Source organism: Anoplopoma fimbria, chromosome 24 (assembly GCF_027596085.1).
Source record: "Anoplopoma fimbria isolate UVic2021 breed Golden Eagle Sablefish chromosome 24, Afim_UVic_2022, whole genome shotgun sequence".
Classification (NCBI taxonomy): Eukaryota; Metazoa; Chordata; class Actinopteri; order Perciformes; family Anoplopomatidae; genus Anoplopoma; species Anoplopoma fimbria.
Genome location: NC_072472.1, coordinates 1,083,933 through 1,155,103, shown reverse-complemented (window position 1 = coordinate 1,155,103; position 71,171 = coordinate 1,083,933). Strand labels below are relative to the sequence as shown.

At 43.2% G+C, this 71,171-nt stretch overlaps 9 protein-coding genes and 3 pseudogenes across 9 annotated transcripts; 2 read left to right on the top strand and 10 right to left on the bottom strand.

Annotated features, from left to right (window-relative positions):
- Window positions 1-5,733: 5,733 nt before the first annotated feature.
- LOC129113828 (odorant receptor 131-2-like) lies at window positions 5,734-7,137 on the bottom strand. Its single transcript, XM_054626302.1, has 2 exons — window positions 7,133-7,137; window positions 5,734-6,298 (listed from the first exon to the last, which is right to left on the bottom strand). Exons 1-2 carry the CDS (start codon window positions 7,135-7,137, stop codon window positions 5,734-5,736), a joined length of 570 nt encoding a protein of 189 aa, XP_054482277.1.
- A 317-nt stretch (window positions 7,138-7,454) lies between these two features.
- On the bottom strand, window positions 7,455-8,405 carry LOC129113314 (odorant receptor 131-2-like). The gene has a single exon (XM_054625537.1). It carries the CDS (start codon window positions 8,403-8,405, stop codon window positions 7,455-7,457), a length of 951 nt encoding a protein of 316 aa, XP_054481512.1.
- A 9,022-nt stretch (window positions 8,406-17,427) lies between these two features.
- On the bottom strand, window positions 17,428-18,378 carry LOC129113313 (odorant receptor 131-2-like). The gene has a single exon (XM_054625536.1). It carries the CDS (start codon window positions 18,376-18,378, stop codon window positions 17,428-17,430), a length of 951 nt encoding a protein of 316 aa, XP_054481511.1.
- Window positions 18,379-26,923: 8,545 nt separating this feature from the next.
- On the bottom strand, window positions 26,924-27,784 carry LOC129113826 (odorant receptor 131-2-like). The gene has a single exon (XM_054626301.1). The coding sequence runs from the start codon at window positions 27,782-27,784 to the stop codon at window positions 26,924-26,926; it is 861 nt and encodes a 286-aa protein (XP_054482276.1).
- Window positions 27,785-32,090: 4,306 nt separating this feature from the next.
- On the bottom strand, window positions 32,091-33,047 carry LOC129113825 (odorant receptor 131-2-like). Its single transcript, XM_054626300.1, has one exon. The coding sequence runs from the start codon at window positions 33,045-33,047 to the stop codon at window positions 32,091-32,093; it is 957 nt and encodes a 318-aa protein (XP_054482275.1).
- Window positions 33,048-36,243: 3,196 nt separating this feature from the next.
- On the bottom strand, window positions 36,244-37,200 carry LOC129113823 (odorant receptor 131-2-like). The gene has a single exon (XM_054626298.1). It carries the CDS (start codon window positions 37,198-37,200, stop codon window positions 36,244-36,246), a length of 957 nt encoding a protein of 318 aa, XP_054482273.1.
- Window positions 37,201-40,396: 3,196 nt separating this feature from the next.
- LOC129113822 (odorant receptor 131-2-like) lies at window positions 40,397-41,351 on the bottom strand (annotated as a pseudogene).
- A 3,196-nt stretch (window positions 41,352-44,547) lies between these two features.
- LOC129113821 (odorant receptor 131-2-like) lies at window positions 44,548-45,502 on the bottom strand (annotated as a pseudogene).
- Window positions 45,503-48,706: 3,204 nt separating this feature from the next.
- LOC129113820 (odorant receptor 131-2-like) lies at window positions 48,707-49,663 on the bottom strand. The gene has a single exon (XM_054626297.1). The coding sequence runs from the start codon at window positions 49,661-49,663 to the stop codon at window positions 48,707-48,709; it is 957 nt and encodes a 318-aa protein (XP_054482272.1).
- A 6,784-nt stretch (window positions 49,664-56,447) lies between these two features.
- On the bottom strand, window positions 56,448-57,814 carry LOC129113819 (general transcription factor II-I repeat domain-containing protein 2A-like; annotated as a pseudogene).
- Window positions 57,815-60,007: 2,193 nt separating this feature from the next.
- Window positions 60,008-60,979, top strand: LOC129113817 (odorant receptor 131-2-like). The gene has a single exon (XM_054626294.1). It carries the CDS (start codon window positions 60,008-60,010, stop codon window positions 60,977-60,979), a length of 972 nt encoding a protein of 323 aa, XP_054482269.1.
- Window positions 60,980-67,521: 6,542 nt separating this feature from the next.
- On the top strand, window positions 67,522-68,493 carry LOC129113816 (odorant receptor 131-2-like). The gene has a single exon (XM_054626293.1). It carries the CDS (start codon window positions 67,522-67,524, stop codon window positions 68,491-68,493), a length of 972 nt encoding a protein of 323 aa, XP_054482268.1.
- The last annotated feature ends 2,678 nt before the right edge of the window (window positions 68,494-71,171 follow it).

The window sequence follows — 71,171 nt, the reverse complement described above, 5'->3', positions numbered from 1 at the left end:
ATGTCACCTCTCTGGCGGGGAAGGAACCGGAGCTGGTGCGGGAGGTGGAACGCTACCAGCTAGATATAGTTGGGCTGCCGGACAGACCCGGTAAACCCAAACGTGTAGTGAGGGTGAACTGGGAACGTCTGGCTGAGGATCCTGTCCGCAGGGTCTTCAACTCCCACCTCCAGAACAATTTCTCGTGGAGGCTGGGGCCATGTTCAAATCCTCCATTGTGGAAGCTGCTGCTAGGAGTTGTGTTCGGAAGGCGATCGGTGCCTGTCGTGGCGGCAATCCAAGAACCCGCTGGTGGACACCAGCGGTGAAGGAGGCCGTCAAGCTGAAGAAGGAGGCCTTTCGGGCTTGGTTGGCCGAGGGGTCTCCTGAATCAGCAGGCAGGTACCGGTTGGCCAGAAGGGCTGCAGCTGCGGCGGTTGCTGAGGCAAAAACCCGGGTGTGGGAGGAGTTTGGCGAGGCCATGGAGAAGGACTTTCGAATGGCCTCAAGGAAGTTCTGGCAAACCGTGAGACGACTCAGAAAGGGGAAACAGGGCTTTTCTCAGGCTGTGCTCAGCAGGGGGGGAGAACTGCAGACCCGGACTGGGGATATTGTCGAGCGGTGAAAAGAACACTTTGAGGAACTCCTGAACCCGACCAACACGTCCTCTGTGGAAGAGGCAGAGTCTGAAGACTCAGGGGAAGTCTCGTCCATATGCCTGGCAGAGGTCGTTGAGGTAGTTAAAAAGCTCTTCAGCGGCAAAGCGCCAGGAGTGGATGAGATTCGACCGGAGATGCTAAAGGCTCTGGACATTGTTGGGCTGTCTTGGTTGACACGTCTCTTCACTGTCGCGTGGAAGTCGGGTACAGTGCCTGTGGAGTGGCAGACCGGGGTGGTGGTTCCCATTTTCAAAAGGGGGACCGGAGAGTGTGCTCCAATTATAGGGGTATCACACTGCTCAGCCTCCCCGGGAAAGTTTACTCCAGGGTGCTGGAAAGGAGGCTCCGTCCGATTGTCGAACCTCAGATTCAGGAGCAATGCCGATTCCGTCCTGGACGTGGAACAGCGGACCAACTCTTTACCCTTGCTGGTCTGTTGGAGGGTGCATGGGAGTTTGCTCATCCAGTCTACATGTGTTTTGTGGACTTGGAGAAGGCCTTCGACCGTGTCCCTCGGGGAGTCCTGTGGGGGTACTGCAGGAATATGGGGTACCTGGTTCGTTACTACGAGCCATTCGGTCCTTGTATGACCAAAGTGACAGCTGTGTCCAGATACTCGGCACAAAGTCGAGCTTGTTCCCAGTGCGTGTTGGCCTCCGCCAGGGCTGCCCATTGTCACCAATCCTGTTTGTGATTTTCATGGACAGGATTTCAAGGCGCAGCCGGGGGAGGAGAGTTTCCGGTTTGGGGACCTCAGAATCGCATCCCTGCTTTTTGCAGATGATGTGGTTCTGTTGGCTTCTTCAGAACGTGACCTTCAGCATGCACTGGGGCAGTTCACAGCCGAGTGTGAAGCGGTCGGGATGAGAGTCAGTACCTCCAAGTTTGAGGCCATGGTTCTCTTCCGGAAAACGGTGGATTGCACCCTCTGGGTTGGGAGTGAGTCACTGCCCCAAGCGAGGGAGTTCAAGTATCTCGGGATCTTATTCACGAGTGAGGGTAAAATGGAGCGGGAGATGGACAGGCGGTTCGGTGCAGCGTCAGCAGTGATGCAGGCGTTGTACCGGACAGTTTTGGTGAAGAAGGAGCTGAGCCGAAAGGCAAAGCTCTCGATTTACCAGTCCATCTACGTTCCAACCCTCACCTATGGTCATAAGCTTTGGGTAGTGACCGAAAGAATGAGATCGCGAATACAAGCGGCCGAAATGAGCTTCCTTTGTAGGGTGGCTGGGCTCAGCCTTAGAGATAGGGTGAGGAGCTCAGACATCCGGAGGGAGCTCGGAGTAGAGCCGCTGCTCCTTCGCGTCGAAAGGGGCCAGCTGAGGTGGCTCGGGCATCTGATCAGGATGCCTCCTGGACGCCTCCCTTTAGAGGTTTTCCGGGCACGTCCAACTGGTAAGAGGCCCCGGGGTAGACCCAGAACACGCTGGAGAGATTATATATCTCGTCTGGCCTGGGAACGCCTTGGGGTTCCCCAGGAGGAGCTGGAAAGTGTTGCTGGGGAGAAGGACGTCTGGAGGACCCTCCTTAGCTTGCTGCCCCCGGATAAGCAGAAGGAGATGGATGGATGGATGGATGGATGGATGGATGGATGGATGGATGGATTAAAGAAGTGTCTCTTATCTTTCTGAAAATGTCTCATTCAATTCAATTCAGTTTATTTTGTATAGCCCCGAATCACAAATTACAAATTTGCCTCAGAGGGCTTTACAATCTGTGCACATGCGACATCCTCTGTCCACCCCTCACATCGGCACAGGAAAAACTCCCCTAAAAACCCCTTTAACAGGGAGAAAAAAGGAAGAAACCTCTGGGAGAACGACAGAGGAGGGATCCTTCTCCCAGGATGGACAGAATGCAATAGATGTCATGTGTACAGAATGAACAGCATAACAGAGATACAACACATTCAATGTATATGACATAAATGATTCATATAATAAGACTACTTATAATAACAGCAGCAATTATTACAGTAGAATTATAGTTATGAAAATAGGGATAGTAATGTGATTAATAATAATAATCGAAGTAGCAGTGGGTGTCGGCTCACAGCAGGAGGCACGACTACGGTCCAGGTACCACAACGATTCATGGAAACCTGCAGAACGAGAAAGCAAAAGGGCTTCAGGGTGGAAGTAAAGCTAAAATGCCTAATGGTACAGGTAATAGTAATGTGACTAGTAATAATAATGGTAGTAGCAGTCGGTGTCAGCAGGGCCGTAGCAGGATGCACGACCACGGTCCAGGTACAGCCACGATTTATAGAAGCCTGCGAAGCGAGAAAGCACAAAGACTGCAGGGTACAAGCAAGTCAATAAGCGTAATAGTACAGGCAATAATAATAGTAATGTGACTAATAATGATAGTGGTAGTAGTAGTGGGTGTCAGCAGGGCCTCAGTAGGTGGCACGATGACAGTCCAAATATAACCCCGATTCCTGGGAACCTGCGAGGCGAGAAAGCACAAGAACTCCGGGGAAGAAGCAAAATCAGTAATGTGCATAAATAGGGGATTAATACATAAAGATGGAGGGAGAGAAGAGGAGAGAGGAGCTCAGCGTATCCTAGGTAGTCCCCCGGCTGTCTAGGCATATAGCAGCATATCTAGGGGCTGGACCAAGGCGAACCTGAACCAGCCCTAACTATAAGCGCTATCAAAAAGGAAGGTCTTAAGCCTGCTCTTGAAAGTAGTGAGTGTGTCTGCCCCCCCGGACTGAAACTGGAACCTGGTTCCACAGAAGAGGAGCCTGACAACTGAAGGCTCTGGCTCCCATCCTACTTTTATATACTCTAGGAACCACAAGTAACCCTGCATTGATTGAGCGCAGCTCTCTAGTTGGGTAATATGGAACTATAAGTTCCTTAAGATAAGACGGTGCCTGGCCAGTTAGAGCTTTGTAGGTAAGTAAAAGAATTTTAAATTCTATTCTTGATTTAACAGGGAGCCAGTGCAGAGAAGCTAATACTGGAGTAATATGATCTCTTTTCTTAGTTTCTGTTAGAACACGTGCTGCAGCATTCTGGATCAACTGTAAAGATCTAAGAGACCTATTAGAGCAGCCTGATAATAAGGAGTTACAGTAATCTAGTCTAGAGGTAACAAATGCATGAACTAGTTTTTCTGCATCGCTTTGAGACGGGATTTGCCTGATTTTCGCAATGTTACGTAAATGAAAAAAGGCTGTCCTTGAGATCTGTTTTATATAAGAGTTAAAAGACAGATCCTGATCAAAGATCAAACATATATATATACATATATACGTAAAAAGTTACAGGTCATCCAGGTTTTTATGTCCGTAAGACATGCTTGAAGTTTAGAGAACTGGTTAGTTTCGTCTGGCTTAATTGATAGATACAACTGGGTATCATCTGCATAACAATGAAAGTTTACTGAGTGTTTTCTGATAATATTCCCTAAGGGAAATAAAATTGGTCCAAGAACAGACCCTTGTGGAACTCCGTGACTAACCCTGGTTTTCATCGAGCTTTCATTGTTTACATATACAAACTGAGATCGGTCTGATGAATACGACTTAAATCAGCTAAGTGCGGTTCCTTTAATGCCTATAAGATGCTCCAATCTCTGTAATAGGATTTGGTGATCAATGGTATCAAATGCAGCACTAAGGTCTAGCAATACAAGTACAGAGACAAGTCCTTTGTCTGAAGCTATTAGAAGGTCATTGGTAATTTTCACCAGTGCCGTCTCTGTGCTATGATTCATTCTATATCCTGACTGAAAATCCTCAAATAAAATATTGTTATGCATAAAGTCACAGAGCTGATTAGCGACTGCTTTCTCAAGGATCTTAGAGAGGAATATTTTTCTCTATTAATGCTGAATAATAGGCTGCTCTAGCATTACGGAGTGCCTTCTTATATATTTTAAGACTGTCTCGCCAGACTAACCGCGCTTCATCCACATTGGTGGAACGCCATATCCTTTCAAGTTTTCGCGATATTTAAATCGCTGAATAATTGGGTTTGAGGGTTATACCATGGAGCAAACCTCCTTTCTTTTATTAGCTTCTTTTTTAGCGGAGCTATAGAGTCTAGTGTCATTCAGTGAGCATGTAGCACTATCAACAAGATGGTCAATCTGAGACGGACTAAAGCTAGCGTAGGAGTCCTCTGTTATATTGAGCAATGGTACTGAATAAAACCCTGAAGAAATCGCTTCTTTAAAATTAGCTACAGCATTATCAGATAGACATCTAGTGTCATATACATATATATATACTAATATAGTAGACAGCAAGCAAATATATATATATTTGCTTGCTGTCTACTATATTATGTTATGATTGGGCAAATAAATTAGCAAATTGTGTGCATAATAGGCCATGTCTGTCAAAAAGTAAATGCAAAGATTGTCAACATGGTGCGGTATCCTTAATTGTGATATTTCCAGTACAAATGTCCTCAGCCAGACATAGATGACATCCATGTCTCTCCATTCACATAAAGACAATAGGATTAAAGAAGTGTCTCTTATCTTTCTGAAAATGTCTCATAAAAGAGGACTCATTCAGGTTAATTAGTAAATAAAGCTGTGATGATGTTTCATCATTATTAGCACATCCTATCTTTTAAATATATTTTATACTGCACATCTTTTATACTGCACATCTTTTATAATGCACATCTTTTATAATGCACATATACATGCATATGCAGACTTGACATTTTTCTATATTTGTTATTGGTCATTTGGGTGAAAGGTAAAGAAAGCACACCGATATCCCATCAACACCGGACAGCTTCTCTTCACCTCATGTAGCCAAGGCAAGAAGCGGCCCTAATAAAGACCATGTTAATACTAAAAACAACTGTGGTGTAATTAAAGGGACTTTTCTGTGGTGTTAGTCTGTAGTCTAGACCGCTGTGTTCGATGTTTCTTTACCCTTAGTTCCTTTCAAAGATCATATCTCGAACAATAAGCCAAGGCTCACTATTATATTTTATTAACATTTTCAGAATCACCTTTATTGGCCAAATAACTGTGCACATACAAGTCATTTGACAAAAAATGTTTCATCCCTCAAACAACATTGACCCACAATTAAGTAAACTGTCTATTACATACATGTGTATCATTGAAAACGTGAGCGTCTCCACTGACAGCAAAGATGTTTTACGAACACAAGTCTGATGGTCCGGTCTCTGATTCCATAGATGAGAGAACTCAGACATCTTGGGAAGATGATAATAAACACATAAAGGTAGAGTTGGATGCGCACTAATGTTTCTCTGTCTAGGACCTTTGAGAACGCTGTGAGTAACGGGTTTTGTATGGTTGAGGAGAGACTAAGAACCAGCTGCAACAGATGCAGCAGCAGCGTGTTACGAGCCTTTTGGGCTGAAGCTTTGTCTGTGGAGGCCGACCTGGCTGCTATCATCACACCAATATATGAACAAATGATTGCAACACCAGCTGAAACAAACAGAAAATAAGTGTAGCCTTTATCATAAAGAACAGACATTTGGCCGAGAAGTATATTAACTTTGGCACAAAAGTCTTTCATCTGCAGGCTCTCCAGGTCTTCAAATGGAAAATCCAACAGTAGAATAACTCGTGTGAGGATATTAAGTGAACCGAAAGCCCAAACCACAAAGATAGCCACCGCTGTGTTTCTCATGGTGATGATGGTAGTTTTTCTGTCTGTACATATAATATTTCAGTTATTGTGGATTTTTTTACTGTTTTTTGTTGCTTATTTATACTTGTTTTTTATTTCATTTTATTTTATCTTGTTTTTCTTTTACTATGTCTCTTGTTTGCACTATATCTATGCTGCTGTAATCCTGTAAATGTCCCCACTGCAGGACTAATAAAGGGTTATCTTATTTTATCTTATCTTATCTAACATTAATAATTATAAAATAATAAATACATTTCATACAGTCAATAGGTACACACATTACGATAAATAAAATAATACAGTTTTCAGGGTGTTGTTAGAATTGATCATAGATTTTTTAAATATTTTCATAAATATATTCTTCATTATTGTCGGATTATTATTGTATTGGAGACAAGGTCCTATATTATAGTTTGTTTTCTCCAAAATCACAAATCACAGCAAAGAAGGTAACATATGAGAATAATTGTAAAATATTAAATGCATTTGATACAGTGAATGGGTAAAAAGAAAACAGCATAGGCCTAAACACTGGCAGAATTAAAAAGCAGCAGAATTGAATTGCAAACTTAATTTAATTTTATATCAGTGAGGGTTGAGTTCATGTTCTGTATGTAAATGACATATGGATTCAGTTCTTCTTGATTATTTTGTGAGAAAAAAAAGACAATTAATAAAGAAATCCACATTGCTTTATGAATCTTGTATGTATACAAATAGTCTTTCTTGAGTAGTCCAAAATATATGCATATGCAGACTTGACATTTTTCTATATTTGTTATTGGTCATTTGGGTGAAAGGTAAAGAAAGCACACCGATATCCCATCAACACCGGACAGCTTCTCTTCACCTCATGTAGCCAAGGCAAGAAGCGGCCCTAATAAAGACCATGTTAATACTAAAAACAACTGTGGTGTAATTAAAGGGACTTTTCTGTGGTGTTAGTCTGTAGCCTAGACCGCTGTGTTCGATGTTTCTTTACCCTTAGTTCCTTTCAAAGATCATATCTCGAACAATAAGCCAAGGCTCACTATTATATTTTATTAACATTTTCAGAATCACCTTTATTGGCCAAATAACTGTGCACATACAAGTCATTAGACAAAAAATGTTTCATCCCTCAAACAACATTGACCCACAATTAAGTAAACTGTCTATTACATACATGTGTATCATTGAAAACGTGAGCGTCTCCACTGACAGCAAAGATGTTTTACGAACACAAGTCTGATGGTCCGGTCTCTGATTCCATAGATGAGAGAACTCAGACATCTTGGGAAGATGATAATAAACACATAAAGGTAGAGTTGGATGCGCACTAATGTTTCTCTGTCTAGGACCTTTGAGAACGCTGTGAGCAACGGGTTTTGTATGGTTGAGGAGAGACTAAGAACCAGCTGCAACAGATGCAGCAGCAGCGTGTTACGAGCCTTTTGGGCTGAAGCTTTGTCTGTGGAGGCCGACCTGACTACTATCATCACACCAATATATGAACAAATGATTGCAACACCAGCTGAAACAAACAGAAAATAAGTGTAGCCTTTATCATAAAGAACAGACATTTGGCCGAGAAGTATATTAACTTTGGCACAAAATTCTTTCATCTGCAGGCTCTCCAGGTCTTCAAATGGAAAATCCAACAGTAGAATAACTCGTGTGAGGATATTAAGTGAAGCGAAAGCCCAAACCACAAAGATAGCCACCGCTGTGTTTCTCATGGTGATGATGGTAGTGTGCCTCAGTGGGAAGCACACAGCCACATACCTCTCCAGAGACATCACCACCAGCGTGAGAGGGGAGATTTCATTTGTTAGATCAGCAAGCATGGCAAGAACACCACATACAGGATATGTCAACCTTATTCTGAAAGCAGCCATTAGGTACAGTATCTGGGTCAGTGCCATCTGAACAGTGTCTGCAAAAAGGAGGTTAGACAGAAGAATGAAACGGGAGGTCTCACGAAACACTGCTTTACTCCTCAAGGTGAACAACATGGTGATGTTAATGAAGAGAAACACACAGCATGGCACTGTAGACATCATGGAAAACATCAGAATTTCCAGTAACCCCTGATACTGCGGTCCAGCAGTGATGTTGGTCTGAGACTGATTTACATATAACATCATAGAGAAGCATTTAATAAATCAAAAATATAAACATGCTAATTTCATCGGAGCTCAAAAGCAAAATAATCTTGTTCAGTTTGTGTCCATCCATTCAGTCAAATAGTAGAGATGCTAGTTAGTTCACAATCAAAGCAAAAAAACCTCTATCTGGTGATCAGTCAGTGGGCTAGAAGCCATGTCTGTTAGAAAGGCAAGCAGTGCCACATGGGGTGCACAGGTGGCATATGATCTCAGTCCTCACGCCCAGTTCATTTAATACCATCACATGGGTCATTTAGTAACTGGTGATGCTACTCCTCCTCATGCCTTCCATAATGGCCATGGCAACAGCAGCTATCCAACATGAATGACATAAAAGAAGTGGAGCATTGTTTAGTTTTTCAATTAAATAAAGAAAAGGTACATTTGGACATGTTGGCATATGGCTTTAAATATTTATTTAAAAGGCCTTAAATGGATAAATTGTGACCTGAATGAAGGCGCAGTGATCTTACATTTAAAGGCTGGTCGTAAAGGCTGTTCTTTGAAGCAAGCAATGCTTTGAATCTAAAAACCTGTTGGTTTCTCAGGTAAAAGAATAGTACTGTTTTAATGGACAGAATTCAGGCCCAACATGTCCAAAGAAAGAAAGGAATACTTTTTGTTCAATGAAACCCGCTTAACTAAAGTCTGTTTCTTTGATTTGTATTCATTTATTTTATTCTATTTTACTTAATTATTTTATTATATATATACACACACACACACACACACACACACACACACACACACACACACACATATATATATATATATATATATATATATATATATATATATATATATATATATGGTTGCAAATCCACAAGGCTGTCATGACCATGGCCATGTCTCTGGTTATTCCTTGTGTTTCATGTGTTTTCCCTTGCCCTTGTGTCTCCTGTGCTCCCTTGTTTGGTTATCTCTGTGTGTCTGTGAGGTGGGTGTGTCACCCCTCTCACTCTCCCCAGCTCCCTAATTACTGCCAAGCTTACTCACCTGCTCCAAGCCACACACCTGCCTTCAATCTACTCATCAACTCTGCAGTATTTAAACACCAGTCTCACACACACTCACTGCCAGATCGTACTCTGCATTATGCCAGACCTTCCAGCGTTATCCCCCGGACTGATTTCCCGTTGCCGACCCTGCCTGTCTGGACTTACCTGCCTTGCCTGTGCCCCGGTCAACGACTCAGCCTTCTGTCCCCGACCCCGAGTTTAACCTCCGCTTCCTCTGATTTATGTCTGCCTGATCCCCTGCCTGTTTCCCTCTGTGAGTCTTATCCCGCCTGTCTGTATGCTGAGTTCTCTGCTTTAAATAAAGCGCCAGAACTGTATCCGTCTCCTGGTCGTTCTGCTTTTTGGGTCCACACCACGTTCCGTAACAGAACGATCTGGCCAGAACATGGACCCAGCGGTCGACACCTCTTCACATGCCCGGTTCGGGTTCATTGAAGAGGCGCTCCAGAGACGCAAGACCCAGGTTGTCACCAACACTGCTGACGTTCGCCACACCCTGACGAGCAGCGACTTTGACTGGACTGCCTTGGTTAACGAGGTTCAGCAGCTCACGACAGCCATGTCACAGACCTTCGCTCAGCCTGTCCCTAAGCTCTCGCCGGCTTTCCAGACTGCGCCTGTCCTTCCGGCCGACTCCTGATCCGTTGGCGCTCCTGCCGACTCCTGCATGACCATGGCCATGTCTCTGCTTATTCCTTGTGTTTCATGTGTTTTCCCTTGCCCTTGTGTCTCCTGTGCTCCCTTGTTTGGTTATCTCTGTGTGTGTCTGTGAGGTGGGTGTGTCACCTCCCACTCTCTCACCACACTCTTCCCTCACTCACCTAATCACCTCATCAGCACAAGCATACTCACCTGCTCCAAGCCACACAAACCTGCCTTCAATCCACTCATCAACTCTGCAGTATTTAAACACCAGTCTCACACACACTCACTGCCAGATCGTACTCTCGCATTATGCCAGACCTTCCAGCGTTATCCCCCGGACTGATTTCCGTTGCCGACCCTGCCCTGTCTGGACTTACCTGCCTTGCCTGTGCCCCGGTCAACGACTCAGCCTTCTGTCCCCGACCCCGAGTTTAACCTCCGCTTCCTCTGATTTCTGTCTGCCTGATCCCCTGCCTGTTTCCCTCTGTGAGTCTTATCCTGCCTGTCTGTATGCTGAGTTCTCTGCTTTAAATAAAGCGCCAGAACTGTATCCGTCTCCTGGTCGTTCTGTTTTTGGGTCCACACCACGTTCCGTAACAGAACGATCTGGCCACGACATGGACCCAGCGGTCGACACCTCATCACAGGCCCGGTTCGGGTTCATCGAAGCGGCGTCCCGGCCGACTAAGACCCAGGTTGTCACCAACACTGCTGACGTTCGCCACACCCTGACGAGCAGCAACTTTGACTGGACTGCCTTGGCTAACGAGGTTCAGCAGCTCACGACAGCCATTTCACAGACCTTCGCTCAGCCTGTCCCTAAGCTCTCGCCGGCTTTCCAGACTGCGCCTGTCCCGCCGGCCTTCCGGCCGACTCCTGATCCGTCGGCGTTCCTGCCGACTCCTGTCCAGTCGGCGTCCAGTCGGCTCCCGGCCGACTCCTGACCCTGTCGGCGCCCTGGCCGACTGCCCTCCTGACCCGTCGGCGTTCCGGCCGACTCCTGTCCGTCGGCGTTCCGGCCGACTCCTGTTCCGTCGGCGTCCCGGCCGACTAAGACCCAGGTTGTCACCAACACTGCTGACGTTCGCCACACCCTGACGAGCAGCAACTTTGACTGGACTGCCTTGGCTAACGAGGTTCAGCAGCTCACGGCAGCCATTTCACAGACCTTCGCTCAGCCTGTCCCTAAGCTCTCGCCGGCTTTCCAGACTGCGCCTGTCCCCGCCGGCCTTCCGGCCGACTCCTGTTCCGTCGGCGTCCCGGCCGACTAATGACATTAATCGGCGTCCGGCCGACTCCTGTTCCGTCGGCGTCCCTGCCGAGCTCCTGTTCCGTCGGCGTCCCGGCCGACTCCTGACCCGTCGGTCTCCGGCCGACTCCTGTTCAGTCGGCGTTCCGGCCGACTCCTGACCCGTCGGCGCTCCGGCCGCTCCTATTTATCGGCTTCCCGGCCGACTCCTAAAACCCGTCGCAGCCCCGCGAAACTCGATAATGTTCCTGTTCCGTCGCCATTCCTGCCCTGCACCTCCTACCCCGCTGCTCTTGCCGACTCTTGCCTCTGACCCGTCTGACCCGTCGGCTGCTCCGTCCTTTAACTCCTGCACCGCCTGTCTCGAAACTCGATAATGTTCATTAATACCAGTTTACCTCCAGTCCCGGCTGGGCCGCCAAAAGCGTCCTTTGCTCCTAAAACACCGCTGCAGGATATAGTCTCGAAACTCCCCTGCTCCTGTTCCCGCTGGGCCAGCGTCCCCTGCTCCTGTTCCCGCTGGGTCGCAGGATATAGCTGTCCCCCTGCTCCTTTAAGCCTCCCACGCTGCAGGATCGCAGCGTCCCGATAATGTTCCTGTTCCCGCTCCAGTTTACGCAGTGTCCCAAAAGCTGCTCCTGTTCCCACCTTGCCTCCAGAGCCCCAGGTCCGAGAGACCTTGTCTCCAGAGCCGATAAGTCTCCAGAGCCCCAGTCTCCAGCGCCCCAGTCTGCCAGCTGCTATTTATCCTCCAGTCTCCAAGCCCCATTTCTCCAGAGCCTCTCGCCCGACCTCCAGAGAGGATCCGCCCGCTCGAAAAGCTCTAGAGACTTTCGCCCCGACCTCCAGAGAGGATCCGCCCGCCTCGAGAGACCCTCGCCAGACCTCCAGAGAGGATCCGCCCGCCACGAGTCCTTGCCCGACCTCCAGGGAGGATCCGCCCGCCTCGAGAGACCCACGCCGTGGCCGACTCCCAGAGAGGACCCATCCGCCTTGGTCGTCCTCCAGTTCGTCCCCCCCCAGAGGGGTTCTGCCCGTCCGCCTTGCCTCAGCCTTCGAGGACTCTGACTCTGCAGCCTCGGAGGAGTTCATTAATACACCTCCTCCGGGCCCCCACCGCCCACCCGATATATGTTCCTTTGGACTTTTGGGGACTTCAGGAGCCGTCCCCTTGAGGGGGGTACTGTCATGACCATGGCCATGTCTCTGTTATTCCTTGTGTTTCATGTGTTTTCCCTTGCCCTTGTGTCTCCTGTGCTCCCTTGTTTGGTTATCTGTGTGTGTCTGTGAGGTGGGTGTGTCACCCCTCCCACTCTCTCACCACACTCTTCCCTCACTCACCTAATCACCTCATCAGCACAAGCATACTCACCTGCTCCAAGCCACACAAACCTGCCTTCAATCTACTCATCAACTCTGCAGTATTTAAACACCAGTCTCACACACACTCACTGCCAGATCGTACTCCGCATTATGCCAGACCTTCCAGCGTTATCCCCCGGACTGATTTCCCGTTGCCGACCCTGCCTGCCTGTCTGGACTTACCTGCCTTGCCTGTGCCCCGGTCAACGACTCAGCCTTCTGTCCCCAACCCCGAGTTTAACCTCCGCTTCCTCTGATTTCTGTCTGCCTGATCCCCTGCCTGTTTCCCTCTGTGAGTCTTATCCTGCCTGTCTGTATGCTGAGTTCTCTGCTTTAAATAAAGCGCCAGAACTGTATCCGTCTCCTGGTCGTTCTGCTTTTTGGGTCCACACCACGTTCCGTAACAGAACGATCTGGCCACGACATGGACCCAGCGGTCGACACCTCATCACAGGCCCGGTTCAGGTTCATGAAGCGGCGTCCAGGCCGACTAAGACCCAGGTTGTCACCAACACTGCTGACGTTCGCCACACCCTGACGAGCAGCGACTTTGACTGGACTGCCGACGAGGCTCCTCTCCAGTTAACGAGGTTCAGCAGCTCCGACAGCCATGTCACAGACCTTCGCTCAGCCTGTCCCTAAGCTCCTGCTTTCCCGCTGTTCCAGGCGACCCTGTCCTTCCGGCCGACTCCTGATCCGTCGGCGTTCCGGCCGACTCCTGTCCAGTCGGCCTGCCGACTCCTGTCCAGTCGGCACCCCGACTCCTGTTCCGGCCGACTCCTGACCAGTCGGCGTCCCGGTCCCGGCCGACTAAGACCCAGGTTGTCACCAACACTGCTGACGTTCGCCACACCCTGACGAGCAGCAACTTTGACTGGACTGCCTTGGCTAACGAGGTTCAGCAGCTCACGACAGCCATTTCACAGACCTTCGCTCAGCCTGTCCCTAAGCTCTCACCGGCTTTCCAGACTGCGCCTGTCCCGCCGGCCTTCCGGCCGACTCCTGATCCGTCGGCGCTCCTGCCGACTCCTGACCCGTCGGCGTCCCGGCCGACTCCAGACCCGTCGGCGTTCCGGCCGACTCCTGTCCAAAAGTCGGCGTCCCTGCCGACTCCTGATCCGTCGGCGCCCCTGCCGACTCCTGACCCGGTCGGCGTCCCGGCCGACTCCTGTCCAGTCGGCGCCCCGGCCGACTCCTGTCCCGTCGGCGTCCCGGCCGACTCCTGTCCCGTCGGCGCCCGGCCGACTCCTGTTCCGTCGGCGCTCCGGCCGAGTTTCCTGTTCCGTCCGTGCCAAAAGCTGATTTATCCTGCGCGGCTCCGGCCGACTCCTGTTCCTGTCGGCGCGCCCGGCCGACTCCTGTTTACCGTCGGCGCCCCGGCCGACTCCTGACCCGTCGGCGCCCGGCCGACTCCTGTCCAGTCGGCGTTCGGCGACTCCTAAAAGCCCACATTTCTGCAAAGGATATAGTCTGTCGATAATGTTCATTAATACACAGTTTACTCCTGTAGTCGGCGCTACATAACTGCCAAAAGCTGCTATTTATCACTTTAAGCCTCCTAAAACACATTTCTGCAGGATATAGTCTCGAAACTCGATAATGTTCATTAAAACAGTTTACCTCCAGTTTACGCGACATTACTGCCAAAAGCTGCTATTTATCACTTTAAGCCTCCTAAAACACATTTCTGCAGGATATAGTCTCGAAACTCGATAATGTTCATTAATACACAGTTTTTACTGAAATTTGGGTCATGTTCAATAATACACAGTTTACCTGTAGTTAACGCTACATAACTGCCAAAAGCTGCTATTTATCACTTTAAGCCTCCTAAAACACATTTCTGCAGGATATAGTCTCGAAACTCGATAATGTTCATTAATACACAGTTTACCAGTTAACGCTACATAACTGCCAAAAGCTGCTATTTATCACTTTAAGCCTCCTAAAACACATTTCTGCAGGATATAGTCTCGAAACTCGATAATGTTCATTAATACACAGTTTACCTCCAGTTTTACGCGACATAACTGCCAAAAGCTGGTATTTATCACTTTAAGGCTCCGAAAACACATTTCTGCAGGATATAGTCTCGAAACTCGATAATGTTCATTAATACACAGTTTACCTGCAGTTTACGCGACATTACTGCCAAAAGCTGCTATTTATCACTTTAAGCCTCCTAAAACTGCAGCCTCGGAGGATATAGTCCTCCGGGCCTCGATAATGCCCACGCGATATATGTTCCTTTGGTTTTGGGGACATTAGGAGCCAAAAGCTGGTATTTATCACTGTCATGACCATGGCCATGTCTCTGGTTATTCCTTGTGTTTCATGTGTTTTCCCTTGCCCTTGTGTCTCCTGTGCTCCCTTGTTTGGTTATCTCTGTGTGTCTGTGAGGTGGGTGTGTCACCCCTCTCACACTCCCCAGCTCCCTAATTACTGCCAAGCTTACTCACCTGCTCCAAGCCACACACCTGCCTTCAATCTACTCATCAACTCTGCAGTATTTAAACACCAGTCTCACACACACTCACTGCCAGATCGTACTCTACATTATGCCAGACCTTCCAGCGTTATCCCCCGGACTGATTTCCCGTTGCCGACCCTGCCTGTCTGGACTTACCTGCCTTGCCTGTGCCCCGGTCAACGACTCAGCCTTCTGTCCCCGACCCCGAGTTTAACCTCCGCTTCCTCTGATTTATGTCTGCCTGATCCCCTGCCTGTTTCCCTCTGTGAGTCTTATCCCGCCTGTCTGTATGCTGAGTTCTCTGCTTTAAATAAAGCGCCAGAACTGTATCCGTCTCCTGGTCGTTCTGCTTTTTGGGTCCACACCACGTTCCGTAACAAAGGCACTGAATGACCCGTCGGCGTTCCTGCCGACTCCTGATCCGTCGGCGCTCCGGCCGACTCCTGATCCGTCGGCGCCCGGCCGACTCCTGATCCGACACTACGCCGTAATGGATTAAAATCCTGCAGCGCCCGCAAGGTCCCCCTGCTCAAGAAGGCACATGTACAGGCCCGTCTGAAGTCTGCCAATGAACACCTGAATGATTCAGAGAAGGCTTGGGAGAAGGTAATGTGGTCAGATGAGACCAAAATCGAGCTATTTGGCATCAACTCAACTCGCCGTGTTTGGAGGAAGAGAAATGCTGACTATAACCCCAAGAACACCATCCCCACCGTCAAGCATGGAGGTGGAAACATTATGCTTTGGGGGTGTTTCTCTGCTAAGGGGACAGGACGACTTCACCGCATCGAGGGGAGGATGGACGGGGCCATGTACCGTGAAATCTACGGCGACAACCTCCTTCCCTCAGCCAGGACACTGAAAATGGGTCGTGGATGGGTCTTCCAGCACGACAATGACCCAAAACATACGGCCAAGGCAACAAAGGAGTGGCTCAAGAAGAAGCACATTCAGGTCATGGAGTGGCCTAGCCAGTCTCCAGACCTTAATACCATAGAAAATCTGTGGAGGGAGCTGAAGCTTAGAGTTGCCAAGCGACAGCCTCGAAACCTTCAGGATTTGGATCTGCAAAGAGGAGTGGACCAAAATCCCTCCTGAGATGTGCACAAACCTGGTGACCAACTACAAGAAGCGTCTGACCTCTGTGCACCTCAAGTACTGAGTCATGTTTCATTAGGGGCTCAAATACTTATTTCACTCGATCAAATGCAAATCAATTTATAACTTTTATATAATGTGATTTTCTGGATTTATTTTTTGTTGATATTCTGTCTCTCAATGTTAAAATAAACCTACCATAACAATTATAGATCGTTCATTTCATTGTCAGTGGGCAAACTTACAAAATCGGCAAGGGATCAAATAATTATTTCCCCCACTGTATATATATATATATATATATATATATATACTAATATAGTAGACAGCAAGCAAATATATATATATTTGCTTGCTGTCTACTATATTATGTTATGATTGGGCAAATAAATTAGCAAATTGTGTGCATAATAGGCCATGTCTGTCAAAAAGTAAATGCAAAGATTGTCAACATGGTGCGGTATCCTTAATTGTGATATTTCCAGTACAAATGTCCTCAGCCAGACATAGATGACATCCATGTCTCTCCATTCACATAAAGACAGTAGGATTAAAGAAGTGTCTCTTATCTTTCTGAAAATGTCTCATAAAAGAGGACTCATTCAGGTTAATTAGTAAATAAAGCTGTGATGTTTCATCATTATTAGCCTATTAAATATCTTTTATACTGCACATCTTTTATATTGCACATCTTTTATACTGCACATCTTTTATGATGCACATATACATGCATATGCAGACTTGACATTTTTCTATATTTGTTATTGGTCATTTAGGTGAAAGGTAAAGAAAGCACACCGATATCTCAACAACACCGGACAGCTTCTCTTCACCTCATGTAGCCAAGGCAAGAAGCGGCCCTAATAAAGACCATGTTAATACTAAAAACAACTGTGGTGTAATTAAAGGGACTTTTCTGTGGTGTTAGTCTGTAGTCTAGACCGCTGTGTTCGATGTTTCTTTACCCTTAGTTCCTTTCAAAGATCATATCTCGAACAATAAGCCAAGGCTCACTATTATATTTTATTAACATTTTCAGAATCACCTTTATTGGCCAAATAACTGTGCACATACAAGTCATTAGACAAATTTTCTTTCATCCCTCAAACAACATTGACCCACAATTAAGTAAACTGCCTATTACATACATGTGTATCATTGAAAACGTGAGCGTCTCCACTGACAGCAAAGATGTTTTACGAACACAAGTCTGATGGTCCGGTCTCTGATTCCATAGATGAGAGAACTCAGACATCTTGGGAAGATGATAATAAACACATAAAGGTAGAGTTGGATGCGCAGTAATGTTTCTCTGTCTAGGACCTTTGAGAACGCTGTGAGTAACGGGTTTTGTATGGTTGAGGAGAGACTAAGAACCAGCTGCAACAGATGCAGCAGCAGCGTGTTACGAGCCTTTCGGGCTGAAGCTTTGTCTGTGGAGGCCGACCTGGCTGCTATCATCACACCAATATATGAACAAATGATTGCAACACCAGCTGAAACAAACAGAAAATAAGTGTAGCCTTTATCATAAAGAACAGACATTTGGCCGAGAAGTATATTAACTTTGGCACAAAATTCTTTCATCTGCAGGCTCTCCAGGTCTTCAAATGGAAAATCCAACAGTAGAATAACTCGTGTGAGGATATTAAGTGAACCGAAAGCCCAAACCACAAAGATAGCCACCGCTGTGTTTCTCATGGTGATGATGGTAGTGTGCCTCAGTGGGAAGCACACAGCCACATACCTCTCCAGAGACATCACCACCAGCGTGAGAGGGGAGATTTCATTTGTTAGATCAGCAAGCATGGCAAGAACACCACATACAGGATAGATCAACCTTACTCTTAAAATTGCCATTAGGTACAGTGTCTGGCTCAGTGCCATCTGAACAGTGTCTGCAAAAAGGAGGTTAGACAGAAGAATGAAACGGGAGGTCTCACGAAACACTGCTTTACTCCTCAAGGTGAACAACATGGTGATGTTAATGAAGAGAAACACACAGCATGGCACTATAGACATCATGGAAAACACCAGAAGTTCCAGCAACCCCTGATACTGCGGTCCAGTAGTGATGTTGGTCTGAGACTGATTTACATATAACATCATAGAGAAGCATTTAATAAATCAAAAATATAAACATGTTAATTTCATCGGAGCTCAAAAGCAAAATAATCTTGTTCAGTTTGTGTCCATCCATTCAGTCAAATAGTAGAGATGCTAGTTAGTTCACAATCAAAGCAAAAAAACCTCTATCTGGTGATCAGTCAGTGGGCTAGAAGCCATGTCTGTTAGAAAGGCAAGCAGTGCCACATGGGGTGCACAGGTGGCATATGATCTCAGTCCTCACGCCCAGTTCATTTAATACCATCACATGGGTCATTTAGTAACTGGTGATGCTACTCCTCCTCATGCCTTCCATAATGGCCATGGCAACAGCAGCTATCCAACATGAATGACATAAAAGAAGTGGAGCATTGTTTAGTTTTTCAATTAAATAAAGAAAAGGTACATTTGGACATGTTGGCATATGGCTTTAAATATTTATTTAAAAGGCCTTAAATGGATAAATTGTGACCTGAATGAAGGCGCAGTGATCTTACATTTAAAGGCTGGTCGTAAAGGCTGTTCTTTGAAGCAAGCAATGCTTTGAATCTAAAAACCTGTTGGTTTCTCAGGTAAAAGAATAGTACTGTTTTAATGGACAGAATTCAGGCCCAACATGTCCAAAGAAAGAAAGGAATACTTTTTGTTCAATGAAACCCGCTTAACTAAAGTCTGTTTGTTTGATTTGTATTCATTTATTTTATTCTATTTTACTTAATTATTTTATTTATATATACACACACACACATATATATATATTTCACTAACAAAGACCACGCTTATCACGAGATAGGTTATGACTGATTTATTACGAATGTGAGTCAGAGGGATGGGTTAGGGAAGGGGTTGGAGGGATGAGGGGATGAAGGGATAAGGGTCGATGGATGAAGGGGTAGGGGTCGAGGGATGAAGGGATGTAGGGAAGCGGTCGTGGGAAGAAGGGATGAGGGTAAGGGATGGAGGGTAAGGGAAGGAGGGGTGTAGGGTAGAGAAGCAGGGAGGGTAAAGAAGGTTGATGACTGATGGTGGGAGGAGAGCGATGGTGTCCGGTGGGTCCCCAAAAGACAGCTTCAAGAGGACAGGTGCCAATGTGCGTTTCTGATGTCGTTTAGGTTGGAATGGATGTAGGTGAGGTACGCGGGGGACGACCAGCGGCCGAGGATCTTGATGACGTGGTCGGGGATTCCTTGGCTTGAGGCGGTGGAGGCGGCCCCGATGCGGAATGAGTGGCCTGAGTAATATTCCGGGTGTATACCGGATTTATGGAGGATTTGGCGGAAGTGGTGGTGAAACCAGGTTCTTGTGGCTCCTTTGCCTGTCTCTGTGATGAAAAGCGGGTCCTGTGGAGAAGTTCCGCTGGCTAATCTTGCGCTTATGTAGTCACATATGGGTTCGAATGGACTTAGGTATGAGTTTAGTCGAAAGATGTAGATGGGCTGGGGCGGACCAGACTGGTTGGTCTTGCTGCGTTTGAGGTGGTAGATGATGGTGTCGGACATGGTGGCGTGTTGCGATGGATGGTGGTCAGAGTTCTGAGCGGTGAATTCCGAGCAGCGCAGGAAGCCGAAGAAGGCCAGCAAGAACATGGACTCCAATGCTTTGTCCATGAAGGGAGATAGGTAGCCTGAACGGAGTGTTTGGATGCAGCGGGTAAGGAGGTCCGAGGTGAGGGGCAGACGTTTAGGCATGGGGTGTGGTTTGGCTTTACGGAGACCTTTGAGTAACATGGTGATGTGTGAGTGGGACGCAGCTGGACAAGGAGTGCCTGAGGAAAGTTTGGCGAAGAAGTTGATTCCACTTATGTAGACCCGTATAGTGGAAGGCTTGATCTTGAGGAGTGAATGGGCGAACGTGATGAAGTTCGTGAGGGTCAGGACGTCGAGTGAGGGGAATGGAAGGCCGAGGGAAGCGTGGAAGGCTTTAAAGCTATTCCATCCGCTGAGGTATGATGAGAGTGTTCTGGGGGCGACGCTGTTGAGGATGGCGTCTTGGGAGGCAGAGATTAGGTGTTCTAGTAGCGGGGTCAGTTGAAGATGGTGGCTGAAAACAGAGGGCTGGTGCCAATCGTCTGAATTTCTGTAAAGAGAAAAGAGAAAGTGAGTCAGCTATGGAGTTTTTGTGACCTGGGATGTGATAGGCTCAGATGATGAATTGTTGCTGGGCCGAAACCAAGGTGAGTCTACACGTGAACTGCATTATGTCTAGACAACGTGACCGTCCTTTGTTGATGATGTCTACGACAGCGCTGTTGTCTGAATATAAAGCGATTGTCTTTTTGGACCATTCCTGGCCCCAAAGAATGGCTGCTATGACTACCGGATACATTTCAGAGATTGCCGAAGAAGGGGTGAGGGATGAGAATTCGTGCGGCCATTCGGCTGAAAACCATTTGCTGCCGTAGAAGCCGCCTAAGCCGATGGAGGGGGCTGCGTCTGTGAACTGCTGGATGTCTTCTGGCTTGGTGATGTGGTCATCGTAAAATACAGTTTTAGCTCCGTTTTGCATGCTTTGTCCAGGGAGGCGTGGCCATGGAGATTTGGGACAGAGGCAGCGACTGAAAGGAGGTGGGACAAGAAGGATCGACCTTGGGGGATGATGCGAATGGCATAGTTGAGGTGGCCTAACAGTGAAAGGAGTTGGTGTTTGGTGCATTTGGGGGCCAGGAGGTAATTTGAAATGAGTAAGGAGATCCGACTGATTTTTTCGGTAGGTAGGGATGCTTGGAGTGAAACTGAGTCGAGGGTGATGCCGAGGAATTCGAGGGAGGTGCTGGGGCCTACGGTTTTCTCTGGAGACAGAGGAACGCCGAGTTCCTTGAATGCTGAGGTTAAAGTGTTGAGGCCGTGTGCTGGGGGTGAGGAAGGTGGCGTGACGGTGAGGAAGTCATCTAAGAGGTGGATGACGTACGGAAGTTTATGGACGTTGATCAGGATCCAGCAGAGAGCTTCGGATAAGCAGTCGAAGATTTTTGGGCTGCTCTTGCACCCGAAGGTCAAGCGCACTGCAAAGTAATAAGAGCCTTTCCAATGGACGCCGAAAAGATGCCAGAATTCGGGGTGGATCGGAAGAACTTTGAAGGCGCTGATGATGTCCGCTTTAGCCAACCAGGCTCCTTGACCTGCGAGGCGAATGAGGGATGCGGCGTTGGTGATTGTGGTGTACTGCATGGAGTAGTCCGGGCTCGGGATTAGGCTATTGATGCTTGGGATGGAAGAGCCGTGGGGGGATGAGAGGTCTATTATAAGTCTCTTTTTTCCTGAGTATTTCCTAGTAGCTATGCCGATGGGGCTGATTCTGAATATGGGGAAAGGTGGGCTATGGAGAGGGCCGATCATGAAAGAGTCTTTGACTTCCTGAGCCAGGAGTTTGTCAACTATGTCGGGCTCGGAGATGGCGGATTTCAAATTATGGCATGTATAGGACTGTTCTGGTTTAACCTGCAAACCTGGGTGGAAGCCGTGTGTGAAACCTTGTATTAGGAAGCTGGTGAACTGGCGGTCTGGGTGGTTCTGTAAGGCGGAAGCTAGAGCTTGGACCTTGATTGGTGTATTGAGGTACTTACAGAGGCTGTGCTTGGTGGGGTTGTGGGGACAGGTTGGTCTGGAGTGGGCACCTCCGCAGAAAGAGCAGGTGTGGAGGAAGCGGCAGCTAGAGGTGCTGCATCCTAAATCGTTGAAGTTATTGCAGACCATTCTCCCACCCTGGAAGAGGACTGGTCTGCCTCTCCTGTCTACCCCTTTGGGGAGAGGGCCGGTGGTTGTTGGCTGGTTGGTGGCTGGTTTTGGGATGATGGATGGTGGGGGAAATGATGGAGGCAGGCTGCGGTAACCGGTGGGGCTCCGTCTTCTAGGAGCGGCTGTGGAAGGCAGGGGTGCTGTGAGGGTGCATGTGGTGGCTGGATGGGAAGGTGCGCCACAGGACTCGCAGTTAAGGGAGGAGCAAGCTGCAAAGACTCTGCAATATAATTCGGGGTCTAGTGTACCCCAGTAAGTTCCCTGGTTGAACTGCTGCACTCGAGCAGCGGCTTCGGATGTGAAGAGGACATGGTAGGAGTAAAAACCGTTGCCGCAGAACCTCAAGGCCAGGTCTAGGATTAACGACAAGTAGTCATCCAGTTCGGGCCTGCGGTGAAAAGGGAGAAAGAATAGGCGAATTCGGCTGTTGTGAGTTCCTTGGAGCGGGTGGGGAGTGGCTGTTTGAGCTCGATGGTGTCACGGTTGGTGTGTGGACCCAAGAGCAGTACGACGAGGAGACAGATAAAGTTCTGGAGCTGCAGTTCTCCGAGGCCGCAGAGTCAGAATCCTTGAAGGCTGAGGCAAGGCGGAGAGGCAGAACCCCTCTGGAGGAGGCGGACAGGAGGACAACCAAGGCGGAGAGGCAGAACCCCTCTGGGGGGGCGAACTGGAGGACGACCAGGCCGACAGGGCCTCTCTGGGGGTTGGCCACGAAGACGACCAGGCCGACGGAGCCTCCCTGGGGGTCGGCCATGGGGACGACCAGGCCTCTCTGGAGGTCGGGCGAGGGTCTGTCGAGGCGGGCGGATCCCCTCTGGAGGTCGGGTGAGGGTCTCTCGAGGTGGGCGGATCCTCTCTGGAGGTCGGGCGAGGGTCTCTCGAGGCGGGCGGATCCTCTCTGGAGGTCGGGCGAGGGTCTCTCGAGGCGGGCGGATCCTCTCTAGAGGTCGGGCGAGGGTCTGTCGAGGCTGGCGGATCCCCTCTGGAGGTCGGGTGAGGGTCTCTCGAGGTGGGCGGATCCTCTCTGGAGGTCGGGCGAGGGTCTCTTGAGGCGGGCGGATCCTCTCTGGAGGTCGGGCAAGAGGCTCTGGAGACTGGGGCTCTGGAGACTGGGGCTCTGGAGACTGGGGCTCTGGAGACTGGGGCTCTCAAGATTGGGGCTCTGGCAGCAAGGTGTCTTGGACCTGGGGCTCTGGCGGCAAGGCGGGAACAGGAGCAGGGGGACGCTGCGACCCAGCGGGAACAGGAGCAGGGGACGCTGCGACCCAGCGGGAACAGGAGCAGGGGGACGCTGCGACCCAGCGGGAACAGGAGCAGGGGACGCTGCGACCCAGTGGAAGCAGGAGGACGCTGCAGCCCAGCCGGGATGGGACCCGGGAAGGCTGCGGCCCCCGGGATGGGACCCGGGAAGGCTGCGGCCCAGCCGGGACCCGGGGAAGGCTGCGGCCGGGACTGGAGTCGGCCGGAGCACCGACGGGACGGGTGGTGCAGGAGTCGGACAGAGCGGCGACGGGTCAGGGGGTGCAGGAGTCGGTCGGAGCGGCGACGGGTCAGGAGGTGCAGGTGTCGGCCGGAACAGCGACGGGTCAGGAGGTGCAGGAGTCGGCCGGAGCGCCGACGAGTCAAGAGTCGCAGGAGTCGGCAGGGGTGCCGATGCGTCATGAGTCGGCAGGGCGCCGATGCGTCGGGAAAATCAGTCCACAGGAAATTGCTGGAAAGTGTAGCATGAAAACAACGAATGATCTGGCAGCGAGTGTGTGAATGAGTGGGGCATTTATACTGCAGGGTGTAGGTGCAGCAGAGTGAGCAGGTGAGAGGGGGGAAGAGCAGAAACAGGAGGAAAGAATAGGTTTTGGCCGGTTGCTCCGCTATGGGCCCCTGCTGTTGGAGCTGTCTGAGCAGCTGAGGTAGCTGGATTCATGTAGGGCGGAGCAAAGTTGCCCAAGGTAGATGATGCAGGAAAGGCAGAAGGGAGAGAAGAGGAAAGGATGTTGGGATGAAGGGATGCATGTGCGTGGGTTGATAGTGTAGATTGGGGGAAAACAAGTGCAGAATGTGATGTCTCTGGGGCAGAGAGGGTTTGCTGCGATACGACCTGGCCCTCTGGGGGGGCTGCTGTGGCTGACAGGGTTTCCCCGGCCGTCGGATGCGTCATGACGTCATCGGCGTAGCGGCTGACGCGGCGGCGGGAATCCGGAAGTGCTCGGGAGGTTTGCTGAGTGTTGTTGTGTTGGGAGTCCGTGAAAAGTTTGAAAAGTTTTGCTTTCCTGTCGGACTTATTGAACGGGATGTTGCGCTGGGTGAGTATGTTCTTTAGACGGGAGACTGTCCACTTGGAGATGTGGGACGTGTTGGGGCTGTTGGAGAGGCGGCGTGGTGAAGGAGGGTCAGGGTGGTTTTGCCCGTCGTTCGAGCGCCTGGATCTTGAGCGGATGGGAAAGCGGCTTCAGGGAGGGACGATGTCCCTCGCGCGCCGAAGTCGAGTTCTCCCCCTGGGGCTGATGGAGGGCGAGGGACCGATGGCCTCGGAGTTGTCCGGGAATGCCGGGAGCCACGAGGAACGTGGATGGTGGAACGTAGCCAAGGATGGTGGGAGAAGGTTGGAGCCTCGGGACTTCGGGGTGAGCTCGTGTTCTTCGAACAGCTCGTTGCCAGAAGGGTTTAGGAAGAGTTCCTGGTCCATGGTGCTTGGGTTCTTGTTGTGTTTGTCTCTCGATTCTGACATCATGAGGAAACAGAGTCAAGGAGGAAGTGGATGGATCCGTCATGCTTAAATACTTTGTGCAGAGACAATTAGGTGTTCAGGGCGTGGTCATTGTTCCCGAACTACGTTAATTAAAACTTCAAATCCACAAGGCACTGAATGACTGCTGCTTCCTGGGACACTGCTAAACAAATTTTTTATTATTTGTCAGCCGACTCTTTTTCACAAAATATTTAATGAATAGTTTACTCCATTAGTATATATATATATATATATATATATATATATATATATATATATATATATATATATATATATACATATATATACTAATATAGTAGGCTAATACAGGGGCGGCTGTGGCTCAGTGGAGAGCAGGGTCGTCCTCCAATCAGAGGATCGGCGGTTCGATCCCTGGCTCCGGCAGTCCATGTCGATGTGTCCTTGGGCAAGACACTTAACCCTTAGTTGCTCCCGAAGGCTGTGCCATCGGTGTATGAATGGGTGTGAATGATTAGAGAGACCCTGATGGTCAGGTGGCACCTTGCATGGTAGCCCCTGTCATCAGTGTATGAATGGGTATGAAAGGGTGAATGATTAGTAATGTAAAAGCGCTTTGAGTGGTCGGAAGACTAGAAAAGCGCTATACAAGTACAGTCCATTTACCATTTACCAATAGTAGACAGCAAGCAAATATATATATATTTGCTTGCTGTCTACTATATTATGTTATGATTGGGCAAATAAATTAGCAAATTGTGTGCATAATAGGCCATGTCTGTCAAAAAGTAAATGCAAAGATTGTCAACATGGTGCGGTATCCTTAATTGTGATATTTCCAGTACAAATGTCCTCAGCCAGACATAGATGACATCCATGTCTCTCCATTCACATAAAGACAATAGGATTAAAGAAGTGTCTCTTATCTTTCTGAAAATGTCTCATAAAAGAGGACTCATTCAGGTTAATTAGTAAATAAAGCTGTGATGTTTCATCATTATTAGCCTATTAAATATGGCTGGTTTCTTCACGTTTACCTAAAGAAGAGCATCAGTGGTTGAGTCAGTCATCCGTCATGTCCACGTGAAATAAAATCGGTGTCAAAGTGTCAAAAACAAATTTAAACAAAAACAGAGCGTTTGGGAACTTATTGCTTCTGATTCTCATTCCCCCTTCACTCATCGCTGAATGCTACCTGCGACTCGCACTTTCCTTGTTTGGGTCCTCTAGTCCAGGACTTATTCTTCTTCCTCACTCGTCCTATTATACACTGATCCACGACTGTGAGGCGTTAGACTTCAGTCCATTCACGTAACTTGTGTTTGTATGTCTATCCCACGTTGTTTCTCTGTGCTTACATTTGACCTCATATGTGGCTAAAGTCGAGCTACTAAAACCCCAAGTAAGTAGTAATACTAAATTAAGAAAGAAAACATTGACTAAAATTAATAAATAATAGTCCAAAGCCAAAATGTAAAGTATTTTCAGCGACTAAAACTAGACAAACTATTAAGGATAAAAATGAAAAACATTCGTCTTAATTTTGTTTTAAAACTAAAATGAATTCTATAAATAGCTGCCAAAATGAACACTGAGCTGGAACTTGCATTGTTCTGGTTTACTATTATCTTACTGTCATATCATTGTATTTGTAGGACAGTTCATATATAATAACTTAATTTCTGCATGTCTGCATGCATTGTTAATCACTTACACGATCAAAATCTTAGAATACTTGATTGATATTGGTACTCCTTATACTATTTGCCTTTTGATCTCAAAATTTTTGTTTCACTGTTTGCTTGTCATGATTGTAATTATCTGAGGACAGTTCACAGAAAAACAGGAATGAGTAAAGTACTGTGGCATGCAGGTCACTCATTTATTATATGAGAAGTTAAGAGACATGAAATAACTGCACATTTATTTAAATATTTTTTCAATCATCACATCTTTAAATGATACTTAAACATATAATCTTAATCTAACCACCATTATGAGTATGTAGAAACATCCTTGAGAAAGGTGAACAATGTTCAGAAAATGAACTTTTTACATGTCACATAGAAAACTGAAGTTTGTTTGGAAAAGCATTCACGTAAAATTGTCAGCGGCATCTATACCGACAGCACAGATTTAGCAAGAGGACGGGTCTGATTGTTTGATCCCTGAGCCCATAGATGAGAGTACTCAGACACCTTGGAAGGACACTCAAGAACACAAAGCATATATTGTAAACCCGTAAAAGGGCAGATCTATTCACAGTTCTGGCTATGGCTATAATGATGGTGGAGAACAAGGAGGAGGTGAGAACCAGGGTTAGCTGAATCAGGTGAAGCAGAAGCGTTTGAAGAGCCTTTTTGGCTGACTCTTTGTTTGTTGAGGCAGACCTGGCTACTAGCGCGACACCAATGTAGGAGCCGATGATTGCTACACCCACTGACAGAAAGAGAGTGCTGGCATACGCTTTTTCAAATTCATCAAAGATTGGTGCGAAAAACATTGCTTCTTTAGAGCAAAAGTCATTAATTTGCAGATTCACAGAGATTGTTGTAAACACATAAACCAACATGAAAACTCGAATGAGGATGTGGATGAAACTGACGGTCCCCACCACAGCAATGGCTGTGCCTGTGCTCCTCACTGTGAAGATGGTAGCATGCCTCAGTGGATGGCACACAGCCACATATCTCTCAAGTGACATCACAGCAAGTGTGAGAGGAGAGATCAACTGAGAGAAAACTGAGAGAAGGACGAATATACCACACGCATAATATGAAACTTTTATCCGGTAAAAAGACATTATGTAAAGCAGAAGGTTGAATACGAGGTGAGCAGTGTCTGCAAAGATCAGGTTGAACAGAAGGATATATCTGGATGTCTCACAAAACACCTGCTTACTCCTCAGGGTGAACAGCAAAACACAGTTAATATAAAAGAAAGAGCAGATAGACCCTATGGATAACATGCCAAATAACAGCATCTCATGTGAAGGAGGACTAGCAGTGATATTGGCTTTAGGACGCAGAAAAGACATTACAGAATGATTCGTAAAGAAAAACTAGTTAAGTACATATCATAAAACGCACAGTTCATAAAGAAGCAAAAAGATATTCAGTCAGGAGGTTAGATACCTAGTTTGTTTCCACAAGTGCAGAGTTGATCTGGTCTGTTTTTAACTGCAACATGTGGTATATATGCTTTGCCACCTTTACAGGACATCATTACATCAGCATAATCATTAGATTATAAATTAGTGATGTGATCTCGCCAACACTTTCTTATTAACACCCACTTAAGTTTTTCCACTGCTGTCAAAACTTTCATTGCCTGTCTTTGTTTAGTTTGGCTTTCAATTGATTTAACCAAACTGAAGTAGCTTTGCTCTTCATAATTACAGTAATTACTTTAATTAGTATGTCATTATAAATCTGTATATACTTTAACAGTTTATGTGGGGAAACCTGAGGGTTACACAGTCCATATTTTCCTGGGAACAAAAGAGGGGTTCAAACAGTGCATGGAGTTCTTAGGCTCTAGTGTCTTGGCCGACAATGAGGCGTCATCTGGCCATATAAACTACATCTAGCTAGATCAAACATTATGCACACATTTTAAAACAATAGGTAAGCAAGGCGTTAATCCTAATATTGTGTATTGGGTCGGCTCAAGGCGCAAGTGTGAGCTACCCTGAATGTATCGATCGCCAGGGATACATTCCAGGTATCACGGGATTGGCTGGGATCCCATCCTGTCCAAGCACAATGTAGTTCAACTATTTGAAAATGGGGCACCTGGGTCAAGCTAGCGGGCTGACTGGGGCGCTCGTTAGGTGTCCATGGTGATGGGATCAAAGACTGCACCGCTAGAGGTTGTTAAGTTCCTAGCAGACTACTTTGGGTTACTATAGCGGCATGTCCACTCAGTCGGCCTAATTGAGCCTTTGGAGCAGGACTTGGCCGACTGTGTCAGGGAGGCGGCCTGTTTTGGGGTCAGAGACTGCATCAGTTGAATCTGGAGATAACCTTAGGACAGCCTACTTACAGTGCCATCATGACCTCTGTGCTTCTCTGTGCAGCCTGAAGTTGTGCGCACAGAGTTTCATTACTTTCCTGCAGCCTAGAGAGTGCAGGTTTGGGGACCAGGACTTAATGTCGCAGGATGGCAACATCCTTCTGCACAGCTCGGTAGCTGTGCTGCAGCGGTTCAAATTGCAAACTGCAGCTGGCCGATCTGCTCCTGCCTTTTTACTTCTTGCAACTTGGCTTTGCGGTGATACAGGAGCATTACTTCACCAAGTACGTCTGGGATGATGCCCTGAGGCTTCCCAGTCTGTTAGTTTTTCTTAGCAAGAGATAGCAGTACAGCTACCAAACTCCTCTAAGGAGAGATTGAGGTGTTACCTAGGTTATTCATGGGTACCAATGTTGTTAGCGCCGTTTAACACAGAATTCGCAATGGAATGGCGCAGTGTGAAGGTGAGCACTGATGTTTATAGTCGTGGTGATGTCATGGCCGTGTCACATGGACTCCCTGGGGTTCCCGTGGGGCACGTCCAATGAGGTACCATTGGACAAATCTCTCACTCCGGTGAAACTTTAACGCTAGGGCTAGATGCGGTTTAATCCAGTTAAGGCTCTTATTTTTACACACATGGTGAAGTCCACACAGCCATGTGACAAATCAAGGAAGGACACGTCACTCAAGTAGCAAACACGGGTGTCTATGTCATCGTTTCCAAAGGTCTCCGTTTCCGCCCATCCACACTAGGAGGCAACCCCAAAGCTTTTAAACTAACACTGTATCCCAGCTTATTATTTGAAACATGCAATAGTTTAGCCACTGCTAAAATAAAAATGACCTTGATCCATTCCTTCCCAAAAACTCTATATCTAAGCTGCGTTTTATCAAAAAAATGAGAGAACTATATTTCCAATGAAATGATTATGTCTTCTGATGTAGGTGAATGGTCTGTTTTGTTGCTTCTGGATCCAAGCACAGCCTTTGATACTGTAGTTAACAGCTTCCTGACTGAAAGGCTTAGATAATGCATGGGTGTCTCTGCGAGCGCCTTGGACTGGTTCTCCTGCCAGGTCTCGGATAGGAGTTTGTCTGGGTCACTTGGTCCCTACATGTCTGAAACTGCTGCTTTGTCTTATGGTGTGCTTATGCTTCCCTCAGTTCATATTATTAGCAAATGTAAAAGTTTCTCATATTACTGTTAGGCTGATGATATACATCTGTATTTATCTTTTAAGCTTGATGAGATTGACAACCTGACTGTTTTGCTGTCTGATTGCCATTAAGGACTGGATGGCTAACAACATGTTTTACAGTTAAATGCAGTTAAGTCTGATATCCTTCTATCCATCCAAGGTGGCTCAGTGTATAGGGTTCCATTCTTCCGCTGTAAAGGGCAAATCTTAGAAATATTAGCGATACGTTTAGTCAGGCAAAGTACTTTGAAGAACATATCAAATGGTTTCTTCCATACAACAAACATGGCCACACATCACACCGATCTTATCTTCTTTACATAGGCTTCCCATCAACTTCAGGATTCTTTTTTTTTAATAGCCCTGCGTTGTCAGTAAGCTATGTACATATCTGACCTGCTCCATCCTTATATCACCAGTAGGTCACTTAGGTCTTCTGACCTTGGCTTACTGGTTGTCCCTCGAGCCTGACTGAAGACAAAAGGTGACAGTGCCTTTGAAGAGGTGTATCCAACCTTTGGAATGCTCTTCCTATAGACATTCGATTTGGAACCTCTATTGACACCTTTAAAAAGAAGCTTAAGAATCAATTATTAAAACTTTCAGTTGTCTCACCTCCTGCTAACATTTGAAATTTTGTGTTTTATGGACTTTTTATTCTTGCAAATAACTTTGTGATCTTTCTCCATGAAAGGTGCTACACTAAATCTACTTTACTGACTTACTTACTGACTTGCTTACTTATATTTTGCTGACTGCACCTGCTCAAACGGTCTGTGTTTAATTTGGCTTTTCGTCAATAAATAAATAACCATAATAATAATCTTTCTGCAATCTGCAGTTTGGTTAAGAGCTATGTAATGCATTGCATACCTTGTTAAATGTCATGGCACCAACATGAGATTCATTACTATTTACTGCAGCAGTAATAAATAGATTATAAACAGAACTACTTGTCCCATTGACACTTGTTAGGTGTCTAAATGTAATTTAGACAATTTGAAAATGTAACAAAGCAAAATAAACACGAACAAAATGAAGTCAGTCAAATGTCATAACGTCTTTACAATTCATACTTTACATAATCATCCATTTTGTTTCTAATTACTTTGCACTATTTGTGCTATTTTACAACTCACTCAGTGCCTGACTTGACATTTATACATTTTCTAGACTTGTTGTCTTTGATCATAGTTGTTATTTCTATTTCTCTGTAAGTAAATCGAGAAAGGTGCAAGAAAAGAGAGTCAAATTCCTTGTTTGTGCGCACGTTCTTGGCCAATAAAATAATTCTGATTCTGATGTCTTTGTGCCTCATATAATGTAACAACACAATGTTCTTTTCAGATGAAAAAATACATTGAACATTTTATGAGTATGAAATATATCAAGACCTGATATACCAAATGAATATGCTCTGATAAGGCCAGTCTTACCATTTTTCTGAATAGGGCATTATTGTTAGAATTCATACCAAACTGGTACTATGTCATTTTAACAAATGGTGTTAGTTATCAAACGCAAACAGTGTTTTATATGTGTGACTATATAATATGCACTGCGGTACATACTGCTTTTGTATATCATTTATTTTAAAAGCCTTGTTTGTAGGACAGTTCATCTATAATAACACAGAGTAATATCTGCATCTCTACATGCATTGTTAATTCTAAATCTGAGGAAATTTAATTGATAAATGTACTTCCTTCCAAACTGCTTGTTGGTGAAGAGAAGTGCCTTTTCATCTATACTGTTTAGTTTCCCTATTTGCTTGTCATGATTGTAACTACATGAGGACACTCACAGACAAACAGGAATGAGTAAAGTACTGTCACTGATTCATGTTATAAATAGTTTAGAGAAATGTAATGAATGCATATTCAATCATCACTTCTTTAAATGGTAAACACAGACTTTATTATCATACTTATGATTTTGAATATGTAGCAGCAACCTTGAGAAAGGTGTACAATGATCAGAAAACAATCATCTTGTAATTTGCTTCCAGTCCAGCAGAAAAACTGGAGTTTGTATCGCTAAAACATTCACTTCAAATGGTCACTTCTTAAGGACAACTGAGGTTCTCCATCGACAGCAGAGATTTTTCAAGAGGACGGGTCTGATTGTTTGATCCTTCAGTCCATAGATGAGAGTACCTAGACACCTTGGAAGGATAATCAATAACACAAAGCATATATTGTAAACCCGTAAAAGGGCAGATCTATTCACAGTTCTGGCTATGGCTATAATGATGGTGGAGAACAAGGAGGAGGTGAGAACCAGGGTTAGCTGAATCAGGTGAAGCAGAAGCGTTTGAAGAGCCTTTTTGGCTGACTCTTTGTCTGTTGAGGCAGACCTGGCAACTCGCGCGACACCAATGTAGGAGCCGATGATTGCTACACCCACTGACAGAAAGAGAGTGCTGACATACACTTTTTCAAATTCATCAAAGATTAGGGGGAAAAAAAAACCTTCTTTAGAGCAAAAGTCATTCATTTGCAGATTCATGGAGATTGTTGCGAACAAATATACCAACATAAAAACTCGAATGAGGATGTAGATGAAACTGAAAGTCCACACAGCAGCAATGGCTGTGCCTGTGCTCCTCACTGTGAAGATGGTAGCATGCCTCAGTGGATGGCACACAGACACATATCTCTCAAGTGACATCACAGCAAGTGTGAGAGGAGAGACTGACTCTATGAAAACTGTGAACAACACGAGGACACCACATGCATAGTATGGAATTTTCAACAACAAACAAGCCAATAAGTAAAGCAGAAGGTTTGGTACCTGCTGATAAGTGTCCCCAAAGATCAGGCTGAACAGTAGGATATGTCGGGATGTTTCACAAAACACCTGCTTACTCCTCAGGGTGAACAGCAAAACACAGTTAATGTAAAAGAAAGAGCAGATAGACCCAAAAATTAATAATCCGAAGAACAATATCTCATATGGGTCTAAACCCGGCAGACTCGTAGTGACATTGGTCTTAGGCTGCAGCAAAGACAACATTATACTTTTGCTTGCTGTAGTTGTACTAGTGAACTATATAACATACAAAGTGAAGCTTATGATGCCAAAAAAGCTAAAAGAATCATCCACTTCCATCACCATGAAGTCCTTCGGAGTGCAGAACCCCAAATTATCCATCAGTGTTGAGCAGTCAAGTCAGGAAATCAGAGGCCACGTTCATTTCCACAAGGGCAGAGCTGATCTTCTGCTGTTTTTTTCCTGCAGAGTACTGTATATATGCTTTGTCCCCAAGCCACCCACATTGGACATCATTACGTCAGCAGGGTCATCATTTGCACTTTCACACCGCCAGGTAGGGTGTGTCGATCCAGCTTTATTCGCAAACAAGGAATTTGACTTTGTTTTTTTCTGTTGTTCTCAGCGTACACACACAGAAAAACATATAAAAACTGACAGCTGGTGGGATAAGGGAGGCATAAACATTTAACTTATATATACAAGTATAAATATAAATATAAATACATATATATACAAAAGTACATATATAAACATAAAAACACAACAACAATGAAATGGAATACTAGAGCAGAATGGAGGTAATTGTGCAATGGAGGGGCTATTGTAGAATGTCTGATTAATTGTTCATCAGATTGATGGCCAGAGGAAAGAAGCTGTCTGGTGTCTGGTTGTTTTGGCGTACACTGCTCTGTAGCGCCGTGGTGGGAATGAGTTTGCCTAGTCAGCGTAGTGGCATGAATTGGCGAGCAGGAAAGTGAACAAACCGTATTCCTGAAGAAGGGGGAACGGGAACAAGCATGTGTTGCTGTGCTCCTCCAGGCCGTATCCATTCCAATCTACCAGGTACAGGTGGATCAGCAGTGCACATCAGGGCCGGGTGGTTGTCGATGATGGCTGAGCAGCAGGACAAGACCGGTGGAGACAGGTTTTGGTATAACACGTGGAACGTGGCATCAATCCGCAAGAGTTAGGGAGCTTGAGCCAACCAACCAGACTGAATAGTTAATAACAGATTCTATTTCATAGACGGGACAGCAAATCCCGTCGGCCTGAGAAGGGAAAAGACGAGGCTGATAACCCAGGGAGCACTGACATACCTGTAGCAGAACTGGACATGTTAATCAGTTCATATTATTAGCAAATGTAAAAGTTTCTCATATTACTGTTAGGCTGATGATATACATCTGTATTTATCTTTTAAGCCTGATGAGATTGACAACCTGACTGTTTTGCTGTCTGATTGCCATTAAGGACTGGATGGCTAACAACATGTTTTATAGTTAAATGCAGTTAAGTGTGATATCCTTCTATCCATCCAAGTGGCTCAGTGTATAGGGTTCCATTCTTCCGCTGTAAAGGGCAAATCTTAGAAATATTAGCGATACGTTTAGTCAGGCAAAGTACTTTGAAGAACATATCAAATGGTTTCTTCCATACAACAAACATGGCCACACATCACACCGATCTTATCTTCTTTACATAGGCTTCCCATCAACTTCAGGATTCTTTTTTTTAATAGCCCTGCGTTGTCAGTAAGCTATGTACATATCTGACCTGCTCCATCCTTATATCACCAGTAGGTCACTTAGGTCTTCTGACCTTGGCTTACTGGTTGTCCCTCGAGCCTGACTGAAGACAAAAGGTGACAGTGCCTTTGAAGAGGTGTATCCAACCTTTGGAATGCTCTTCCTATAGACATTCGATTTGGAACCTCTATTGACACCTTTAAAAAGAAGCTTAAGAATCAATTATTAAAACTTTCAGTTGTCTCACCTCCTGCTAACATTTGAAATTTTGTGTTTTATGGACTTTTTATTCTTGCAAATAACTTTGTGATCTTTCTCCATGAAAGGTGCTACACTAAATCTACTTTACTGACTTACTTACTGACTTGCTTACTTATATTTTGCTGACTGCACCTGCTCAAACGGTCTGTGTTTAATTTGGCTTTTCGTCAATAAATAAATAACCATAATAATAATCTTTCTGCAATCTGCAGTTTGGTTAAGAGCTATGTAATGCATTGCATACCTTGTTAAATGTCATGGCACCAACATGAGATTCATTACTATTTACTGCAGCAGTAATAAATAGATTATAAACAGAACTACTTGTCCCATTGACACTTGTTAGGTGTTTAAATGTAATTTAGACAATTTGAAAATGTAACAAAGCAAAATAAACACGAACAAAATGAAGTCAGTCAAATGTCATAACATCTTTACAATTCATACTTTACATAATCATCCATTTTGTTTCTAATTACTTTGCACTATTTGTGCTATTTTACAACTCACTCAGTGCCTGACTTGACATTTATACATTTTCTAGACTTGTTGTCTTTGATCATAGTTGTTATTTCTATTTCTCTGTAAGTAAATCGAGAAAGGTGCAAGAAAAGAGAGTCAAATTCCTTGTTTGTGCGCACGTTCTTGGCCAATAAAATAATTCTGATTCTGATGTCTTTGTGCCTCATATAATGTAACAACACAATGTTCTTTTCAGATGAAAAAATACATTGAACATTTTATGAGTATGAAATATATCAAGACCTGATATACCAAATGAATATGCTCTGATAAGGCCAGTCTTACCATTTTTCTGAATAGGGCATTATTGTTAGAATTCATACCAAACTGGTACTATGTCATTTTAACAAATGGTGTTAGTTATCAAACGCAAACAGTGTTTTATATGTGTGACTATATAATATGCACTGCGGTACATACTGCTTTTGTATATCATTTATTTTAAAAGCCTTGTTTGTAGGACAGTTCATCTATAATAACACAGAGTAATATCTGCATCTCTACATGCATTGTTAATTCTAAATCTGAGGAAATTTAATTGATAAATGTACTTCCTTCCAAACTGCTTGTTGGTGAAGAGAAGTGCCTTTTCATCTATACTGTTTAGTTTCCCTATTTGCTTGTCATGATTGTAACTACATGAGGACACTCACAGACAAACAGGAATGAGTAAAGTACTGTCACTGATTCATGTTATAAATAGTTTAGAGAAATGTAATGAATGCATATTCAATCATCACTTCTTTAAATGGTAAACACAGACTTTTATTATCATACTTATGATTTTGAATATGTAGCAGCAACCTTGAGAAAGGTGTACAATGATCAGAAAACAATCATCTTGTAATTTGCTTCCAGTCCAGCAGAAAAACTGGAGTTTGTATCGCTAAAACATTCACTTCAAATGGTCACTTCTTAAGGACAACTGAGGTTCTCCATCGACAGCAGAGATTTTTCAAGAGGACGGGTCTGATTGTTTGATCCTTCAGTCCATAGATGAGAGTACCTAGACACCTTGGAAGGATAATCAATAACACAAAGCATATATTGTAAACCCGTAAAAGGGCAGATCTATTCACAGTTCTGGCTATGGCTATAATGATGGTGGAGAACAAGGAGGAGGTGAGAACCAGGGTTAGCTGAATCAGGTGAAGCAGAAGCGTTTGAAGAGCCTTTTTGGCTGACTCTTTGTCTGTTGAGGCAGACCTGGCAACTCGCGCGACACCAATGTAGGAGCCGATGATTGCTACACCCACTGACAGAAAGAGAGTGCTGACATACACTTTTTCAAATTCAACAAAGATTAGGGGGAAAAAAAACCCTTCTTTAGAGCAAAAGTCATTCATTTGCAGATTCATGGAGATTGTTGCGAACAAATATACCAACATAAAAACTCGAATGAGGATGTAGATGAAACTGAAAGTCCACACAGCAGCAATGGCTGTGCCTGTGCTCCTCACTGTGAAGATGGTAGCATGCCTCAGTGGATGGCACACAGACACATATCTCTCAAGTGACATCACAGCAAGTGTGAGAGGAGAGACTGACTCTATGAAAACTATGAACAACACGAGGACACCACATGCATAGTATGGAATTTTCAACAACAAACAAGCCAATAAGTAAAGCAGAAGGTTTGGTACCTGCTGATAAGTGTCCCCAAAGATCAGGCTGAACAGTAGGATATGTCGGGATGTTTCACAAAACACCTGCTTACTCCTCAGGGTGAACAGCAAAACACAGTTAATGTAGAAGAAAGAGCAGATAGACCCAAAAATTAATAATCCGAAGAACAATATCTCATATGGGTCTGAACCCGTCAGACTCGTAGTGATATTGGTCTTAGGCTGCAGCAAAGACAACATTATACTTTTGCTTGCTGTAGTTGTACTAGTGAACTATATAACATACAAAGTGAAGCTTATGATGCCAAAAAAGCTAAAAGAATCATCCACTTCCATCACCATGAAGTCCTTCGGAGTGCAGAACCCCAAATTATCCATCAGTGTCGAGCAGTCAAGTCAGGAAATCAGAGGCCACGTTCATTTCCACAAGGGCAGAGCTGATCTTCTGCTGTTTTTTTCCTGCAGAGTACTGTATATATGCTTTGTCCCCAAGCCACCCACATTGGACATCATTACGTCAGCAGGGTCATCATTTGCACTTTCACACCGCCAGGTAGGGTGTGTCGATCCAGCTTTATTCGCAAACAAGGAATTTGACTTTGTTTTTTTCTGTTGTTCTCAGCGTACACACACAGAAAAACATATAAAAACTGACAGCTGGTGGGATAAGGGAGGCATAAACATTTAACTTATATATACAAGTATAAATATAAATATAAATACATATATATACAAAAGTACATATATAAACATAAAAACACAACAACAATGAAATGGAATACTAGAGCAGAATGGAGGTAATTGTGCAATGGAGGGGCTATTGTAGAATGTCTGATTAATTGTTCATCAGATTGATGGCCAGAGGAAAGAAGCTGTCTGGTGTCTGGTTGTTTTGGCGTACACTGCTCTGTAGCGCCGTGGTGGGAATGAGTTTGCCTAGTCAGCGTAGTGGCATGAATTGGCGAGCAGGAAAGTGAACAAACCGTATTCCTGAAGAAGGGGGAACGGGAACAAGCATGTGTTGCTGTGCTCCTCCAGGCCGTATCCATTCCAATCTACCAGGTACAGGTGGATCAGCAGTGCACATCAGGGCCGGGTGGTTGTCGATGATGGCTGAGCAGCAGGACAAGACCGGTGGAGACAGGTTTTGGTATAACACGTGGAACGTGGCATCAATCCGCAAGAGTTAGGGAGCTTGAGCCAACCAACCAGACTGAATAGTTAATAACAGATTCTATTTCATAGACGGGACAGCAAATCCCGTCGGCCTGAGAAGGGAAAAGACGAGGCTGATAACCCAGGGAGCACTGACATACCTGTAGCAGAACTGGACATGTTAATCAGTTCATATTATTAGCAAATGTAAAAGTTTCTCATATTACTGTTAGGCTGATGATATACATCTGTATTTATCTTTTAAGCCTGATGAGATTGACAACCTGACTGTTTTGCTGTCTGATTGCCATTAAGGACTGGATGGCTAACAACATGTTTTATAGTTAAATGCAGTTAAGTGTGATATCCTTCTATCCATCCAAGGTGGCTCAGTGTATAGGGTTCCATTCTTCCGCTGTAAAGGGCAAATCTTAGAAATATTAGCGATACGTTTAGTCAGGCAAAGTACTTTGAAGAACATATCAAATGGTTTCTTCCATACAACAAACATGGCCACACATCACACCGATCTTATCTTCTTTACATAGGCTTCCCATCAACTTCAGGATTCTTTTTTTTAATAGCCCTGCGTTGTCAGTAAGCTATGTACATATCTGACCTGCTCCATCCTTATATCACCAGTAGGTCACTTAGGTCTTCTGACCTTGGCTTACTGGTTGTCCCTCGAGCCTGACTGAAGACAAAAGGTGACAGTGCCTTTGAAGAGGTGTATCCAACCTTTGGAATGCTCTTCCTATAGACATTCGATTTGGAACCTCTATTGACACCTTTAAAAAGAAGCTTAAGAATCAATTATTAAAACTTTCAGTTGTCTCACCTCCTGCTAACATTTGAAATTTTGTGTTTTATGGACTTTTTATTCTTGCAAATAACTTTGTGATCTTTCTCCATGAAAGGTGCTACACTAAATCTACTTTACTGACTTACTTACTGACTTGCTTACTTATATTTTGCTGACTGCACCTGCTCAAACGGTCTGTGTTTAATTTGGCTTTTCGTCAATAAATAAATAACCATAATAATAATCTTTCTGCAATCTGCAGTTTGGTTAAGAGCTATGTAATGCATTGCATACCTTGTTAAATGTCATGGCACCAACATGAGATTCATTACTATTTACTGCAGCAGTAATAAATAGATTATAAACAGAACTACTTGTCCCATTGACACTTGTTAGGTGTCTAAATGTAATTTAGACAATTTGAAAATGTAACAAAGCAAAATAAACACGAACAAAATGAAGTCAGTCAAATGTCATAACGTCTTTACAATTCATACTTTACATAATCATCCATTTTGTTTCTAATTACTTTGCACTATTTGTGCTATTTTACAACTCACTCAGTGCCTGACTTGACATTTATACATTTTCTAGACTTGTTGTCTTTGATCATAGTTGTTATTTCTATTTCTCTGTAAGTAAATCGAGAAAGGTGCAAGAAAAGAGAGTCAAATTCCTTGTTTGTGCGCACGTTCTTGGCCAATAAAATAATTCTGATTCTGATGTCTTTGTGCCTCATATAATGTAACAACACAATGTTCTTTTCAGATGAAAAAATACATTGAACATTTTATGAGTATGAAATATATCAAGACCTGATATACCAAATGAATATGCTCTGATAAGGCCAGTCTTACCATTTTTCTGAATAGGGCATTATTGTTAGAAGTCATACCAAACTGGTACTATGTCATTTTAACAAATGGTGTTAGTTATCAAACGCAAACAGTGTTTTATATGTGTGACTATATAATATGCACTGCGGTACATACTGCTTTTGTATATCATTTATTTTAAAAGCCTTGTTTGTAGGACAGTTCATCTATAATAACACAGAGTAATATCTGCATCTCTACATGCATTGTTAATTCTAAATCTGAGGAAATTTAATTGATAAATGTACTTCCTTCCAAACTGCTTGTTGGTGAAGAGAAGTGCCTTTTCATCTATACTGTTTAGTTTCCCTATTTGCTTGTCATGATTGTAACTACATGAGGACACTCACAGACAAACAGGAATGAGTAAAGTACTGTCACTGATTCATGTTATAAATAGTTTAGAGAAATGTAATGAATGCATATTCAATCATCACTTCTTTAAATGGTAAACACAGACCTTTATTATCATACTTATGATTTTGAATATGTAGCAGCAACCTTGAGAAAGGTGTACAATGATCAGAAAACAATCATCTTGTAATTTGCTTTAGTCCAGCAGAAAAACTGGAGTTTGTATCGCTAAAACATTCACTTCAAATGGTCACTTCTTAAGGACAACTGAGGTTCTCCATCGACAGCAGAGATTTTTCAAGAGGACGGGTCTGATTGTTTGATCCTTCAGTCCATAGATGAGAGTACCTAGACACCTTGGAAGGATAATGAATAACACAAAGCATATATTGTAAACCCGTAAAAGGGCAGATCTATTCACAGTTCTGGCTATGGCTATAATGATGGTGGAGAACAAGGAGGAGGTGAGAACCAGGGTTAGCTGAATCAGGTGAAGCAGAAGCGTTTGAAGAGCCTTTTTGGCTGACTCTTTGTCTGTTGAGGCAGACCTGGCAACTCGCGCGACACCAATGTAGGAGCCGATGATTGCTACACCCACTGACAGAAAGAGAGTGCTGACATACACTTTTTCAAATTCATCAAAGATTAGGGGAAAAAAAACCTTCTTTAGAGCAAAAGTCATTCATTTGCAGATTCATGGAGATTGTTGCGAACAAATATACCAACATAAAAACTCGAATGAGGATGTAGATGAAACTGAAAGTCCACACAGCAGCAATGGCTGTGCCTGTGCTCCTCACTGTGAAGATGGTAGCATGCCTCAGTGGATGGCACACAGACACATATCTCTCAAGTGACATCACAGCAAGTGTGAGAGGAGAGACTGACTCTATGAAAACTGTGAACAACACGAGGACACCACATGCATAGTATGGAATTTTCAACAACAAACAAGCCAATAAGTAAAGCAGAAGGTTTGGTACCTGCTGATAAGTGTCCCCAAAGATCAGGCTGAACAGTAGGATATGTCGGGATGTTTCACAAAACACCTGCTTACTCCTCAGGGTGAACAGCAAAACACAGTTAATGTAAAAGAAAGAGCAGATAGACCCAAAAATTAATAATCCGAAGAACAATATCTCATATGGGTCTAAACCCGGCAGACTCGTAGTGATATTGGTCTTAGGCTGCAGCAAAGACAACATTATACTTTTGCTTGCTGTAGTTGTACTAGTGAACTATATAACATACAAAGTGAAGCTTATGATGCCAAAAAAGCTAAAAGAATCATCCACTTCCATCACCATGAAGTCCTTCGGAGTGCAGAAGCCCAAATTATCCATCAGTGTTGAGCAGTCAAGTCAGGAAATCAGAGGCCACGTTCATTTCCACAAGGGCAGAGCTGATCTTCTGCTGTTTTTTTCCTGCAGAGTACTGTATATATGCTTTGTCCCCAAGCCACCCACATTGGACATCATTACGTCAGCAGGGTCATCATTTGCACTTTCACACCGCCAGGTAGGGTGTGTCGATCCAGCTTTATTCGCAAACAAGGAATTTGACTTTGTTTTTTTCTGTTGTTCTCAGCGTACACACACAGAAAAACATATAAAAACTGACAGCTGGTGGGATAAGGGAGGCATAAACATTTAACTTATATATACAAGTATAAATATAAATATAAATACATATATATACAAAAGTACATATATAAACATAAAAACACAACAACAATGAAATGGAATACTAGAGCAGAATGGAGGTAATTGTGCAATGGAGGGGCTATTGTAGAATGTCTGATTAATTGTTCATCAGATTGATGGCCAGAGGAAAGAAGCTGTCTGGTGTCTGGTTGTTTTGGCGTACACTGCTCTGTAGCGCCGTGGTGGGAATGAGTTTGCCTAGTCAGCGTAGTGGCATGAATTGGCGAGCAGGAAAGTGAACAAACCGTATTCCTGAAGAAGGGGAACGGGAACAAGCATGTGTTGCTGTGCTCCTCCAGGCCGTATCCATTCCAATCTACCAGGTACAGGTGGATCAGCAGTGCACATCAGGGCCGGGTGGTTGTCGATGATGGCTGAGCAGCAGGACAAGACCGGTGGAGACAGGTTTTGGTATAACACGTGGAACGTGGCATCAATCCGCAAGAGTTAGGGAGCTTGAGCCAACCAACCAGACTGAATAGTTAATAACAGATTCTATTTCATAGACGGGACAGCAAATCCCGTCGGCCTGAGAAGGGAAAAGACGAGGCTGATAACCCAGGGAGCACTGACATACCTGTAGCAGAACTGGACATGTTAATCAGTTCATATTATTAGCAAATGTAAAAGTTTCTCATATTACTGTTAGGCTGATGATATACATCTGTATTTATCTTTTAAGCCTGATGAGATTGACAACCTGACTGTTTTGCTGTCCGATTGCCATTAAGGACTGGATGACTAACAACATGTTTTACAGTTAAATGCAGTTAAGTGTGATATCCTTCTATCCATCCAAGGTGGCTCAGTGTATAGGGTTCCATTCTTCCGCTGTAAAGGGCAAATCTTAGAAATATTAGCGATACGTTTAGTCAGGCAAAGTACTTTGAAGAACATATCAAATGGTTTCTTCCATACAACAAACATGGCCACACATCACACCGATCTTATCTTCTTTACATAGGCTTCCCATCAACTTCAGGATTCTTTTTTTTAATAGCCCTGCGTTGTCAGTAAGCTATGTACATATCTGACCTGCTCCATCCTTATATCACCAGTAGGTCACTTAGGTCTTCTGACCTTGGCTTACTGGTTGTCCCTCGAGCCTGACTGAAGACAAAAGGTGACAGTGCCTTTGAAGAGGTGTATCCAACCTTTGGAATGCTCTTCCTATAGACATTCGATTTGGAACCTCTATTGACACCTTTAAAAAGAAGCTTAAGAATCAATTATTAAAACTTTCAGTTGTCTCACCTCCTGCTAACATTTGAAATTTTGTGTTTTATGGACTTTTTATTCTTGCAAATAACTTTGTGATCTTTCTCCATGAAAGGTGCTACACTAAATCTACTTTACTGACTTACTTACTGACTTGCTTACTTATATTTTGCTGACTGCACCTGCTCAAACGGTCTGTGTTTAATTTGGCTTTTCGTCAATAAATAAATAACCATAATAATAATCTTTCTGCAATCTGCAGTTTGGTTAAGAGCTATGTAATGCATTGCATACCTTGTTAAATGTCATGGCACCAACATGAGATTCATTACTATTTACTGCAGCAGTAATAAATAGATTATAAACAGAACTACTTGTCCCATTGACACTTGTTAGGTGTCTAAATGTAATTTAGACAATTTGAAAATGTAACAAAGCAAAATAAACACGAACAAAATGAAGTCAGTCAAATGTCATAACATCTTTACAATTCATACTTTACATAATCATCCATTTTGTTTCTAATTACTTTGCACTATTTGTGCTATTTTACAACTCACTCAGTGCCTGACTTGACATTTATACATTTTCTAGACTTGTTGTCTTTGATCATAGTTGTTATTTCTATTTCTCTGTAAGTAAATCGAGAAAGGTGCAAGAAAAGAGAGTCAAATTCCTTGTTTGTGCGCACGTTCTTGGCCAATAAAATAATTCTGATTCTGATGTCTTTGTGCCTCATATAATGTAACAACACAATGTTCTTTTCAGATGAAAAAATACATTGAACATTTTATGAGTATGAAATATATCAAGACCTGATATACCAAATGAATATGCTCTGATAAGGCCAGTCTTACCATTTTTCTGAATAGGGCATTATTGTTAGAATTCATACCAAACTGGTACTATGTCATTTTAACAAATGGTGTTAGTTATCAAACGCAAACAGTGTTTTATATGTGTGACTATATAATATGCACTGCGGTACATACTGCTTTTGTATATCATTTATTTTAAAAGCCTTGTTTGTAGGACAGTTCATCTATAATAACACAGAGTAATATCTGCATCTCTACATGCATTGTTAATTCTAAATCTGAGGAAATTTAATTGATAAATGTACTTCCTTCCAAACTGCTTGTTGGTGAAGAGAAGTGCCTTTTCATCTATACTGTTTAGTTTCCCTATTTGCTTGTCATGATTGTAACTACATGAGGACACTCACAGACAAACAGGAATGAGTAAAGTACTGTCACTGATTCATGTTATAAATAGTTTAGAGAAATGTAATGAATGCATATTCAATCATCACTTCTTTAAATGGTAAACACAGACCTTTATTATCATACTTATGATTTTGAATATGTAGCAGCAACCTTGAGAAAGGTGTACAATGATCAGAAAACAATCATCTTGTAATTTGCTTCCAGTCCAGCAGAAAAACTGGAGTTTGTATCGCTAAAACATTCACTTCAAATGGTCACTTCTTAAGGACAACTGAGGTTCTCCATCGACAGCAGAGATTTTTCAAGAGGACGGGTCTGATTGTTTGATCCTTCAGTCCATAGATGAGAGTACCTAGACACCTTGGAAGGATAATCAATAACACAAAGCATATATTGTAAACCCGTAAAAGGGCAGATCTATTCACAGTTCTGGCTATGGCTATAATGATGGTGGAGAACAAGGAGGAGGTGAGAACCAGGGTTAGCTGAATCAGGTGAAGCAGAAGCGTTTGAAGAGCCTTTTGGCTGACTCTTTGTCTGTTGAGGCAGACCTGGCAACTCGCGCGACACCAATGTAGGAGCCGATGATTGCTACACCCACTGACAGAAAGAGAGTGCTGACATACACTTTTTCAAATTCAACAAAGATTAGGGGGAAAAAAACCCTTCTTTAGAGCAAAAGTCATTCATTTGCAGATTCATGGAGATTGTTGCGAACAAATATACCAACATAAAAACTCGAATGAGGATGTAGATGAAACTGAAAGTCCACACAGCAGCAATGGCTGTGCCTGTGCTCCTCACTGTGAAGATGGTAGCATGCCTCAGTGGATGGCACACAGACACATATCTCTCAAGTGACATCACAGCAAGTGTGAGAGGAGAGACTGACTCTATGAAAACTATGAACAACACGAGGACACCACATGCATAGTATGGAATTTTCAACAACAAACAAGCCAATAAGTAAAGCAGAAGGTTTGGTACCTGCTGATAAGTGTCCCCAAAGATCAGGCTGAACAGTAGGATATGTCGGGATGTTTCACAAAACACCTGCTTACTCCTCAGGGTGAACAGCAAAACACAGTTAATGTAGAAGAAAGAGCAGATAGACCCAAAAATTAATAATCCGAAGAACAATATCTCATATGGGTCTGAACCCGTCAGACTCGTAGTGATATTGGTCTTAGGCTGCAGCAAAGACAACATTATACTTTTGCTTGCTGTAGTTGTACTAGTGAACTATATAACATACAAAGTGAAGCTTATGATGCCAAAAAAGCTAAAAGAATCATCCACTTCCATCACCATGAAGTCCTTCGGAGTGCAGAACCCCAAATTATCCATCAGTGTTGAGCAGTCAAGTCAGGAAATCAGAGGCCACGTTCATTTCCACAAGGGCAGAGCTGATCTTCTGCTGTTTTTTTCCTGCAGAGTACTGTATATATGCTTTGTCCCCAAGCCACCCACATTGGACATCATTACGTCAGCAGGGTCATCATTTGCACTTTCACACCGCCAGGTAGGGTGTGTCGATCCAGCTTTATTCGCAAACAAGGAATTTGACTTTGTTTTTTTCTGTTGTTCTCAGCGTACACACACAGAAAAACATATAAAAACTGACAGCTGGTGGGATAAGGGAGGCATAAACATTTAACTTATATATACAAGTATAAATATAAATATAAATACATATATATACAAAAGTACATATATAAACATAAAAACACAACAACAATGAAATGGAATACTAGAGCAGAATGGAGGTAATTGTGCAATGGAGGGGCTATTGTAGAATGTCTGATTAATTGTTCATCAGATTGATGGCCAGAGGAAAGAAGCTGTCTGGTGTCTGGTTGTTTTGGCGTACACTGCTCTGTAGCGCCGTGGTGGGAATGAGTTTGCCTAGTCAGCGTAGTGGCATGAATTGGCGAGCAGGAAAGTGAACAAACCGTATTCCTGAAGAAGGGGGAACGGGAACAAGCATGTGTTGCTGTGCTCCTCCAGGCCGTATCCATTCCAATCTACCAGGTACAGGTGGATCAGCAGTGCACATCAGGGCCGGGTGGTTGTCGATGATGGCTGAGCAGCAGGACAAGACCGGTGGAGACAGGTTTTGGTATAACACGTGGAATGTGGCATCAATCTGCAAGAGTTAGGGAGCTTGAGCCAACCAACCAGACTGAATAGTTAATAACAGATTCTATTTTTATTTCATAGACGGGACAGCAAATCCCGTCGGCCTGAGAAGGGAAAAGACGAGGCTGATAACCCAGGGAGCACTGACATACCTGTAGCAGAACTGGACATGTTAATCAGTTCATATTATTAGCAAATGTAAAAGTTTCTCATATTACTGTTAGGCTGATGATATACATCTGTATTTATCTTTTAAGCCTGATGAGATTGACAACCTGACTGTTTTGCTGTCTGATTGCCATTAAGGACTGGATGGCTAACAACATGTTTTACAGTTAAATGCAGTTAAGTGTGATATCCTTCTATCCATCCAAGGTGGCTCAGTGTATAGGGTTCCATTCTTCCGCTGTAAAGGGCAAATCTTAGAAATATTAGCGATACGTTTAGTCAGGCAAAGTACTTTGAAGAACATATCAAATGGTTTCTTCCATACAACAAACATGGCCACACATCACACCGATCTTATCTTCTTTACATAGGCTTCCCATCAACTTCAGGATTCTTTTTTTTTAATAGCCCTGCGTTGTCAGTAAGCTATGTACATATCTGACCTGCTCCATCCTTATATCACCAGTAGGTCACTTAGGTCTTCTGACCTTGGCTTACTGGTTGTCCCTCGAGCCTGACTGAAGACAAAAGGTGACAGTGCCTTTGAAGAGGTGGATCCAACCTTTGGAATGCTCTTCCTATAGACATTCGATTTGGAACCTCTATTGACACCTTTAAAAAGAAGCTTAAGAATCAATTATTAAAACTTTCAGTTGTCTCACCTCCTGCTAACATTTGAAATTTTGTGTTTTATGGACTTTTTATTCTTGCAAATAACTTTGTGATCTTTCTCCATGAAAGGTGCTACACTAAATCTACTTTACTGACTTACTTACTGACTTGCTTACTTATATTTTGCTGACTGCACCTGCTCAAACGGTCTGTGTTTAATTTGGCTTTTCGTCAATAAATAAATAACCATAATAATAATCTTTCTGCAATCTGCAGTTTGGTTAAGAGCTATGTAATGCATTGCATACCTTGTTAAATGTCATGGCACCAACATGAGATTCATTACTATTTACTGCAGCAGTAATAAATAGATTATAAACAGAACTACTTGTCCCATTGACACTTGTTAGGTGTTTAAATGTAATTTAGACAATTTGAAAATGTAACAAAGCAAAATAAACACGAACAAAATGAAGTCAGTCAAATGTCATAACATCTTTACAATTCATACTTTACATAATCATCCATTTTGTTTCTAATTACTTTGCACTATTTGTGCTATTTTACAACTCACTCAGTGCCTGACTTGACATTTATACATTTTCTAGACTTGTTGTCTTTGATCATAGTTGTTATTTCTATTTCTCTGTAAGTAAATCGAGAAAGGTGCAAGAAAAGAGAGTCAAATTCCTTGTTTGTGCGCACGTTCTTGGCCAATAAAATAATTCTGATTCTGATGTCTTTGTGCCTCATATAATGTAACAACACAATGTTCTTTTCAGATGAAAAAATACATTGAACATTTTATGAGTATGAAATATATCAAGACCTGATATACCAAATGAATATGCTCTGATAAGGCCAGTCTTACCATTTTTCTGAATAGGGCATTATTGTTAGAATTCATACCAAACTGGTACTATGTCATTTTAACAAATGGTGTTAGTTATCAAACGCAAACAGTGTTTTATATGTGTGACTATATAATATGCACTGCGGTACATACTGCTTTTGTATATCATTTATTTTAAAAGCCTTGTTTGTAGGACAGTTCATCTATAATAACACAGAGTAATATCTGCATCTCTACATGCATTGTTAATTCTAAATCTGAGGAAATTTAATTGATAAATGTACTTCCTTCCAAACTGCTTGTTGGTGAAGAGAAGTGCCTTTTCATCTATACTGTTTAGTTTCCCTATTTGCTTGTCATGATTGTAACTACATGAGGACACTCACAGACAAACAGGAATGAGTAAAGTACTGTCACTGATTCATGTTATAAATAGTTTAGAGAAATGTAATGAATGCATATTCAATCATCACTTCTTTAAATGGTAAACACAGACTTTTATTATCATACTTATGATTTTGAATATGTAGCAGCAACCTTGAGAAAGGTGTACAATGATCAGAAAACAATCATCTTGTAATTTGCTTCCAGTCCAGCAGAAAAACTGGAGTTTGTATCGCTAAAACATTCACTTCAAATGGTCACTTCTTAAGGACAACTGAGGTTCTCCATCGACAGCAGAGATTTTTCAAGAGGACGGGTCTGATTGTTTGATCCTTCAGTCCATAGATGAGAGTACCTAGACACCTTGGAAGGATAATCAATAACACAAAGCATATATTGTAAACCCGTAAAAGGGCAGATCTATTCACAGTTCTGGCTATGGCTATAATGATGGTGGAGAACAAGGAGGAGGTGAGAACCAGGGTTAGCTGAATCAGGTGAAGCAGAAGCGTTTGAAGAGCCTTTTTGGCTGACTCTTTGTTTGTTGAGGTAGACCTGGCAACTCGCGCGACACCAATGTAGGAGCCGATGATTGCTACACCCACTGACAGAAAGAGAGTGCTGACATACACTTTTTCAAATTCATCAAAGATTGGGGGGAAAAAAAACCCTTCTTTAGAGCAAAAGTCATTCATTTGCAGATTCATGGAGATTGTTGCGAACAAATATACCAACATAAAAACTCGAATGAGGATGTAGATGAAACTGAAAGTCCACACAGCAGCAATGGCTGTGCCTGTGCTCCTCACTGTGAAGATGGTAGCATGCCTCAGTGGATGGCACACAGACACATATCTCTCAAGTGACATCACAGCAAGTGTGAGAGGAGAGACTGACTCTATGAAAACTGAGAACAACACGAGGACACCACATGCATAGTATGGAATTTTCAACAACAAACAAGCCAATAAGTAAAGCAGAAGGTTTGGTACCTGCTGATAAGTGTCCCCAAAGATCAGGTTGAACAGTAGGATATGTCGGGATGTTTCACAAAACACCTGCTTACTCCTCAGGGTGAACAGCAAAACACAGTTAATGTAGAAGAAAGAGCAGATAGACCCAAAAATTAATAATCCGAAGAACAATATCTCATATGGGTCTGAACCCGGCAGACTCGTAGTGATATTGGTCTTAGGCTGCAGCAAAGACAACATTATACTTTTGCTAGTGAACTAGTGAACTATATAACATACAAAGTGAAGCTTATGATGCCAAAAAAGCTAAAAGAATCATCCACTTCCATCACCATGAAGTCCTTCGGAGTGCAGAACCCCAAATTATCCATCAGTGTCGAGCAGTCAAGTCAGGAAATCAGAGGCCACGTTCATTTCCACAAGGGCAGAGCTGATCTTCTGCTGTTTTTTTCCTGCAGAGTACTGTATATATGCTTTGTCCCCAAGCCACCCACATTGGACATCATTACGTCAGCAGGGTCATCATTTGCACTTTCACACCGCCAGGTAGGGTGTGTCGATCCAGCTTTATTCGCAAACAAGGAATTTGACTTTGTTTTTTTCTGTTGTTCTCAGCGTACACACACAGAAAAACATATAAAAACTGACAGCTGGTGGGATAAGGGAGGCATAAACATTTAACTTATATATACAAGTATAAATATAAATATAAATACATATATATACAAAAGTACATATATAAACATAAAAACACAACAACAATGAAATGGAATACTAGAGCAGAATGGAGGTAATTGTGCAATGGAGGGGCTATTGTAGAATGTCTGATTAATTGTTCATCAGATTGATGGCCAGAGGAAAGAAGCTGTCTGGTGTCTGGTTGTTTTGGCGTACACTGCTCTGTAGCGCCGTGGTGGGAATGAGTTTGCCTAGTCAGCGTAGTGGCATGAATTGGCGAGCAGGAAAGTGAACAAACCGTATTCCTGAAGAAGGGGGAACGGGAACAAGCATGTGTTGCTGTGCTCCTCCAGGCCGTATCCATTCCAATCTACCAGGTACAGGTGGATCAGCAGTGCACATCAGGGCCGGGTGGTTGTCGATGATGGCTGAGCAGCAGGACAAGACCGGTGGAGACAGGTTTTGGTATAACACGTGGAACGTGGCATCAATCCGCAAGAGTTAGGGAGCTTGAGCCAACCAACCAGACTGAATAGTTAATAACAGATTCTATTTCATAGACGGGACAGCAAATCCCGTCGGCCTGAGAAGGGAAAAGACGAGGCTGATAACCCAGGGAGCACTGACATACCTGTAGCAGAACTGGACATGAAATTGTGGGAATATTCCACCCAGGGTAGATGTTTGCTCCAGGTTAATGGGTTTTTCGGTGTGCAACACAACGAAGCGCAGCTCCCAGATTTTGGTTGGCCTAAAGCTAAGCCCTGCTTTCCCTTCCTCAGACGTCTTAACGGTTTGCCAGAAATTCCTACCAAAAGTCCTTCAAAGTCTGCTTGAACTCCTCCCATAGATAAGTTCTAGCTTTGGTGGCACAGCAACAGCCCTTCTGGATAACTGGTACATGTCTGCTATTTCCAGAGAACCCATGGGCCAACCAAGCCCGTAAAGACTTTTTCACTGCTGGTTTCCACCAGGTTCATAGGTTGCCGCCAGGACAGGAGTCAACGACCTTCCAACCCCAACTATTTTTGAAGTCTTAACAGACAGTGGACTCAGCCAGACGTTCCCTGTTCACCGCCACTACAGGTTTGGGTTTTGTTTTGGGTCAGTTGATAGCTCTGCTCCTAAAGAAATAAGGCCCCAGATCCGATGAATAATTTAACATAAGACCAAACACACACTCGCACTCAAGAGCATAAGCAGCTTCCTGTAGTCTTACCAAGAAGACCCAGACATATGGAGCTTTTTTCTTATCTTCTTTCAAGAGTGCGTACTTACAATTTGAGAGTGTGTCTCATTGATTTTATTTCATACTTTGTAACGCTTTACCCCATTACCGTGTCCCTCACACTCAAATACCAACTGCTTGTACTTGGATTGGCTCTTCTTCAGCTCAAAATGTATGCTTGCACTTTCCTCTGATCTAGCGTTCAGATTTCTCCTCGGCCCCTGGATTTTTTTGTGCAAAAATTGTGTATTCTCATTACTTCTCAGAGCATCCCTGAAGGGCTGTTGGTTTTTACGCCCCTTGTTTTTACAAGTTTTGTAATGAAATTACAATATACCTGTATTTAGGCTGTACTTTTCTTTTACTATAATTATTTGCTAAACCATTAGCTTTCTAATGCTAGCTCAAACTGAGGTGTTAACCGGCGCGGTCTGCCCCTTCTTTATATACATCCAGAGTCAGCCCCCTTTAATTGACTGACGCCACTCTCTGCCGGTATTATCTGATTCTCAGTGTCATAAGCGGCGACTACATGTGCCACTAACTATAACTTGCACCGCAGTTTGTTCTCCTCTAGGACACTGACAAATGGAGTGTGTAGCTATTTTTGAAAAGAGCTGTATTCAACATACTGAACATGAATATATAATCAAACAACTATAAGCTATGTAAATGTATAGTGGAGTTATGTCTACCTGAGCAGGGAATTAAGTCTCTCTCCCTCTGTAAGTGTTTTTATTCAAAGACTCTCCTTGCTTTGTTGACAGAGGCCGCCTGTGACAAATCAAACTTAGAAATTCTATTATCGTGACAATAATAATTCTGATACCTAACGCTTATTGATAAAGGAGTGATGATAATCCAGCACATGCTTTGAATTTCTTAGATATAGCTATTAACTTTTCTTAGCAGCATGGTTGCCATTCAGCAAATGACAGAACACACATTAAAACCATAAAGACTTGAGACTTGACTTGGCCTTGCAAAAAAGAATTTGCTGTATATCAAGCTTAACATAACGTATAAATTCCAGGTAAATTTGATCATGTTTGTCCTATGAGTCTTACTTCCCGTTTCCAGTAAGATACTGATACTATGACTCAATATTGGCAAGTAGATGTCCTTAGGCCTGGTCTTATATCAAGCATATGAACTTTCGGGCAGATTGGATAATGTAAAGCTTCCTGTTTCATGGCAAAACATGCCAATTGTCCGAACCCACCACGGCAACACCCTTTCATGAAAACTCAAAAGCGTAGCAATTTAGCATTGTGAAGGTCTTTAGATTTCGCTGGCTAACTTGAGGTGGAACCCTCCTCTTCCTGACCGCCAGGAAAAAATCTACATAAAATACAGGAAAACATACAAAACTTTGGCTGAATTCCAGTTAGGCTGAGTTAATGAAAGCCATGTAAAATATGTCTGAAATGATTGAATGATAAGAGCAATTTACGTGTCAAATTTGGTGAATTTTAATGCAACTTTATCCCGACCAATGCCTGCCATGCACAAAGGGCTTTAAACAATGTGTTGGGAGTCAAAAATTACAGGAAGCTATAGAGTTGAGGTGCAACACCCAATTGATATCAAACCAAATTTTTACTAGTTCGGACAAAAATCCAAAACGGCGTACCATTTCGATTCTGTCCCTTTGCAAAAAAATTGGATTTGACATGTGATGGCCATGTGTTGTTTTAAAAGATTTATACTAATAATACATGTGCACTGCTATTTTTTACGTTAAGTTTTATACTATTCTGCTTGAACATCTAATGCCCAAAACAAAACAGAAAACAAAACTAGAAAGAAGTCAGTAAAAGTTTGACTTCTGATAACTTTTCCAATGAATCCTATAGAGTGTTGTTGTTATGAAAATATTGTTTTTAGTTGGTTGAAATACTCTCAGGTATCACAGAAAGAAATCTCCACAGCTGACCCAATCCCTTGATGACTCATTACAACCCATTAAATATCCAAACCCCTTAGTCATCATCGCGTCTTCATTAAATATTGATAAGCCTCCTGTGGGTGTTAACAAGTTCAAAGTAGGTAAATGGAGAAACTTAAATATTCAATGTCTGTACTAACAAGTGAACTTAATCTTAAATTGCTGAACTTATATTCATACCTAACTATGAAGTTGTATTTCGTTGGAAATAAAATAAACGTCTATACATATTTTTCAAATTTCAACTGCCCTTGACAAGTTTGTATTGTTAAAACTGTTCTCCAGGCCTAAAGCGGGGGCTGGAACAGATACTAACATCTCTGTTGCCACTGCCTAAGACTGTTTCCCTGTTAGCCAACAAACAGTAGTGCATAGTAAGTTATACGGTCCAAAGTAATGCAAAGCATGTGTGTTATTTTGATTAAATAGGGAACATTATGCAATCACTGGAAAAGCCTTCAAGGTAAATGCTGCTCCAATGCTCTTGATTGGCTAGTTACTAGCTTCCTAACTCCTTGTTACATTGGCCTACCTTAGAGAGGAGCTAGCATCAAGGTACATCAGAACTCTGGACTCTACTTAAAACTATAACATCCATTGTGTGATTTGGAAGAAAAACTATTGGTTGTTAATAAGAATTACACGAGCCACAGTTTGCACGTTGGAAGGATTTGGTAATTGGACTAGGTTTAGTTAAACAACATCAGAATTAAGGTTTTAGATACAATCCTTAGAGCTTAAGCTTTAAGTTTTGTACGTCCTGCACTTTTCTAGAATGTGTGTTGTAAGTGAATTTCTCAAATGCATTCGGGTTGATGTATTCATAACTTGTTATTCATCAGAAAATCCTACACATAAAATTGCAGAAAAGCTCTGAAACCTAAGGATCTGTCTTTGATAGACTGCATCAAAAGATGGCATTCCAAGTCAACTGAAAAAATGGTTCCCAAAAGTCCGAGAGAATCCAGATGGAACGTCTTTAGAAAACGTGTTAAGTTATGTTTTGCTGAAGATGGCTTTTGAATAAATGAAAGATATTGTTAAAGCCGGCTAGACGACCTGCTAACTGCTGCTGGACCAGTGACATCATTAGTGTCTAAATGGACTGAACAGACTTTTTTCTTTCTTTGTGCAACCAAAAATAAATACTTTATTGTTCACATCGCTCATACCGTTCATGAAGTAGAAGAAGTTAAAAGCAATAATAATTACATAAAAATGTGCATACTTTATGTATTAGTTGAATATTTTTACTTAGAATTTCTCCTCGTAGACCTGTATTAAGGAAAACCATTATTTGATACATTTTCATTGTGCTCCTACAGTTCTTTTTGTGCTCTTTAATTTTAAACTTACCAGCACAAATGCTTCATGGACCCAAAGTTAGTGTTAAACCCTTCCAGTGATAGATAATAGCACGGCTTAATAGAGTCATAACCACAACGCCGTGACCAGTGACCAATCAGTCTGATATATCATCAGTAACATCACAATGATTACTTCCTAAACATTGACTCCTGCCCTATTAACCGCAATACATGTATGCATATGTTGTACATTTATTGTAATATATTGTATTGTTTTAAACTTATAGAAAACTTGACTCGTGCATATATATGTTTTATTTCTCATTTGATTGTTGGTGGCTAGGGCTTTTTATATATTTTGATATCACATTTATGTAAACACCTATTATTTATTTTTTTAAAGTCTGTTTATCTTTACCTTTCTCTGTCCGGCTTTGTGGTCTTTGTCCCCATCTGACATTTTCTATTTCTGTTTAAGTACATCGAGAGTACATCTGAGTCAAATTCCTTGTGTGTGCACACATTCTAAGAAAATAAGAATGATTCTATAAATCTAAAGGAAACAGCCGAGTATTGAAATGGCTGCTAAAATGTTGTATGCTGCAGATCCTTTAATTGTCAATGGATACTAAAACTATACTTTAATCCTTCGAAAAGATTCACTGATTTATGATATTGAAAGGCAAAAAGTTAAGGTGTCAGCAGTTCATTTGACCTTAGCCAACAACTGCCAAGTTTAGAGTCATGTTTGTTATGGTTGGGAAGTTTTCTTAATTGCTAGGGGTATTTTGCTAAACCTTGAGGGTAACTTGTTGTGGTAACGTTATTTTTCAGCTGCTGAAACCCTGAGGAGTTACAGAGAGATGCCCTCCCATCTAACCGAGTCTCCTGATAACTCATTAAGACACATTAAATATTTAAACCTTTACTCACAAATGTTTTCAGTAAATATTGGCATGATGAATGATTCCTGTGGGAGTTAATCCACATCTTCATGGAGACGGAATGACATGTACCTCTGAGAAGATAAAGTATGGCAAAGTTTAACTAAGTTGAAATAAGAAAAGTCCAAAGTAAATAGAGGAAAACAGGAATTTAATCTCCAATGTCTGACACCAAAAGGTGGTTGGCTGGTTCAAAACTGTGCTTACCCATCTAAAGAACTTCACAAGAACATTTTAGAAAGTGATAGATGTCTTCTTTGTCTGAAGTTGGGCTGCAACAAAGAGCAACATCTCTAGAAAGGAGATGCACTGATGACTTCTGGTGACTAGTAGTTCTCTTGAATACCTATGTTGAAGACACTTCCTGTAAGTCGCTTTGGATAAAAGCGTCTGCTAAATGACTGTAATGTAATGTAATGTAATGTCTCCACTACCCGTTCATTCTCTGTTTGCCAGCGTGGTGTACAAGTGCAAAGTTAGATACACTCTACACCAGGGGTGTCAAACTCAAATACACAGTGGGCCGAAATAAAGTCAAGGGCCAGATGGGTTCAACGTTTATTGAAAACTTATTGAAAGAACCTTAGTGCACATATTGAACCTGGAACTAACAAGGCCTATAGAGTATTGCCTATAAAACAACATTAATTATGAAATAAATGAAATAAAAATTATAAATACATAAATAAATAAAAATAAAAGTAATAAAATCAGTTTCATTAATTGCTTATGGCTCTATCTGCAGTTTTTCCAGAGTAATTTCAAGTGAAAACATTTTCTATAGGCAAACAACAGCCAAAAATAATTTACTTCAAAGAAAAATCAAATGTCCTGTAGTAGCAAGAGAAAAAAAATGCAAAAATGAAACTACATTAAAAACTGAAAATGCGTCAAAGCACCGTTTGCTGCTCTGTGATGCTCACTGGTCTGAGCCAGACACTTGGTGTCTCATCTTGGATACAAGTTCATCAGTGTCTGGGGTCAGGCTCTGAGCTGAGGAAATCCTCAGGACTGAGTGAAGGTGCTCATCAGTAAGACGAGTCCTGTGTGAAGTTTTGTTTATCTTCATCAAAGAGAACAGTTGTTCACACAAGTATGTGCTGCCAAACATAGAGAGCGTCTGAGCAGCCTGGGAGCGCAGCTGGGCCATTGTGTCGGGGATGAAACGTGGAAACTCTGCAGCGCCCACAGACTCATATTTTGCCTTCAGTGTGTCACTACATTGGAGCTCAATCAGCTCCATTTGGAGGTTTGATGGTGCGTTTTCCACGTCAGCTGCAAATGGATTACTGAGCAGTTCAAACCTGCTTTTTTGGGCTTCAAAATCGGCAAATCGCTGTGTGAAGTCAGCACCAAGTATGCCGAGTTTTTCAGCAAACTGTGTAGTTGGGAAGGCAGCGACCTGCTCTTTCATTGTTTGGCAGTGCGGAAAATGGCTCAAGTTTTCCTGCAGCATCTGCGTCTCCCACAGGCGCAGCTTGGTTTTAAAAGCCTTCACTGTAGCGTTAGGGCTATATACTGTACTATACTGGTTATATACTGTACTATACTGGTTATATACTGTACTATACTGGTTATATACTGTACTATACTGGTTATATACTGTACTATACTGGTTATATACTGTAGTACATGTCAGTGATGACACGGCCCCGCCCCTGAAGCTGCAGGTTGAGCGTTCAGGTGGCTTGTGATGTCACACAGAAACGCCACTTCACACAGAAACATTTTATTTGGGAGCTCTGTTGTGCCTTTCCCTTTGCTTTCCATGAACTCACAGATCTCCTCACGCAACTGGAAAAATCTTTCCAGCACCTTTCCCTGGCTTAGCCATCGCACCTCTGTGTGATAGGGCAAGTCACCATATTCTGTACTTAACTCCTCCAGAAAAGACTTGAACTGGCGGTGATTTAAACCTTTGGCTCTGATAAAGTTACGATGCTCATCACATGTTCCATTGTCAAGGCTTTGCCACACAACGACTCCTGGTGTATGATGCAGTGATAAGCTGTCAACTCACTTGTGACGTTTTCCTCCTTCATCTTTTCTCGGATCCTCCCCACCAATCCACTCTTTTGACCGCACATCGCAGGCGCTCCATCTGTTGTCAGTCCCACAAGTTTATCCCACGGCAGCCCCATGTTATCTACACATCTGGACACCTCTTCAAAGAGATGGCCTTAACAGCAGCCTGCTGTGACACCAGACTTCTTTTTAACTCCTCTACCTTCTGTAGCCTTTGTGTCGTGTCCAGATGCTCGTACCTGTCTCAGTGCTTCGTTTCATAGTGTCTTCTTATGTTGTATTCTTTCATTACAGCCACACTGTCTCCGCACAGAAGACACACAGCTTTGGCCTTTACATCCGCGAACATATACTGAGCCTCCCACCTGTCTTGAAAACTCCCGTTTTCAAATTCCACCTTTCGTTTAGCCATTTTTTGGGGAGAGGGATAGTTGACAGTTGACACAAGTGGTATGTAATACAGACTGTGAGCCGCGATTGACGTGCCGACACACGGACAGTGCATTGTGGGATTTGTAGTATTTTGGTGGTGCGTGCGATATACCGGCGGGCCAGTTCTAATAGTAAATAGATTTTATCATGCGGGCCAAAGATAATTCATTCACGGGCCGGATGTGGCCCGCGGGCCTTGAGTTTGACACATGTGCTCTACACAGTAACGTAAAGCAGTCTTTCCCAAAGACTGGGTCGGGACCCACAGTTGGGTCGCAGTAGATTGTATTAGGGTCGCAAGATAAATGAGCATTTCTTCCATAATCTTTTAACATTTATATCTGCATTACACCTTTAAACCACATGACTAACATGAAAGTTTGTATTTGTTCTGATAACTGTAGCCTACTTATAACATTGAATCTAATATTAGAGGCATGCGCACATTCTGTTTGTTTAACTGATAAGAAGAAATGTAAAGAATGACAGTCCGTTAATTCTGCCTAACTGCATTCATGTGGTCTAATTTAAATAGCATTTAACATGTGTTTTAGTTTTTAATGAATTTGGAAATGGCAGTGAAAATGTTCAGGAACATTCATTTACGCACAAATTAGCTCTTCTCATGATTAGATTGGAAGCCTTGTATAGATAAGGCCTGTTGTGAATTCGGTTGCTGGCTAACATTAGATAGTTCATTCTATTTAGCAAAGTTCTTCTTTGCTAAATAGAGCAATATGGATGAGAAGTGGCACCTCTAAGTCTGAGGCCATGGTACTTTGGAAAACGGTGGATTGGGCGATGGGAGTTTGAGTTCAAGTATCTTGATAAAATTGAGAATGAGTTTGAGAGGCGGTTTAAGATAAGATAAGATAAGATAAGATAAGATAAGATACGATAAGATAATCCTTTATTAGTCCCGCAGCGGGGAAATTTGCAGGATTACAGCAGCATAAAGTAAAGTGCACACAAGAGACATAGTAAAAGAAAGGCAAGATAAAAATAAAAAATGAAAATAAAAAAAACAAGTATTATAAATAATCAATAAGAAACAGTAGAAAAACAGGAGCTGCACAGAGCTGCCAGGGTGTCCTGCATGGGATGAGAGGTGTTGTTCATCAGGGATGATAGCTTGGCCATCACCCTCCTGTCTCCCACCACCTCCACCGTATCCAGTGGACACCCCAGCACACTGCTGGCCTTCCTGACAAGCTGTCAGCTGGTCCCTGACTGCAGGCGTTGCACGGGACCACCGGGGTGAAGAGGAGTTTCCTTCACAAGCTGTGGTGTAAAATAAGTTGTACTGTATATGCTCACTTGTGGAACACAGTGTTGTCTTCTGGGAACGCAACACTGGGGTTCAGGAGCCTGGTTGATGGACTTTGGAGAAGGAATGGTGACAGGGTTTCTTATTAAGTCTTCATAGCACCAGAAACAGTAAAACCAGAGTTCCTGGATTTCAGCAGTTGTGGCGTCAACACAGGTCTTGAACCAGTGGCACAGTTGAACTTGTGCTTTTTGAAGAGGAACATATTTGCAAAATATTCGTTCTTTTATAAATTCTCATTACAATATTAAGAATGACACCCATACATAATAAAAGGAAAACAACAAAATTAAAATACTACTGCATCAGAAATCCACTAAGATGGAGACAGATGCTCCTCTATTCTCATGTCCACTGTGGAAGACATCTCACGACCAAGGGATTGGAAAACAATGAAGAGAGATTACCTATTCCTAAACTGTTAACCATGCGGACATGTGCTGGTGTCACGTGAGGACAGAGCTCATATACAGAACGTGACGGGAAGCAAACCTGGCAGACCAGCTCTGCCCACATGACGAGACTCTAACTGGCTAACTGTTGGCAGAGGGAAAATGTACGTTGGTGGTTTTATTTTTTTCATGTGACCTCAATGGGCATGTCTGCTGACGTTGGATCTTCGTTGTTGCAGGAATACAAATTACAAATAATTAGATTTTTGCACTATCAGTAAATGTCTTAATTGCTTCTCAAAAATGTCTAATGCAACTCAGTCTCAGACCAACATCACTGCTGGACTGCAGTATCAGGGGTTACTGGAAATTCTGGTGTTTTCCATGATGTCTACAGTGCCATGCTGTGTGTTTCTCTTCATTAACATCACCATGTTGTTCACCTTGAGGAGTAAAGCAGTGTTTCGTGAGACCTCCCGTTTCATTCTTCTCTTTAACCTCCTTTTTGCAGACACTGTTCAGATGGCACTGAGCCAGATACTGTACCTAATGGCAATTTTAAGAGTAAGGTTGATCTATCCTGTATGTGGTGTTCTTGCCATGCTTGCTGATCTAACAAACGATATCTCCCCTCTCACGCTGGTGGTGATGTCTCTGGAGAGGTATGTGGCTGTGTGCTTCCCACTGAGGCACACTACCATCATCACCATGAGAAACACAGCGGTGGCTATCTTTGTGGTTTGGGCTTTCAGTTCACTTAATATCCTCACACGAGTTATTCTACTGTTGGATTTTCCATTTGAAGACCTGGAGAGCCTGCAGATGAAAGACTTTTGCAATAACGTAGCTTTGTTTCTTGGACCAATGTCTGAACATTATGATAATGCCTTCACTTATTTTCTGTTTGGATCAGCTAGTGTTGCAATCACTTCCACCTATATTGCTGTGATGATAGCAGCCAGGTCGGCCTCCACAGACAAAGCTTCAGCCCAAAAGGCTCGTAACACGCTGCTGCTGCATCTGGTGCAGCTGGGCCTCAGTCTCTCCTCAACTGTTTACAACCCCATCCTCATAGCTCTTTCAAAATTTGTAACAAGGATAGTGTTGGTGCGCATCCAGAATGTTTTTTATGTGTGCATTTTCATCTTTCCCAAATGTCTGAGTTCTCTCATTTATGGCATAAGAGATCAGACCATCAGACCTGTCCTCATCAACCATCTATGTTGTGGACTGAAACTCTCAGTTGTCCCAGCCAAGGTCCAGGTCTCAACCTAGATATCATGACATGGATCTAACCGTGTAATTGCTTGTAAATATATATATATATGGCTCAAAAGAACCAGAGGACAGAAATAGCCTTGCTAACAAATATCATTCTAATGAGTTCAGACTCACAATCTCCCCCTTCATTCTATTGGACTTCAAGCAAGGGCTGGCAATGTTGTGAAACTATCAAGACTGCCCTAGAACTTTAAAATTATCCAACGTAAAAACACATCCTAGTGTTGCCAACTCCAGCTTGAAGTGCAGCTTTTTGTAGAATAGTAATTATATTTTAATGGACAGACTCTGGGACTTGGTTTTGGTGGTGGAACTGTTTTGAATTGGTTTTCATCCAACGTATCAAACAGAGTTTTCAAAGTTGCTGCTGATACATCTCATGTTGTGTCGGGTCCGAAAAGGCCCCATTCAGTTTGTACCTGCTATGCCTTTGCTATGTTCGTGGATAATTATAACATCGGCTACCTATTCATTTAAGAGTTCAATTCAAAGGATTTCTTGTCATCTGGTTGTGTGGTTGCAAATTGCAACCAACCGAATACCCCTGCGCCCTCCTTGTGTATGTTATAGAGGGAGTTCCACACATACATACGATAAAAATATTAACACTGCTGAATTCTTTCAATGTAAATCCACAAAACAGTTGTATGGGGTGGGATTCTATTATCATTTGTTTCAAGGTTACTGCAATTGAATTAAACAATAAAGAAGAAAGCAGAAGAGAAATTCCATGTTTTTTTTCAGCTCAAAAAAAGATGTAACTCATTAATTATTATATATATATTATTAACATGAACTGTGCTAGAAAGGCGTTTTTGAATAAATATGTTTACAAACTATAACGTAGTTCAATAGAACAAGACATAATTACAGTCAATAAATGGAAATAGATTTGCATCAAATTGAATTATTGTCACGTTTTTCATTCTAAGTAGCCTTTTATCTGCACTGAAACAGTACATGTGATCATGGTTGTTATTTAATACTTTGTTGTGCTGTAGCCTGCAGACAAAGTTAATTTTGTTAAAAGTCCAGTTATGAACCCCGCAGATTAAAGATTTGTGGATATGTTTTAGTTGTTAAAAATACATACATTCTCATTATTATTTTATATCTATATTCCTATTCTATATTCTATCATTTTTAATTACATACTTGTTTTAACTTTCTCTTTGTTCGATTTTTTATCATATTTCATTGTTAATATTTCATACTTTCAAATTTTTTATCATGTCTTTTACTGTTGTGCTGTTCATTACACTAATGAAAACATAGTTATGACTATTAAATTACAATCCTGCCTAGAAATTCCCCTTTAATGCCACAGACTTCATTTAAAATTCTGTTAAGTTCTGCTAAAGCCCAACGTGATCTGGCCCCACATACATTTTAGTTTTTACGCCCGCTGACAGCTGGTGATCAAATGTTGGTAATATTTCATCTTTTATTTTCCTCAATATTTGTCAAATCCCTACATTTCTTATTGTATTATACAGCGGTTAAAATAAGTATTGAACTTGTCACCATTTTTCTCAGTAAATATATTTCTAAAGGTGCTATTGACTTGAAATATTCACCAGATGTCGGTAACAACCCAAGTAATCCATACATACAAAGAAAACCAAACAAATACGTTCAGGAATTAAGTTATGTGTAATAAAATGGAATGACACAGGGAAAAAGTATTGAACACGCTTACTAAAATGTATTTAATACTTAGTACAAAAGCCTTTGTTGGTAATGACAGCTTCAAGACGCCTCCTGTATGGAGAAACTAGTGGCATGCATTGCTCAGGTGTGATTTTGGCCCATTGTTCCACACATCGGTGTGGACTGGATGTTGCATGAATGTTAGTTAGAGTCTGATGGTGGCACCTTGCATGGTAGCCTGTCATCAGTGTGAATGGGTGAATGATATATAATATACTACTGATTGTAAGTCGCTTTGGATAAAAGCGTCTGCTAAATGACTGTAATGTAATGTAATGTAATGTCTTTCCCTGAGTCTTCAGACTCTGCCTCTTCCACAGAGGACGTGTTGGTCGGGTTCAGGAGTTCCTCAAAGTGTTCTTTCCACCGCTCGACAATATCCCCAGTCCGGGTCTGCAGTTCTCCCCCCCTGCTGAGCACAGCCTGAGAAAAGCCCTGTTTCCCCTTTCTGAGTCGTCTCACGGTTTGCCAGAACTTCCTTGAGGCCATTCGAAAGTCCTTCTCCATGGCCTCGCCGAACTCCTCCCACACCCGGGTTTTTGCCTCAGCAACCGCCGCAGCTGCAGCCCTTCTGGCCAACCGGTACCTGCCTGCTGATTCAGGAGACCCCTCGTCCAACCAAGCCCGAAAGGCCTCCTTCTTCAGCTTGACGGCCTCCTTCACCACTGGTGTCCACCAGCGGGTTCTCGGATTGCCGCCACGACAGGCACCGATCGCCTTCCGACCACAACTCCTAGCAGCAGCTTCCACAATGGAGGATTTGAACATGGCCCACTCGGATTCCATGTCCCCAGCCTCCCCTGGGATGCACGAGAAATTATTCCGGAGGTGGGAGTTGAAGACCTTGCGGACAGGATCCTCAGTCAGACATTCCCAGTTCACCCTCACTACACGTTTGGGTTTACCGGGTCTGTCCGGCAGCCTCCCCCGCCACCTGATCCAACTCACCACCAGGTGGTGATCAGTTGACAGCTCTGCTCCTCTCTTCACCCGAGTGTCCAAGACATACGGCCGCAGGTCTGATGACACAACTACAAAGTCGATCATAGACCTTTGGCCTAGGGTGTTCTGGTACCAAGTACACTTATGAACCTCCCTATGCTCAAACATGGTGTTTGTTATGGACAGTCCATGACTAGCACAGAAGTCCAACAACAAAGCACCACTCGGGTTCAGATCGGGCAGGCCGTTCCTCCCAATCACACCCCTCCAGGTTTCTCCATCATTACCCACGTGAGCGTTGAAGTCTCCCAGAAGAACTATGGAGTCCCCAGTCGGCGCCCTTTCCAGAACACCACCCAAGGACTCCAAGAAGGCCGCATACTCCGAACTGCCGTTTGGTGCATAGGCACAAACAACAGTCAGAGACTTTCCTCCTGCGATTCCCAGTCGCGGAGAGGCGACCCTCTCGTTCTCCGGGGAGAACTCCAGAACAGCGGCGCTCAGCCGGGGGCTTGTGAGTATCCCCACACCCGCCCGGCGCCTCTCACCCTGGGCAACTCCGGAAAAGGAAAAGGTCCAGCCCCTCTCCAGGATTTTGGTTCCAGAACCGGTGCTATGCGTGGAGGTGAGCCCAACTATATCTAGTTGGTAGCGTTCCACCTCCCGCACCAGCTCCGGTTCCTTCCCCGCCAGAGAGGTGACATTCCACGTTCCTAGAGCTAGTCGGTGATGCCGGGGGTCAGCATGCCCAGGTTTCCGCCCCAGCCTGCTGCCCATCTCACACCCGACCCCAATGCCTATCCCTGCGGGTGGTGGGCCCACAGGGTGGCGGCACGATGTAGCTTTTTCGGGCTGGGCCCGGCCGGGCCCCATGTGCCAAGGCCCGGCCACCAGATGCTCGCCGGCAAGCTCCCCTACCGGGTCTGGCTCCAGGAGGGTGCCCCGGTTTCCCTATTCCGGGCGAGGTGCCACAACCTTGTATCGTCCGATTCATTGAGGTTTTGTGAATCGCTCTTAGTCTGACCCCTCCCCCGAGACCACTTTGCCTTGGGAGACCCTACCAGGAGCTATTGCCCCCGACAACACAGCTCTCAGGATCACTGGGGCACACAAACCCCTCCACCACGATAAGGTGGCGATTCATTGAAACCAAGTGAGAGTTTCCTTGGCTGTGTGTTTGGGATCATTGTCTTGCTGAAATGTCCACCCTCGTTTCATCTTCATCATCCTGCTAGATGGCAGCAGATTTTTATCAAGAATGTCTCGGTACATTTTTCCATTCATCCTTCCTTCAATTATATTAAGTTTGCCAGTGCCGTATGCTGAAAACAGCCCCACACCATGATGTCCCCACCTCCAAACTTCACTGTTGATTTGGTGTTTTTTGGTGTTTTTGGGGTGATGTGCAGTGTCATTTGACCTCCAAACATGGTGTGTATTATGGCATCCAAAGAGTTCAATATTGGTCTCATCTGACCAGACTATATTCTCCCAGTATTTCACAGGCTTGTCTAAATGTTGTGCAGCAAACTTTAAACGAGCTTCAACATGCTTTTTCTTCAGCAATGGAGTCTTTTTCTTTGAAACAATTGTACCTGCTAATTCCAGGTCTTTCTGAAGCTCTCCACAAGTGGTCCTTGGCTCTTGGACAACTCTTCTGATAATTCTTTTCACTCCTCTGTCAGAAATCTTGTGAGGAGCACCTGGTCGTGGCCGGTTTATGGGGAAATGATGTTCTTTCCACTTCCGGATTATTGCCCCAACAGTGCTCATTGGAACATTCAGAAGTTTAGAAATCCTTCTGTAACCAATGCCATCAGTATGTTTTGCAACAATAAGGTTGTGAAGGTCTTGAGAGAGCTCTTTGCTTTTACCCATCATGAGATGTTTCTTGTGTGACACCTTGGTAATGAGACACCTTTTTATAGGCCATCAGTTGGGACTGAACCAGCTGATATTAATTTGCACTGACAAGGGGCAGGAATGCTTTCTAATTACTGATAGATTTCAGCTGGTGTCTTGGCTTTCATGCCTTTTTGCACCTCCCTTTCTTCATGTGTTCAATACTTTTACCCTGTGTCATTCCGTTTTATTACACATAACTTCATTTCTGAATTTATTTGTTTGGTTTTCTTTCTATGTATGGATTACTTGGGTTGTTACCGACATCTGGTGAAAATTTCATGTCAATAGCACCTTTAGAAATATATTGACTGAGAAAAATGGTGACGTGTTCAATACTTATTTTACCCGCTGTATGGTACTGTGTTTTCTGTGTACATGAAACACCTTATAAACAGAGCTGGGACAAAATCATTGTTTTGCAAGTCACAATCAAGTCCCAGGTCAAGAAAGGGAAGTCCCGAGTCAAGTCCCAAGTCAATACTGACAGTTCATAAGTCAAGTCCTAAATCAGGACAGACGTCCCAAAGCCAGTCCCAAGTCAAGACCGACCGCCCGAGTAAAGTCCAATGTCAAGACTGACAAGTTCCGATTCAAGTCCTAAATCAATTCAATTCAATTGAGTTTATTTTATATAGCCAAAATCACAAATTACAAATTTGCCTCAGAGGGCTTTACAATCTGTACACATGCGACATCCTCTGTCCTTAAACCCTCACATCCTCTGTCCTTAAACCCTCACATCGGCACAGGAAAAACTCCCTTAAAAAAAAACTTTAACGGAGAGAAAAGGAAGAAACCTCTGGGAGAGCGACAGAGGAGGGATCCTTCTCCCAGGATGGACAGAATGCAATAGATGTCATGTGTACAGAATGAACAACATAACAGAGATACAACAACATAACAGAGTTAGACAGGTATGTCCCGATTCAACTCCCAAATCAAGACAGGTATGTAGATACATGTCCCGAATCAAGAAGACAGGTATGTCCCGAGTCAAGTCCCAAATCAAGACAGGTATGTCCAGAGTCAAGTCCCAAATCAAGACAGGTATGTCCCGAGTCAAGTCCCAAATCAAGACCGGTATGTCCAGAGTCAAGTCCCAAATCAAGACTGGTATGTCCCGAGTCAAGTCCCAAATCAAGACCGGTATGTCCCGAGTCAAGTCCCAAATCAAGACCGGTATGTCCCGAGTCAAGTCCCAAATCAAGACAGGTATGTCCCGAGTCAAGTCCCAAATCAAGACAGGTATGTCCTGAGTCAAGTCCCAAATTGAGTTCCAAGTCCTTAACTTTGAGTTTTGAGTCTTAAACAAGTCATAATGAACCCTCTAACCCTGTAAGTCTGTAACTTTTGACCCGCCCGTTTTACATACCTTCATTAGTTTTTTGTTGACCACCATGTACATTTTCAACATGAATTAAATTATCTTTGTAATGTTAGCTCTTCATGGTTCTCTTCTGCAGCTTGATTAGATGCTGTCAGATTGATTCAAACAAGATACAAGATCTGAATAGGTGTTGACTTGATGGGGGGGAATAGCGTTAATGTGAGTTGATACAGTCACGTCTGAAGTCTTCAAATTTGTGACTCAAATACACAATTCTGCTTGTACTATAGAAGTAAAGTTGACTTACTTGCTTACATATGTTTAAACTGAGTAAGACATGACCTCTTATATGTAATAATAGGAGAGAGATTCCATTACCTATCATCAAGCTGTTAACCCCAATGACGCATGAAGGTGTCACATGGTTTGGGGCAGGGCAAAGCTGATATACATCGTTTGAGGGCAAGCAAACCCTGCAGACCGACTCTGCTTACATGGAAACAAGCACAGACTTGGATGATGTGACTCAACGGGCATCTGTGTTAAATGATGTTGGATTTTCATCATTCTCACAACAGAAACAGGAAGAGATTTATTCTGCTTTTGTAAGACAATAATATGAAATTTCTCGTGTCTTAAATGCTTCTCTGAAATGTCGTTTGCATCTCAACCTCAGACCAACATCACTGCTGGACTGCAGTATCAGGGGTTACTGGAAATTCTGGTGTTTTCCATGATGTCTACAGTGCCATGCTGTGTGTTTCTCTTCATTAACATCACCATGTTGTTCACCTTGAGGAGTAAAGCAGTGTTTCGTGAGACCTCCCGTTTCATTCTTCTCTTTAACCTCCTTTTTGCAGACACTGTTCAGATGGCACTGAGCCAGACACTGTACCTAATGGCTGCTTTCAGAATAAGGTTGATCTATCCTGTATGTGGTGTTCTTGCCATGCTTGCTGATCTAACAAACGATATCTCCCCTCTCACGCTGGTGGTGATGTCTCTGGAGAGGTATGTGGCTGTGTGCTTCCCACTGAGGCACACTACCATCATCACCATGAGAAACACAGCGGTGGCTATCTTTGTGGTTTGGGCTTTCAGTTCACTTAATATCCTCACACGAGTTATTCTACTGCTGGATTTTCCATTTGAAGACCTGGAGAGCCTGCAGATGAAAGACTTTTGCAATAACGTAGCTTTGTTTCTTGGACCAATGTCTGAACATTATGATAATGCCTTCACTTATTTTCTGTTTGGATCAGCTAGTGTTGTAATCACTTCCACCTATATTGCTGTGATGATAGCAGCCAGGTCGGCCTCCACAGACAAAGCTTCAGCCCAAAAGGCTCGTAACACGCTGCTGCTGCATCTGGTGCAGCTGGGCCTCAGTCTCTCCTCAACTGTTTACAACCCCATCCTCATAGCTCTTTCAAAATTTGTAACAAGGATAGTGTTGGTGCGCATCCAGAATGTTTTTTATGTGTGCATTTTCATCTTTCCCAAATGTCTGAGTTCTCTCATTTATGGCATAAGAGATCAGACCATCAGACCTGTCCTCATCAACCATCTATGTTGTGGACTGAAACTCTCAGTTGTCCCAGCCAAGGTCCAGGTCTCAACCTAGATATCATGACATGGATCTAACCGTGTAATTGCTTGTAAATATATATATATATGGCTCAAAAGAACCAGAGGACAGAAATAGCCTTGCTAACAAATATCATTCTAATGAGTTCAGACTCACAATCTCCCCCTTCATTCTATTGGACTTCAAGCAAGGGCTGGCAATGTTGTGAAACTATCAAGACTGCCCTAGAACTTTAAAATTATCCAACGTAAAAACACATCCTAGTGTTGCCAACTCCAGCTTGAAGTGCAGCTTTTTGTAGAATAGTAATTATATTTTAATGGACAGACTCTGTGACTTGGTTTTGGTGGTGGAACTGTTTTGAATTGGTTTTCATCCAACGTATCAAACAGAGTTTTCAAAGTTGCTGCTGATACATCTCATGTTGTGTCGGGTCCGAAAAGGCCCCATTCAGTTTGTACCTGCTATGCCTTTGCTATGTTCGTGGATAATTATAACATCGGCTACCTATTCATTTAAGAGTTCAATTCAAAGGATTTCTTGTCATCTGGTTGTGTGGTTGCAAATTGCAACCAACCGAATACCCCTGCGCCCTCCTTGTGTATGTTATAGAGGGAGTTCCACACATACATACGATAAAAATATTAACACTGCTGAATTCTTTCAATGTAAATCCACAAAACAGTTGTATGGGGTGGGATTCTATTAGCATGTGTTTCAAGGTTACTGCAATTGAATTAAACAATAAAGAAGAAAGCAGAAGAGAAATTCCATGTTTTTTTTCAGCTCAGAAAAAAGATGTAACTCATTAATTATTATATTATTAACATGAACTGTGCTAGAAAGGCGTTTTTGAATGTTTACAAACTATAACGTAGTTCAATAGAAACTCATGTTTTTCTTTTTTCAGCAAGACATAATTACAGTCAATAAATGGAAATAGATTTGCATCAAATGTAATTATTGTCATGTTTTTCATGCTAAGTAGCCTTTTATCTGCACTGAAACAGTACATGTGATCATGGTTGTTGTTTAATACTTTGTTGTGCTGTAGCCTGCAGACAAAGTTAATTTTGTTAAAAGTCCAGTTATGAACCCCGCAGATTAAAGATTTGTGGATATGTTTTAGTTGTTAAAAATACATACGTTCTCATTATTATTTTATATCTATATTCCTATTCTATATTCAATAATGTTTAATTACATACTTGTTTTGACTTACTCTTTGTTAGTTTTTTTTATCATATTTCATTGTTAATATTTCATACTTTCACATTTTTTATCATGTCTTTTACTGTGCTGTTCATTACACGAATGAAAACATAGTTATGACTATTAAATTAAATTCCTGCCAAGAAATTCCCCTTTAATGACACAGACTGTTCCTTCAAAATTCTGTTAAGTTCTGCTAAAGCCCAACGTGATCTGGCCCCACATACATTTTAGTTTTTACGCCCACTGACAGCTGGTGATCAAATGTTGGTAATATTTCATGTTTATTTATTTCTCAATATTTGTCAAATCCCTACATTTCTTGTTGTATTATATGGTACTGTGTTTTCTGTGTACATGAAACACCTTATAAACAGAGCTGGGACAAAATCATTGTTTTGCAAGTCACAATCAAGTCCCAAGTACATTACATTACATTACAGTCATTTAGCAGACGCTTTTATCCAAAGCGACTTACAGGAAGTGTATTCAACATAGGTATTCAAGAGAACTACTAGTCACCAGAAGTCATAAGTGCATCTCCTTTCTTAAACAAGCATCTTAAAGCATAAACCAGAGCAAAAGTATAGTGCAGAGGCAAATTACTACGAAAACAATAATTGCAACAGACTAATACAAATACAATAAGTGCTACAAACTACTACGAATAGGATAAGTGCAGTAAACGAATACGAATTCAATAAGTGCAGCGAACTGATACGAATACAGTGAGTGCAACAACTAATACGAATACAATAAGTGCTACGAGGAAGGCTCAGGGTAGTACTTTTCATGAAGAGGTGAGTTTTCAGCCTGCGCCTAAAGATGGGCAGCGACTCTGCTGTCCTGACGTCAGTGGGGAGTTCATTCCTCCACTGAGGGGCCAGGACAGAAAGAAGCTGTGACCGGGTGGATCGGCCACAGGGACCTCTGAGCGACGGGGCAACCAGTCGCCCCGAGGCAGCAGAGCGAAGTGGTCGGGCGGGGGTGTAGGGCTTGACCAAGGCCTGGAGATAGGAAGGAGCTGTTCCTTTCACTGCCCTGTAGGCTAGCACCAGAGTCTTAAACTGGATGCGAGCTCTTACAGGGAGCCAGTGTAGAGAACGGAGAAGGGAAGTTTTGTGGGAGAACTTGGGGCGATTGAACACCAGACGTGCTGCAGCTTTCTGGATGAGCTCCAGAGGTCTGATGGCCGACGTCGGGGCTCTGGCAAGTAGTGAGTTGCAGTAGTCCAGGCGGTAGATGACCAGAGCCTGGATGAGCACCTGCGCCGTCTCCTCAGTGAGGAAGGGGCGAATCCTCCTGATGTTGTAGAGGAGGAATCTGCAGGAGCGTGTGACCGAAGCAATGTTTGCTGAGAACGACAGTTGGTCGTCCAGGGTCACACCCGGATTCCTCACAGTCCGAGTTGGCGTCACCACGGCATCATCAATGGTGATGGACAGGTCTCGGTGCGGGCAACCCTTCCCCGGGAGGAACAGTAGCTCGGTTTTGTCCAGGTT

Excerpts from the sequence above, each read along its gene's own strand:
- LOC129113820 (XM_054626297.1), bottom strand. The coding sequence starts at position 49,663 with ATGTTGTCTTTGCTGCAGCCTAAGACCAATATCACTACGAGTCTGCCG.
- LOC129113816 (XM_054626293.1), top strand. The coding sequence starts at position 67,522 with ATGTCGTTTGCATCTCAACCTCAGACCAACATCACTGCTGGACTGCAG.
- LOC129113314 (XM_054625537.1), bottom strand. The coding sequence starts at position 8,405 with ATGTTATATGTAAATCAGTCTCAGACCAACATCACTGCTGGACCGCAG.
- LOC129113313 (XM_054625536.1), bottom strand. The coding sequence starts at position 18,378 with ATGTTATATGTAAATCAGTCTCAGACCAACATCACTACTGGACCGCAG.
- LOC129113817 (XM_054626294.1), top strand. The coding sequence starts at position 60,008 with ATGTCTAATGCAACTCAGTCTCAGACCAACATCACTGCTGGACTGCAG.
- LOC129113826 (XM_054626301.1), bottom strand. The coding sequence starts at position 27,784 with ATGTTATCCATAGGGTCTATCTGCTCTTTCTTTTATATTAACTGTGTT.
- LOC129113825 (XM_054626300.1), bottom strand. The coding sequence starts at position 33,047 with ATGTTGTCTTTGCTGCAGCCTAAGACCAATGTCACTACGAGTCTGCCG.
- LOC129113823 (XM_054626298.1), bottom strand. The coding sequence starts at position 37,200 with ATGTTGTCTTTGCTGCAGCCTAAGACCAATATCACTACGAGTCTGACG.